At 45.2% G+C, this 72,089-nt stretch overlaps 2 protein-coding genes across 3 annotated transcripts in view; both read right to left on the bottom strand.

Annotated features, from left to right (window-relative positions):
• Positions 1–3,735, bottom strand: part of POLR2D (RNA polymerase II subunit D) — a 15,853-nt gene extending 12,118 nt beyond the window's left edge. The window contains exon 1 of the mRNA XM_068279195.1: positions 3,629–3,735. Within this exon, the coding sequence (XP_068135296.1) occupies positions 3,629–3,701 (73 nt within the window). The 5' untranslated portion in view covers positions 3,702–3,735. The remainder of the gene's footprint in view (positions 1–3,628) is intronic.
• Positions 3,736–13,495: 9,760 nt separating this feature from the next.
• AMMECR1L (AMMECR1 like) lies at positions 13,496–59,240 on the bottom strand. 2 transcript variants are annotated; one of them, XM_068280566.1, is made up of 8 exons: positions 59,153–59,240; positions 39,192–39,349; positions 35,961–36,287; positions 29,912–30,022; positions 25,375–25,489; positions 19,319–19,409; positions 17,592–17,688; positions 13,496–14,513 (listed from the first exon to the last, which is right to left on the bottom strand). In XM_068280566.1, exons 2-8 carry the CDS (start codon positions 39,245–39,247, stop codon positions 14,402–14,404), a joined length of 909 nt encoding a protein of 302 aa, XP_068136667.1. In that variant the 5' UTR covers positions 39,248–39,349; positions 59,153–59,240; the 3' UTR covers positions 13,496–14,401. The 2 variants fall into 2 exon arrangements, with proteins under 2 accessions (XP_068136667.1, XP_068136668.1); XM_068280567.1 differs by lacking the exon at positions 39,192–39,349 and having other exon boundaries at positions 59,153–59,239.
• Between the last annotated feature and the right edge of the window lie 12,849 nt (positions 59,241–72,089).

Raw genomic sequence — 72,089 nt, forward strand, 5'->3', positions numbered from 1 at the left:
TGGAGGTGCATGATCAGGTAGAACACAAAAGGAGGCGGACCCTGCCCAAAGGCTTTCAAAGGCTTTCTACTGGCAACTTGACCACGCAGATCCTCCTCCTTCAAGTGCATCCTTATAGTGCATCTTGAAACTGCCACACCACATATATCCCTTTCCTGCTTTATAGAGTTCAACTACTTTTGTTGTGCAGATCCTTTGACTTTTAAATTTTGCATTCCCCATGACAAATAGAATCCAAAAAAACATCAGTCTAGCACTGGCTGAAAGATGCAAGGGTCTGTCAGGAGGAGTCCAGAAACTCATTGACCTTTTTATACGTTACAGTCATAACCCAAAGTCTGGTCACTTCGGCTTCTGGCCAGTCAAAACAAGTGGCCGTGTCGCTGCGGCCAATGCGCAAAATGAATTGAATCCTGGCGTCTCCGTACCTGCCCCCGGTTCTGGCTCCTCCCCCACCCTCCTATTGGCTTCTGGTAGCCGGGGACACACGCAGTGCAGCCAGAGTTGTTCATCGCAGCAGGGAAGTAGAGTGAGAATGCTGCAGACATTGCTTCTGCCAGCACCCGCTCTGCAGGAACGACCAGCACGAATTTGTTTCCCTGCCGCCAGGGCTGTGGAGTCGGAGTCGTGGAGTCGGGCAATTTTGGGTGCCTGGAGTCGGAGTCGGGAAAAAATGCACCGACTCCTAATGAATTTGTAACTGTAATTAAAATAGAAAATATGATAAAATGTTCTATTTCTCAGATAATAGTCATTAAAAATAATGTATATATACAGTAATAGCTGTGCTTAGTCCACAAAAATGAAATAAACCAATCAAAATTAGTTACTTGTGCTGCTTCAATAAAGCAGTCCCCTTATTTTTAAGGTCAGATATACATATCTGATTGTGACTGTATATATGATGTGTACACAGGAATCTCTTATATATACTAAATAACATCTATGCTGTAAGAATAAAGCCTGATGTGTAGCTATGTGACTAATAGAGATGGTCAACGAGATGGAAATAATTCTGCATTGATGCTGATTTATGCAAATGTATGCACTCCCTTTGCTGATGAAATAAAATAATATGATATGTTATTAAAATTTGGTTTGGTGACTACAAATTAAAGGGTAACTGAGACGGATGAAAAGTAAAGTTTTATACATACCTGGGGCTTCCTCCAGCCCCCTTCAGGCTAATCAGTCCCTCACTGTCCTCCACCACCCGGATCTTCTGCTATGAGTCCTGGTAATTCAGCCAGTCAGCGCTGTCCGGCCGCATGCCGCTCCCACAGCCAGGAACATTCTGCACCTGCGCAATAGTGCTGCACAGGTGTAGTACGCTCACGGCGGAGTGTGTTCATGCGCACTACGCTTGACTGACTCAAGTACCTGGACTCATAGCAGAAGATCCAGGTGGTGGAGGACAACGAGGGACTGATTATCCTGAAGGCGGCTGGAGGAAGCCCCAGGTATGTATAAAACTTTAATTTCATCTGTCTCAGGTTTACTTTGTTACACAGTAGTACTATACTCTACATATGCACTCCCCACAGAGCTGCAGGGAATCCACTGAGAATGCTGTGCACATTGAACACAGAGGTGTTGTCTGTTTACAATCTCCTCATTCCCCTGCAGAGTACCTGCACATCATTCTTACATGCACCCACACTTGATAGATGTTCTTTGTTCCGGTTGTACCTTTTACAAGTACTCTTACCAAGGACTAGTTTTAGTCTAAAGGGAATAAATATAGTAGTCTACATATCCTTCTCACTTCAGTTGTCTTGTAAAATTCCTAAGCGTTGGCAGTTAAGAGACGAATTTCATGTTACATACTTTTAATCAACAAAATTGTAATATGCAAATTAGAGGAGTCGGAGTCGTTGGAATCCTAAACTGAGGAGTCGGAGTCGGTGGATTTTTGGACCGACTCCACAGCCCTGCCTGCCGCGACGAACGACTCTGGCTGCATTGCGCGTGTCTCCGGCTGCCAGAAGCCAATAGGAGGGGGGCAGGGGGAGGAGCTAGAGCTGGAGAGGAACGGAACAGCAGCTGTGATTAAATTAATTTCACACTTTGGCCGCAGCGAGATGGCCACTTCTAGTTTTGACTGGCCAGAACCCGAAGTGGTTCTGGCCATAACATACATACCACCTAAATACAAGCAGACAGATCACAGTTGAAGATGGTTACCTATTAAAAGCGTTAGTGTCAAGTTGCATGCAAATTATCAAGCCAGAAGGAGAAAGTGCGCCATAGCGAGGCTTGCAACGCGACCAGTAGGACGCTTGCAAGCTCGTAGAAACACAGGGTGGACGGCAGCATTTCGGGTAATTAACGCCACCGCATACCTACTCTAATCACAGCTCATTTGAATCACGAGTAACCACCATGGGTACTCGTGATTAGCTCCTGATGAGCAAGCCTGCTGGCAGTCCCCAAAAGGTTAAAGAGACACTGTAACTAGAAAAACGGCCTGTGGGGGTACTCACCTCGGGAGGGGGAAGCCTCTGGATCCCAATGAGGCTTCCCCCCATCCTCCTCTGTCCCACGGGGGTTTCACTGCAGCCCTTCAAAGCCGGCCCGACAAATCCGTCAGCCTGTTCAATATTTACCTTTCCAGGCTCCAGCAGGGGCGCCGTTTCGGCTTTTGGCTCCGAAGTTGACGAAAGTACCCGATCTCAGTCAGGTCCGTTCTACTGTGCAGGCGCCGGAGACTTGCACCTGCGCAGTGGAACGGACCCTACTGAGATAGGGTATTTCCACTTACTTCGGAGCGCAACACCGCTACTGCTCCTGCGCTGGAGCCAGGAAGGTAAGTATTTACATTGCCGACGTTCGATGGGTACAGCGGGACCCCCGTGGAACGCAGGACGGTGAAGCATCATAGGATCCGGAGGCTTCCCCCTCCTGAGGTGAGTACCCCCAAAGGGTCGTTTTTCTAAGTTGTCCAGTAATTATAGTGTTTTTTTCAAACAATCTTACCTTTTCTATGCAATATGAGGGACTCCATTCAAATAGCACCCACTCAGTGTACCCTTCTACATACCTCCCAACTTTTTGAGATGAGAAAGAGGGACACTTAAGCCACGCCCCTGCCACACCCCTAGTCACGCATATGATAAAGATTTCATGAGCAAAATATGTTATCTTATAATTCAAACCACACTGGTCCTTTCTATCCTGGTTCATTTCCCTTCATTTTAACATTTTAAAATTAGTAATATATAATTTTAAAGGATGATAATAAATTTTAGAGTCAATCAAATACATTTGCTTAGTAGAGAAATACATATATTTACATAGAAAGAGGGACAAAGTCCTGAAAGAGGGACAAATGAGGAGTAAACAGGGACAGGGCTCCAAAGAGGGATTGTCCCTCCGAAAAATGGACAGTTGGGAGCTATGCTTCCACTACATAGATTTGGAAGGATTGTATCATTACTGGACACTATTAGTAACACCCTCCTAGTCTAGACCGCAGCCACTTATCAGTCGTGCACTCAGCAGATGTGATAAGATGACTGTGACCGGAGACATCATTAGCAGTCTCCTGTCACACTGTCCCCAGCACCCAGTGCAGGCAGCCCGGACTGCTTCTCTCACAGCGTGACGTCAGCGCTGCGGGCAACCTCACCTTTGGGGAAGAGAAGCTGAGAGGCGTCCTCCTCCACATCAGCAGAACGTGGTTCCGATCCACCCGCAGCCATCCTTAGCTCTCACTGACCACGCAGCCGGAAGCGGAAGTATATAGTAACACCATAGAGACTGCATCCGGGTGGCTCTTCTCTTCTGTTCTTATATTATTGTTGTTTCGTCTGTGGTTATAGTGACTAGAAGTGTGTCTAGATTTAGCTGTTACTTGTTTTCAACGGGAATAAGGCTAACAAAGCGGTGCAGCACCTCTTCTACTAGCAAATGTCACCCTGTCCCTCCTTTGGCCTGATACACAGATCTGTATAAAGAAATGTATTTCCTGGCTATAGAATAGTGGTTATACTGTGCTAATCTGTATTTCCAATCTCTAAATTAGCACAGAGGCATCATTCTATTAGTTTAGTTTGTTTACAAGCTGCATAAAAGTTAACTTACTGTCTGTATCAACTCAGAATTATTATTTAGTATTTATATAGCGCCGAGATCTTCGGTAGCGCTGTACAGAGAATGTAGTCTTACCAGTTAACTGCCCCTCAGAGGGGACACAATCTAAAGCTGGGTACACACTGTACAATTTTTTATAATTTCCGTCCGATCGGATTCTGATTGATTTTGGGTAGTTATCAATGCAAAATCGATAGCATTATCGATCGGGAACAGTTTGGATGCCTACACACAATGCAACTTCTTATCAGATGACCGGTTGATCTGATGGAAAATTGTACTGTGTGTATGAGGCTTTATCCCTACCGTAATCATATGTCTATGATAGTCTAGAGACAATTTTAGGGGAAGCCAATTAACTTAGAAGTTTTGGAATGTGGGAGGAAACCGGTGTGCCCAGAAGAAACCCATGGAGACACAGGGAAACGATCACTAGTGATGATATGTTTTACCATGGAATCATTTATGATCTTTTATTGTTTTCAGTGGAAAGAGGCACGTAATGATTTTTGTGCCACTTAGGTATAATGTAGGTGTAATGTATAGTGTAAGAAAATGAGGGGCTATATTCACAAATGTCCAGTAATATTGCACATAGCAATTTTACTGTTAGTTAGGCTGAACAGGCAGTGCAATTTGTGGAGCAAGCTCAACCTGTGTTGCATAGGTAACACAAGCATTTGTAGAGTAGCGCTGATCACCTTGTCAACATAAATATTGGTTAAAGTGTTATGCACTTTTACTGCGTGGCACCTTTACTGGACTTTAGTCAATAAGGCCCAAAGTGTTTTGTACTGAGGAGCGATGACATATCTAAGGGCCTGTTTCCACTATGGCAGATTTGCGTGCATTAGCCGCATGTGAATTTGTATACGCAATGTATTTCACCGTGCCTGTTTCCATTACAGGCAATAATCGCTTCCCCCACACAGGGAAAAAAAAGTCCGCCTCTGTAACAATTTTCTGCGCGGTTTATGTTTACGTGTGCGTATGTCAGTAGTTGTGAAAGATGCAGCACAAAGAAATTACTTACGCATGCAAATTCATATTAAAAAATGGCCATTCACATGTGCATGCAAATGTTGCCTGGATGTCCTGTTGATCCTCTGCCCAATACTTTTAGCCATAGACCCTGAACAAGCATCCAGCAGATCAAGTGTTTCTAACATCATTGTCAGAACTGACAAGATTAGCCATGTTTGTTTCTGGTCTAATTCAGACACTTCTGCAGCCAAATAGATCAGCAGGGCTGTCAGGTAACTAGTATTGTTTAAAAGGAAGTAAATATGACTGCCCCCATATCCAGCTCTCTCTGCATTGACATGTCCCAGACAGTAACACAAATGAGTAGGCCCTGTTATCTGCAGATGGGTTAAGGTGCTTTTTACCTTTGAAGAGCTAATAAGGGGATTGGAGAGAGTCAATCAAGATAGATAGCTTCACAAATACATTTTGTGTTCCTTTATGTTGCACTCAAAACATGAAACCTTGAAAAGGCTCTAATTAGAATTTATTTTATTACTTTAGAGCGGGGGTGTCAAATTCAAATACAGAATGGTTTGAAATTGAACACTGGGATCAAGTCACGGGCCAACCTCAATGTCTAGAGGTCGCCACCTCCCTCCCTTGTAAAAGTCCCCTTGTGTCTTATGGGCCCCATTCCTCCCTTATACAGTTCCCTGGTGTATTGTGGCCTCCATCTCTCCCCTATACAGTTCCCTGGTGTCTAGTGGCCCCTCCCTCCCCTATACAGTTCCCTGGTGTCTACTGGCCCCCCTCCTCTATACAGTTCTCTGGTGTCTAGTGCCCCCCTCCCCTATACAGTGCCCTGGTGTCTAGTGGCCCCCTCCATCCCCTAAACAGTTACCTAATGTCTAGTGCCCCCCTTCCTCCCCTATTCAGTTCCCTGGTGTCTAGTGACCCCCCCCCCCCCCCCTATACATTTCCCTGGTGTCTAGTGCTTTATAGCATTGTTGATAGTCTACAGTGGTCCAAACATAATGCAAAGTGGGGAAACCACTTGCGGGCCAAATTTGATGGCTCTGCGGGGCAGATTTGGCCCGCGGGCTGGAGTTTGATATGTATGCTCTAGAGCAACTACAGTCACCTGGAATGCCAGGGAAAATCGGGATTGGAACACCGCATTTCCGCAAATGCCAGTAAAAGCCCGACAAAAACGCTCCCACTCACTTGAATGGGAGCGTTTAAAGGAATACTTAAAGGGATACTGTAGGGGGAAAAGGAGTTGAACTTACCCGGGGCTTCTAATGGTCCCCCACAGACATCCTGTGCCCGAGCAGCCACTCACCGATGCTCCGGCCCCGCCTCTGGTTCACTTTTGGAAATTCAGACTTTAAAGTCTGAAAACCACTGCGCCTGCATTGCCATGTCCTCGCTCCCGCTGATGTCACCAGGAGCATACTGTGCAGTCGCAGACCATACTAGGCCTCAGCAGTATGCTCCTGGTGACATCAGCGGGAGCGAGGACATGGCAACGCAGGCGCAGTGGTTTTCAGACTTTAAAGTCTGAAATTCCAGAATGAACAGGAGGCGGGGCCAGAGAATCAGTGAGTGGCTGCGTGGGCACAGGATGTCTGTGGGGGACCATTAGAAGCCCTGCGTAAGTTCAGCTCATTTTCCCCCGACCCCCCTACAGTATCCCTTTAAGTCTGCTAAAAAAATGACTTTTACTCACCCGGGGCTCCCCTCAGCCCCCTGCAGCTGAACAGTGCCCTCGCCGTGTCCCTCCGATGCGCCTGGACTCGCCGGCGGCCACTTCCGGTTTGGCCGTCACCGGCCGATAGGCTGGGAACGTGGCTGATTATCCGCGTTCCCGGCCGCAATAGCGCCCTCTATAATGCTATTGCGGCCGGGAATGCGGCTAATCAGCCGCGTTCCCAGCCTGTCGGCCGGTGACGGCCAAACCGGAAGTGGCCGCCGGCGAGTCCAGGCGCATCAGAGGGACACGGCAAGGGCACCGTTCAGCTGCAGGGGGCTGAGGGGAGCCCCAGGTGAGTAAAAGTCATTTTTTTTAGCAGACTTAAGTATTCCTTTAACGAGGAGTTCCATATGCTGGTGGTAAATGCCCGCCAAGTGTCCATGTGAACCGGCCCTTACATTTGTACTTCTACAGAGCAGATCTGTAAGTAAATACTTGTGTCTAAAGCACAAACCATTTTTAATTGAAATGTCATAATAAATCAAACTGTAACCTGCAAAGTAAAACAGTGTCGGCAAGCTCACACAGCAGAAATTATGACAGTACCACATTCCATTGCCTGATTCAATCAGTTCAATTTATTCTGAGCAGCATGAAAGGAAAAACAATCTTCCTGATTCTCTTCCTGATTCCTCTGAGGAAGGGAGGGGGATATGATCCAGGGAGGGGGGCGTCGATTTAACTTCCAGAGAGGCCAGTAACTTGCTGTCTCATTGCTATCTTCTCCAGTAGTGAAGGCATAGCTTGGCATCCAGGAAGTCTGCCATTTCATGTGCAAAATTCATCCTCTCCAAATCCAAATCCATCCTCTCTCCCTGTCTCTGCTACACAAGTGCACGCTCTTCCCCTGAGCCGCTTCTCCAGTTTGCCATCAGGCATAATAAATGTCATAAAATATGTCATCAGAGACACTGAGTTCATGGAATACAAATGGTACAGTAATAAGTGCACAATTATTTAAGAGCAACAGATGTGCTTTCAAATTCCAATTAAATTATAACTTTGCCCTGTCAAATAATTTACAGTAAGGCACAAAAGGTGAAGTCATCAACTTTTTAAAATGTATTTATAACTCATGAGGAAGTTATGAGCTCTTGAAGGATCTGAAGAGCTGTGTAATAAATATTCAGTTTGCCTGTTGCCATGAAACGTAGCTGTGTCTAAGACTTTTTTCTTTTTTTGGTGTTTCACAGCATTCGCAGACATATCACCTAACCCAACGTTTCTGAGACTTGCCTCTTGTCCCACCAGCAGTACATGTTGTGTAGGTAACCTCACGTGCATAGCTGGAGTCACTGGTCTCAGTAGGATCGGTTACCTACCTGTGTGGATGTTCACAAAGCATGCACTGGTGGTGGGACTTGAAGTGAACCTAAGGTGAAAATAAACTGATGAGATAAACAATTATATTTATCCTCCTACTCCTAAAAATCACTTTTAGGCCTCTTTCACAGTGGGACGTTGCGTTTGATGCAACGTTAAAGTCGCACAACGTGCCCCTAACGCAGTGCATGTAGGTTATGAAATTCAACTTCATTTTGCACTGCGTTATGTGTCTCTTGGTGCACCGTTTTCGTTGCATACTGATGGAACGAAAACGGCGCATGCGTTACATTTAAGAAAAATTTTTTAAAAAATTACTGAGCATGTGCAACACACAACGCAGCAAATGTATTGCTAAACGCACAGCATGCAGCACTTTCTAAATATTGCTACACGTTACACACAACGCAACGTGTGCACTGTGATGTGCGTTAGTCTGCGATATAATTTTTATAACATGCGACTTTAACGTCCCACTGTGAAAGAGGCCTTAACCTTCCTGGCGGGCAGGAGTATTTCTCAGGCCCTGCTGGGCCGATTTGCGTAATTTTTTTTTGGTACACGCAGCTAGCACTTTGCTAGCTGCGTGTATACCGCAATCGCCACCGATTCGCCGCTACCTGCCGCCTTAGAGGCCCCCCTCAGACCCCGTGCGCAGTCTGGCCAATCAGTGTCAGGCAGCGCTGAGGGGTGAATCGGGACTCCCTCTGACGTCGGTGACGTCATCGCGATCGTTGCCTTGGCGACGGGGAATCCCTAAAGGTAATCCCGTTCAGAACGGGATTTCCTTATGGGCAAGCGCGCGGGCGGCGATTGGAGGGGTGGGAGGGACGCTGCAGGGAGGGGGGCATCATGTAGCTAGCGCTACATGATAGAAAAAATTTTTTTTGCAAAAAAAAAACCTGAACACCAGGGAGGTTAAAATAGATTTTCTTTTATATGTAAACATTCACAAAGTATTGAATGTTTTGCTGTCTCTAATCAGTGGCAGCCTATAATGATTGGCCTCAATTCACTAAGATTTGTCGAACACTTTATCAAACGTTTGATAATTTACCTCATGAGTAAAATCTAATTTTGAATTCAGTTCATTAAGGTTTTATAGATTTATTAAATGTTTTATCAATAAAACGTTCAATAAAACTATAACACCTTAGTGAATTCAAAATTAGACTTTACTCATGAGGTAAATTATCAAACGTTCGATAAAGTGTTTGATAAAGATTAGTGAATTGAGGCCTTAAGTGTCCCGGAGTGAAAAGACATGAACTTATGGACCTTGTCCTATCTCTCCCCTGTCCTCAGAAGTTGTATTCTGCCAGGAAAACTTTTATGCCTGTAATTTGCTTATCAGTGATGTTTACTATATTCCCAACAAGGTACTGACAAGACAGAAGCTGTCACTTCCATGCCTAAAAATTACCTTTCAGGCAGCAAAAAAGTAAAACAGCCTGGATATTAACGGTTTGCACTGTACATACACGTTTATCTCATCGTGTCACATATCGCCTCGGCTACACTTTGAGGACAGATTTGGAGACACTATTTTGAACTGTGTATGGACTTCTAATATTCAGGCTAGATCTGGCTATTTACCCCAGTGATTCATGAACAGACACACATTAGGCTCTGCCAAGCACCATGTACTGTATTATGGAGACTATTCATTTTAAGTATCTAATACAATAGGGACATCTGGACATACATGGAATGGTCACTAGAAATGATCAGGAAGATTGATCATTTAGAAAACAAAAGCTTCATGGCTGTATGAGATTTTAGGGTTCTGTTTACAAAACTCTGGCATAGATATGCTGGCATGCATTAACCACTATCATATGGCACTGTTTGTCAGTATTTACAAAGGCACCCTGTGAGTACTGCCTACTTTGGAAGTCAATGGATACAGATGAAACTAACCAGTGCAGTGAAGCTGACATTCAAAACCTTAAGAATAACCCGCGGGCAATCTCTATAGGGAATCTGTCAACAGAAGCATGATCCTAAAGGTGCCCAGTAAAGGTCAACTGACCTGAGAGGGATATGGAGGCTGCTATATTTATTTCCTTTTAAACAATGCACATTGCCTGGCTGTCCTACTGATCCTAAGCATCTAATACTTTTAGCCGTAGACCCTGAACTAGCATGTAGATCAGATGTTTCACTTATGTTTGACTCCATTTCTTCATACTTGTTTCAGGTGTAGGATTCATACACTACTGATGCATGAAAGATCAACTGCCAGGCAACTGGTATTGTTTAAAGTAAATAAATATAGCAGCCTCCATACCCCTCAGTTGCCCTTTAACTCAAAATGTTAATGAACAATAGTGATCATTCAGCTTGAACTAAAAGGATCGTGTTTGCAATTGTATCTATGAAAAAATATGCTGCACTGATCGACCAGCTCTTTAAGGTAACGATTGATAATGTAATAGTTCAGGATCGATTGGGCAAACCAGCTTCTGTGTTTTCATACAAAATTATCTCAATAATCTTATCGAATATGTAATCATTGACTAAAAATTGTACTATTAATGGGCACCTTTATGACCAGAGTAGCAGTGATTTTTCTGTGTCATTACTTGCATATATATAAGATTTGTCACGTATTTTTCTTGTACCATTAACTCTATGCATTGCAGTATGTTGAAGTGGCTCTTTAAAAAAAAGCACCGCATGTCGCATGTATGTATGTTTTGGGCATTTCTTATTCATTTTCAATGGGAAAATGTATACAAATTGCACACACCAGCATTTTGGGCAGATTACATTTTATAGCAAGAAAGGACCCTTGTAATATCTCACCTCCTATGACTCACAAGTCTAGCTCATGCAGCTGCATATTTCTACAGTAATGCTGAGATTCCTGGAATGTAGTCTGGCATATATTGTTCTTCTTACTTTGGGCATTACATGGACACACCTGACTTGTCCAGCAGCTAAATCCAGATAGGAGAGAAGGCAACTTGTATTGCAGTAACCAGTACATTTTGCCCAGAAAACAGGTATTCTGTCCAGTATTTTACGTCTCTACATTTATATTGTATTCATTTATCAACCTGATAGGTAAGTTAACATATGATTTGGACATGCCCACTGAGAAATACAGTGAAAGGAAACATTACTGACGAAGACCAAAGCAGCCTAAAACAGCTGTCTGCAAATTGATTCAAATGACTCTTATAAAATCAGTAGGCCATAGGTATGCTGTACACCAGTGGTTTTCGATGTATGCCTGGGTTTTCAGGGCTATAACACTGATGCCAAGAAACACATTAGGGAGTAACATCTAACAGTTTTTTACCTTTTGAATCACTATCTCAGAACTGGGATGCAGAACAGGTGTTATGACTCTACTAAAAGGAAAAAAGATGCTGTTGATTGCATTTCTCTCAAGTCAGGGTTCCTTAAAGCCCAACTAATAGCAGTCAGGTTGATAAGTGAATATAAAAGTGCATAGAAACAAATTTGTGGAGAGAATACCCGTTCCATGAGTAAATTATGGCTGCTCATCATCTGCAGATTCATCTGGTTGAGTGGGTCAATCAGGAGTGGCCATGTGACTCCCAAAGTAGGAAGAATCTTGTAGACCAGACTATGCTTCCTAGCATTGCAGTAGAAAACATGTGGAAGAAGTTGATGGCAATGAGAAGTGACAAGGGTGGAGCACAGAAATGATTATTTCATTTGTTCTTTAGCTGCACAGTTCAACACTTACTTCATCCATTTTCAGTCTTATACACAAGCAATAGGGAGGAGTTTGTGTTGCCCACTACACAGGCAAGGAGCTTGTATCGACCACTACACAGGCCAGCTTCCTGCAGAACTGTAGTTCACAGGAAGATGAATTTTCAAGACCCCATCTAATGAACTGTAAGTCAGCCAGCGCAGAGGTTTTGTGTGTATATGGATAGTGGTGTCTTATGTATGGTCCAGGTACAGGGGAGCACAAACAGATTATTAAATTAGAAAATGTAAAGCCCAAAGTAGCACTTATAATTTTAACTTGATGTGTACTTTCAAAATTCAAAGTTTGGGTTTAGTTGTCTGTAAAGTTAACCAAAGGTGACCCTAAGGTAAAAAAAAAACAACAACAAAAAAAAGACAGACACCTAAGAGAAGGAAAGCCTCTGGATCCTTTAGAGACTTCTCATATCCTCCTGGAGACTTCATGGCTGCCCGGGACACTCCTGAAATTTGCAACTGCACTCCACTTCATGCACGAGTGCGGCCATACTTACGCATGCACAGTACAGCCAGGGTTGGCCTTCCATTAAGGCAAAGGGGGCAATTGCTTCCGGTCCCCCAAGTTCATAGGGGCCACCCAAGTGTTTGTCCCACCTTTAAAAATTACATTCGTGGTGCCGTGGGCCGCTAGGTGCCGTGGCTTGTAGCAGCAAGGAGACATATGCTTGATACCTGATTCCACACCGGCCCGGTTGTCATGATTTCATACGCCTTGCCTTTCACCTTCATCCTTTCTTCACCTTCTGGTGGTGAAACACACGCACTGCGGATGGCCAGTGTTGCTCTCCTTAGTGTAGCAGGCATGGGACATCACGTCAATATGTCCAATCCTGCGAGGAGGGAAGAGGCGCTCTGCTGTTGCCACGGTGTACACATCTCAACACCAGGAAGAAAGGAGCAAGGTGGAAGGCCAGGTGGAAGAAACCATGGCAACCAGGCCAGCGTGGAATCAGATAAAATATATGCCTCCCTGTCTGCCAATCACCTCGCAAAGCAATGGGGGGGGGGGGGGGGAGGGGGGCAGGGTCTAACGTTAAGTTAGGGGCTCCTTAAACCGGCCCTGAGTACAGCCACACTTGTGCATAGGAGGAGCAAGGTTCTGATCAGAAATCCAATTGGATTTCTTTCTGGGGTCTGTGTGGCAATTTTGGGGCCAGGAGGATATGGGAAGCCTCTGCAGGATCCAGAGGCTCCCTTATTCTCAGGCAAGCATCTGTGTTTTCCCCTTAGGTTTGCCTCAGGTACACTTTGAATGTAATGAGCAGCTTGTGCATTAGAGCATGGGAGGGATATGGTTTAAAAAAGTTGATGAATTCACTTGACTTGCCTTACTATATCACATTTGTCAGAAAGGCAGAGCTGAGTGCATAGTGGACAGGAGTTTCCATGGGCTATTAGAATTCATGTAATAGTGGAGAGCGCACAAAGCTCTTCTGCCAAAGTCAGCAAATCACCTTCTAGCTGTCACATCACACAAGTTAGCAGAAAATAAAATCTATGCTCCCATTAGTTGTAAAGGCTTCCGTACACTTGGACACTGCAAGGTATTGCAGCACTTCAATGTTGTACTTAATCATGTAAGACACTAAAAAGTGGAAAGCAAAACCAGTATAAGGGCAAAATGTATATTTTTTTAAGCTTTGGTAAAACCATTTGGAAACTCAGCCCCACGTGAGAGGGATTTTATACATTGGCTAGTAATTACGAAGAGATTCACCATGCCAATCACCACTGACCTAGAGGGGGAATGTTATTTAGCCAACCAAAGCTATGAGCAGATGGTGTAGGTAAACAACTCATACTACATGGAGGTGGTAAAAATGGTCAGTGATTGACCAATCAAAGTTAAGTGTGTACCAGGCTTACCTGCTGGTTAATTAATCACATGCCAGCTGTTCACCAGCTACCGGCTTTGATTGGCTCAGTTTTTTTCCCTTCCTGGCTCGGGTAATTTGCATTTTAGTGGAATTTTTTGCTCATGGCTAGCAGCTAGTTGCTTTGTGCTACTCCTCTCTGACTAGCAGACACCGCAGTACAAGATCTGGTGTGGCTTATCTGTTTCTGATGCAGAACGCCGTACTAAGCACATATTGCATCAATCAAGGCAAGCTCAAGAAGTAGGGGGATCAGATTTCATCCATATAGGATTTTTCAAGGTTAACAAAAAAAAAGACATATAGGTCTTTAGATAATAAAAAATTAAAGAGCTCAGAATGTAAAAACCTAAAAGTGCTTTTTCCCTTGGCCAGATGACCCCTTACACTGGAGGGTAGGTAGAGACTGGAACATCACACTTTGCTCTCCCTCCTGAGTCTCTGGAGAGCGCCAGGGTGAGGTAAGGCTGCATGTGTCTGCGAGTCTCTGGGCACTGCTCCCTCCTCTGGTGAAGCTCATAAGATGGTGCAGTAGTACAGGTAACTGGACCAGGAGGAGGGAGCTGAGGAGGAGTCAGATGTCAGGAGGTCACAGGCATTGCCGGCGAGCGGGGGACAGGGCTGCAGAGGGGGCAGCGCTGTGTCAGGAGTAATGTGTATAATGAGGCGGTGCATGCACAGTGCCATTCTGCTGTGCTGGCTGGCGGGATGCCATATATTCCGTGTAACTGATTGTCACCTTCTCACTGCGGTACCTGTAGAGGAAAAACAATGACAAAAAAAACACTTACACATGAATAAAAGCAGAGCAATAATAATCTAAGTATCATTTAGGTAAATAAACTTGACAGCTTGATACATTGCAGCAAATCTGAAGGCTCAGCTATATGGTAGCCAAATGGATCTTACTCTGGGTACACACTATGAGATTTTATGGTCGATTTACTGTCAGATCGATTATTTCCAACATGTTCAATTTGCTTTCCAATCGATTTCCGAGCATATTCCGATCGATTTCCGTTAACTTTGATAGATCAATCGGAAAATGCTCGGAAATCAATCGGAAAGCAAATCTGACATGTTGGAAATAATCAATCTGACAGTAAATCGACCATAAAATCTCATAGTGTGTACCCAGCATTAGGCTCCCAGTGGAAATAAGCCCTATGCAGTATCATACATAGAGATGACTGAATGTCTCTTTTAAAACAGAAAACAAGGGGCACCGAGAGCCCAATATGGTGTAGTATGTATTGGTAAGGAGGTAATTAGTTAAGTAAGTATCGTTATACTCACAAACGTGGGTTACCACTGTAAAGGCAGGTGGGAAGATTAGACCTGTTCCCACTCAGGATTAAGAAGTCGCTCTCTGTAGATCAGAAGAAGAAGCTGGGGTAAAACACCCTCCCCCAGGGGTGTGACACACAGAGGCGCTTATTACGGACCAGGACTGTTTTAGCTGTATACTCCTGTCTATTGCCTGATGAATCGGGGGTCACGACTACGAAACGCATTGCAAATTTGTGTGGAGTGTATTAATACATTTACTCTGTTTAAACGTCACCATGTTTATTGCATGTCCTTTGGAGTACTGTAGGTAAGTCCACCACTACTACATCTCCTATTTTTTAAAATGTTTTAGCTGATTTTACACTGCAGGCGCCTCTGTTCTCTATATCTTTATCTGTATCTTTTTTAAAAGGACAACTATCAGATTCATTTTTCTCAGGACGCCAATAAATAAGAATGACTTTGTTATAAAACAATGTAGCTATAAAAATAAATGAGAGGTCCCGTTCACCTTGCTTTACGTGCATAATGATTTCCCATAAAAGTACTGATAGCATCTGACCACAGAACAGCCCATGTTCACAAGGGACGCTGCTCTTTGAAGAAATGTGTGGCACAATCTAATTACTGGTCCCTCTCCTGTGCTCTGCAAGCTGCACATTGGTAGCAAGCAACTGCAGACATCCAATCAGAAGGCTCTGCGTGTGCTCAATACACCATATGTGGACACCACAGGAAAAATGTGACCATCTTATTGCTGCGATTGCATGGCTTGCACAGAGCGGTGGGGAAGAGGAGCAGCATATAGATTGTGCCACCTGTTTTTTTTTCACAGAGTGGCGATGGGCTGTTCTCCAGTCAGATGAGGGGGTTCAATGTTGGGAAATGTATGGTCTGAACATCTGAACGCCTGAAAAAGACTTGTCATGGTAAAGGTGCCCATTAATGATGCAATTTTAAGTGAACAATCGAAGTTTCAATCAGATTATTCAGACTGAATAAAAAGATTATTTTAATCAATCAACAGCATTAAAGAGACTCCGTAACAAAAATTGCATCCTGTTTTTTATCATCCTACAAGTTCAAAAAGCTATTCTAATGTGTTCTGGCTTACTGCAGCACTTTATACTATCACGGTCTCTGTAATAAATCAATGTATCTTTCCCCTGTCAGACTTGTCGGCCTGTGTCTGGAAGGCTGCCAAGTTCTTCAGTGTTGTGGTTCTGCTATGAACTCCCCCTTCCAGGCCCCTCTATGCACACTGCCTGTGTGTTATTTAGATTAGAGCAGCTTCTCTCTTATCTTTTACAAGCTGGATAAATCGTTCTCTGAGCTGGCTGGGCTTTCACATACTGAAGAATTATAGACAAGGGCAAAGCTGTTTGCAGGAAGAAACAAGCAGCCTGAAACTTCAGTGCATGAGAACAGGAGGAAAGAAACACACAAATGATCTCTTGAGATTCAAAAGGAAGGCTGTATACAGCCTGCTTGTGTATGGATGTATTTTCTATGTGTGAACACACTGTACATCAACCTACTTCCTGTTTTGGTGGCCATTTTGTTTGTTTATAAACAAACTTTTTAAAACTGTTTTTAACCACTTTTAATGTGGCGAGGAGCGGCGAAATTGTGTCAGAGGGTAATAGGAGATGTCCCCTAATGCACTGGTATGTTTACTTTTGTGCGATTTTAACAATACAGATTCTCTTTAACAGATTCAAATTATTCACAATATCAAAAAAACATGATTGTATGTATGTAAAAAAATCTGCCCCATGGATCGACCAGGTCTTTATGGAAACTATCAATAATGTGATCATTTAGGAATGATTGGAACCATCAATTTCTCAGTTTCTATACAATTCTATCTGAATGATCAGCACTAAAATACTCAAAAGTTCACTAAAAATTGCACCATTAACCTCCTTAGCGGTAATCACGAGTACAGCTCGAGATGGAAAAAACATGCCAGGAGCGGTAACTCCGAGCTGAACTCCTGGAGGTCTATGCAGAGCAATGCGCGCAACGGGGGATTTTACTCACCTCCCGGGGGATCCCTATATCGGCTGCCATTCCTCTTCCTCTCCTCCGAGGCTCTGCTTCCCCCTGGTGAGATTGCTGTCTGTCGTCATGATGACAGCCGGCAATCTCACTATAGGGTTACAGCGCCACCTGGAGGAAAGAAGGAAAACTGCAGCGCAGGATCCCAGGGAGATAAGTGAGTGCAGAACTCCCTAGCAGCATGATTTTTTTTCCTGGTTTAAGGGTCTGAAAGGGTGCAAAAAAATAAATAAAAAAAAATGTAGAGCTTTTAGACCCTAAAATCCGAAAGAATCATACCCCCAAGGGGGTTAATGGGCACATTTAAGGTGCCTTCTAATTATGCAATCTTAATTGTACAATCAAACCAAATCTATGTAGTAGAAGGGTAACCTGAGTATAAACTTGGAATACATATTACATTGAAGTGGTAAGCTTGTATCATCAGTAGGCACCCAATGAGATCAAATGATTGCAGTTGTAGGGATGAAGGCGCTGCTTACCTTGTGAGCTTGATGCTTTTCCTAAATTCATTAGTGATAGGAGCTTTAAAGCCGCCTTTCCTGAGTAGCGAGTCTATTGTTTGAATCTGATCCCAGTCTGGAGAGACACATACACATGTCATCAAATGGAGAAATCTGAAATCGGGACAATACTTCCTAAACTGTTTATCTCTAAAGGTGGCCATACAGCTAGTGATATATCTAGCAATGTATCTGCAGATCGACCAAGAGAAGAATCTCTCTGGAATCGAATCTGATCAGAGTGAGATCTGTTGGCTGTCCATACACCGCAGGCCGATTCCCCATCAATTTCAGCATGGAATCTGCCTTGTGACACCACATCTGCCACTTTACTGGTGTTAGCACTACCACTCCAGAGTATGATCTGGCATTATACTACCAGTTTTGTATTGTGTATCTATTGTCTATTACCTGTATTGTGCTGTCGGTCACCCGTTATCATTGTCTGTGATCTTATGTATTGTACAGCGCTGCGTAATATGTTGGCGCTATATAAATCCAATAAATAATAACAATAATACCCCCAAATGTTAATGTGCCCCCTCGGTGCCCGTGTATTGTAATCTCAGCTAGTCCAGCTGCCACTGGTCTCTTTTGCTGCTTCTCCACCCACGTGGTAGTCTCATGTGGCTCGTGTGTGACGTCACACAACCGCGCAACTTCTGTTCCATGGTAAATTGCCTACAGACTTACTTTAAAATAACAGGAGATTCTAGTAGCTCTAACCCGCCTGAAATGCCTTTTCTCAGGGTCAATATGCTTATTGTTTGCCAGCCTAAACTGTTCAGGGAAGTAGACTGGTAGACCTAGAACATTTCAGCCAGCTCTGACCTACTATTTTTTTACTAGGCAATGACGGAAGGCCTACAGTACCATTGTATGCACAACTGGCTAACTCCCCTTACCTCTTGTACCCACACACTGTAAGCTTTTGTGGGTATTGTAGCTTGGTATTGCTGCAATTGTTGATGTGCTGTACAACTATGTATTATCCATGTTGTCTTTGTCTGCCATGTAACTTTTCTTTTAATAATTGTTTGTACATCCCTATGAAAGAGGTTTGCACTATATAAATCAATAATAATAATACATTTTCATTTCCAGAGCTGAATGAAGCTCAGCACCTCAGTAGCAGTGTGAGTTACACACATTTTACCTGTACACCACTGTAAATAATCCTTAAAGGACACCCGAGGTGAAAATAAATGAATAAAATAAACAATTGTATCCATCCTCCTTCTCCTAAAAATGATTTTTTAAGACATTCCACAGTTTTATTTTATATTTAAATGTACTTTTTAATTTTTTACTGTTTTATTGTCTTTGCTCAATGACACATTCATTAAAGAAGGATGCCAGAGCTAAAATCTATGAACTGTTGACCCTTTTTATCTATTCCCTGCTCTCAGAAGCCATTTTCTGCTAGCAAAGTGTTTTATAGTTGGAATTTCTTATCAGTGAGGGTCACACTGTAGTCTGACCCAGGCCTGACTCAGACTGGAAATGCCACTTACATACCTGATGTTTAACTCTTTCAGGCAGAGAAAGAAAAAAAGTAATACAGCATACCGGTAGTTATTTGTGTGCTAGGCACTGAACACACATCTCATCATGTCACATGTCACCTCGGCTAAACTTAATGCCATTAAAATTGTAAACATTTGTCAAACATCTGCAAAGACACTGAAGCAATCACTGGGACTCACCTTGTTCCTTGGCTACTTCTGGCAGGTAGGTGGCTGTGCGTTTTACTCCTTTTTCATTCAGGAACTCAATCCGAATCCCGTGTACTCCAACCTGAGTAGAAAAATGAATCCATCTGAATTCTTTGCTAAAAGAATAGACTAAAACTAGTTCTCTACAAAATTAAGGTCTTGCTGACAGAGACAGCAGTTTCTAAACTCTGTCATTGTGGCTCGTTATCCAATAACTACAGGAAACTGGTAAGAACTTGTAGTTGCTTAGACTTGTGGTACAGACAGCTAGAAATATCTGCTATGCTACCTATCTCTCTGTGTGCCACAGCCCTTTCAGGGCACCAGTCTGTATACTGGTCTATCACATGGGAACTACCAGGGGCACCTGGTCCACTAGGCCAAACAGGCAGTCACCTGGGGTGCTGTGCGGGGGTGGGGACCAAGCCCCCTCTCAGATTGTGGGATCCCTGGCTTGCGGTGTCTAATAGACGCCACACCAGTTCACTCCCCGCAGCTCACCTCAGCCTGTGGGAGTCTTCCGGCAGGCAGAGCAGGGCTATGGGAAGATGGTGTCCGAAGCCCTGCACTGGACACTATTTGTGTCTCCAGTACAGGGCTTTGGGCACCATCTTCCCGTAGCCCTGCTCTACAGCATGAGCGCAAGATTTGTGAAGATCATCGGGGCAGATGCGCGCCAGGAGAGGAGTCTTCTGCAGGTGAGTAAATGCTTTTTTTTTTTTTTTACAGGTGCACATTATTTTCTGGTGAAACACTACCCACATTACGATTATTCTCTGGTGAAACGCTGCCCACACTATAATTATTTGCTGGTGAAACGCTGCCCCATTAAGATTATTTTATAGTGAAACATTACCGCATTACGATTATTTTCTGGTGAAACGCTGTCCCATTACAATTATTTTCTGGTGAAACCTTGCCGCATTACGATTATTTTCACCACACGGGTTGAAGTGTAATAAGCTGGATGCACAAACATTTATTGTTTATTGACAACACTAATCCTAATTAGAACTTTCTTGGAACCCCATATGATTATTTTGGTTTTGCAGATACATACAGACAGTAGATTATTGCTGCTTTAAACAATTGTTTATGATAGCTTGAGGCCGGTTTCACACTGTAAAGTGGCGATGTGGTGCGGCAGCCGCACCACCAAAAATAGACAATCGGGGAACACCGCGTTACTAGGCGGTATTCCCAATCTGGCATTGGGCCAAGCAGGAAGTGAAACGCATTTGTGGGGTCACTTCCTGCTTCGGGGTATGCAGAAGTGCACAGAAGGGTATTGTAAAGATACACTTCCGCGCCGCGTCGGTAATTGTTTAAAATTATACGCGTCGCCATAGAGTAACATGACTTCCAGGCTGACACAGCTCGCCGCAGAAGACACATGGTAACATTGTTCTGGACCTGCAATGGGGATGCTGCGAAAATGGCACTTCCGTCGCATCATGCCGTAGCGTCAAAGTACGCAAGTCTCCATAGATTTAATTGCACATCGGTGGGATGTGGCAAAAATACCGCACCACCCTGGTGTGAAACGGTCATCAAACATGTCCGCCAAGCTGCCTGTTCTTTTCTAAGGAGAGGAGAGAAAGATGGGCAGTAGGTGACCTGCTGTGGGAACTGTAGTAGAAGTCAGATTAGTATGAACTAAAGGCTGGTTCACACTGCAGGCGCTTTTTAAGTGCCGGTGATTTCAAAAGCTCTTGCTAATGTTATGCTATGGGTGATTTAAAAAAAAATCACAGCGCAAGCGAGAGTACACACATAGGATTACATTTTATTATTCTTCTGCTGCGCTCACTTTAAACAGTCGATAGACCTTTTGGTATGACTTCAGTCCTCCACTATGTCTCCTCGCCTCAGAGAATAAAAACATAGAGAGAGGAAACAGAGTGTATGGTTATATTCCACACACCCTATTGTGTAACTCCAAACACTGAGAGAAATGTGCCATCATCAGAAGCAGGGGAAGAGCCAACTACAACTCCCTCACAGTGCCTGCTTACCTGCAGGTCTCTTTACAGCCGTTGCTTCCATAAAAGCAGATCCTTAAGTACAGACAGACTCTTCATAGCATAAAACAATAAAAGTATAATAATAAACCCCCCACTAAAATCCACATACAATGTTAAAACTTGCAATACAGTATTGAACAATTGCCTCTTATGGTCCAGTGGGCTCCTGCTCCACCACATCAGCTGTGCTTCAGAGAGATCATCACAGAACCAATGTGCATCCTAGCTCCGTCCAACACATTTCGTCATAGGTGTGAATCATCAGGGGCATGGGCGCATGCAAAGGAATACAGCCTATAGGCAAAACCTCCCTCCGTCTCAAATACAAGAGACAGAGGGAAGGTTTTGCCGTGACGGAATCTTCAGGAATATACTACATGCAGCACATTTGCCTTTGCAACGGGCCGCAATGAAGCAGTGTGAGTAATCCCATAGGATTACTTGTGCTGCAGCGCTTTGCTTAAAGCGCCCGAGTGTGACTGAGGCCTTAAAGCATTTCTGAACTGACATGTGACATGAGATAAACATCTAAGCCTGTTTGTGTTCAGTTTTTATTTATTTTTTCATTGCAAACGTAAATATATACCAGAGCTTTATCTATACAATTGAGCAAGCCAAGCTGTAGCTGAATGCAGCTCTCCTGAATTAGGACAGAAGAAGAAACACCAATCTTGCTGAGCAAACACTGCTAATAAAGCCAAAATGCTGCAAAGCTCAAAGCTAATTATCTCTTTCTTTTTTTGAAGAGGGGGAGGGGAGGAGAGCTTAATAAACCAGACATGTCGTGCAGTTCGTTATTTCACTTGCGCACGCAGTATTTACATGACTTGGTCATTTAGTTGATTGGTGCGTGGAAAATACAAGTAGTGTTGGACGTGTGTACGATTGTTCATAATACCCACGGTGCAGTGTGCTGCACCGGAACTGCCCTCCTAAGTGAGCTCCTACCTACGTTGTCCTGCGGCGAACCGAAAATTATGTATGTTCATGGCGACAAGCATGTTTCAAAATGACCCACCGCGCTTTTTCATATCGCGCATGCGTGGAAGCGTATTTTAGCAATACACTTACACGCACGTCATGGATTGGCTAACAGGAAGTGAGCATCACTTCCTGCCTTACCGGCTGCACCACAATGCTATCGCCAATCTGCAGTAGACACCAGGAAAGTTCTTTGAACCATTGCTAACTGACTGTACACAAATTACTGCTTTATATGTTAAGGTGGCCATACATCAGGCAACTTGGTGGACAAATGACCATCTGATTCAATTATATTTGATAAGATTATTATAATCTAATCAGATGAAAATTGGTGCCGCTAAGAGCAAGCCTGATCGACAATGTAATTTCGGGCTGAAATTTGTTGCTTCTGCGATCCAACAAAATTTGGACACCAACAGGTAAAGTATTCATGCACAAGGCACATTTTACATTGGGGGGACAGCGTCAGGGACAGTGAGGCGGCAGATGTGTCATCACAAGTCTGATTCCCGAGAAATGTCATGCTGAGATCGCTTGGGAATGGGCTTGAGGTATATAGGCAGGCAACAGATTTCTCGCCAATCATATTTGATCAGAGAGAGATATGTCTCTTGGTCGATATGCCCAAACATCAGCTGATGTATGGGCACCTTTAGTGTATAGTGAAGTGTACTTTATTATCTTATTGTGCAAACACACATGCAAATGTGATGATAATGATTGGCCAATATTATCACCTCACCAGGGCATATACACAAATCTAATTTTGACCAATCACCACCACTATGTAGTATGTAGGTGAACTTAGATGACGACTGTACTGAACCACTAAGACAAGAGGGACCGAGCTGGATAAAATTGTGCTTCTATGGTTTGGAGACGTGTAAGGTGATGAGAGTCGGTGCTGCTCTGTGCATGGTCAACTACCAGTGGTAGGAAAATCTGTATAGGATTAATACACAAACTTTGATTATATGAAGTAGACTCTCCCTTCTAAAGGGATAGAGTCTCGCTCAACCCATAGGTGCTTGCAGCTCTGGCAATACAGCCAGTGCGGGGACACTAACGGCTGCAGTTAATGACAGCTACTCCAGCTCTCCTGCTTCCAGCCTTTTGGAAAGGGAACCTGCTGCTGACCTGGTCCCTGGTCTGAGAGGGACACAAGCGTCTTAAGAGTACACATGCCGGACTGCAGGCAACAACGGGTCCGTCGTCACCTCCCACTGGGTGGGCGTTCCAGCGACAGTCCAGCGTGTGTACAGTCTGTCGGCGGACTGATACGGCTGTTTCTGAGCGATCCGCTGGGCGGATCACTCAGAAACAGCCGTATCAGTCTGCAGACAGACTGTACACACGCCGGACTGTCGCTGGAATGCCCACCCAGCGGGAGGTGACGACGGACCAGTCGTTGCCAGCAGTCCGGCGTGTGTACGGACCTTTATGCTGATAGTGGGCATATCAACCACCTTATCAGGTGAGATCTGTCTAAGACCGGCTAGTCCCCTTTGATTATCAGAAGTCAAGAGTGCGCTCTCCTTTGTGTTTTTTTCCCACCCCCTATCCTATACCGACTATATGTATTATGAGATCTTACCTACACAATCTGTTCCTAGTATTCAAACTCATACTACATGGAAATGGTAAAATTGGCCAATAAAAACTGGATGTTTGTACCAAGCTTTACAATGAGACCTTAGTTAATTATGAAATACTAGCCCAGAAACCCATTAAATAACGAGCGCCAGAGAACTTTGTCTAAGCACGTGCGAACTCTGTGTGCACGTCCATGGCCTCACGCCCATCCATAGCCCTGCACCTGAAGCTCGCTCATGGACTTGTGGTGCGCATGTGCACCAGGCACTGACACAGACGCATTGACAAAGGAATACAGGAATACACAGCGACAGGGGTATTATTATATGGATACATTATCTATTTTATACCTTTTAAGAAACAGGTGTGTTATTGCCAGTATGTACAGAAGTTGTTTCACTATGCTTATACTGATAGTAATGAAGCTACAGTGTGTACTGATCTCTGCTTAAACACATTGGGCTTGCTTCACAAAAGGGTGCTAACACAGTTAGCACGCCTAAAAGCTTTGGACGTGCAAACTAAGGTGCTAAGTAGTTTGCATGTCCAAAGCTGTTAAGTTGGTGCGCCCGAAACGTCGCACCGTTCGCGTGTAAAATAGCTTTTCAGGGTATTTTGCGCACACTGTGCAGCGCTAACCTATGCGTACGCAAACGCTTGGGCGCATGTTAGCGCGTGAAGTGCCCATTTTCGCGTCCTAATTGCCTTTTCACTACCGTGCTAACACTTAGCACCCTTTAGTGAATCGAGGCCATTGTTTTCAAACCCCCATCAATGTTCTATAGTAAATTGATTCAGTATTATACCTCTGTGTAAGTGCTAGTAATGTCTACAAACATAGGACTATTGGCAGATAATGACTCTTTTTGTAAGGTAAATGGGAGCAGTTATAATCCTGTGTTGTAAAACAGAATTGCTTCACACTAAACACTCTTACAGTGTACCTGAGCTGAAACCTGAAACATAAAAACAGATACTTACCTACACCTAGTAGGGACGCCTCTGGATCCTGCAAAGGCTGTCCACGTCCTCATAGCCCCCACCACTGGCACGTTCGGACCTGTGAGAGGATTTTCTGATCATGACAGTTAGTATAGTGTGCCTGCACAGTAAGCCGAAGCCGATCGTGCACAAGCGGCTCCAGCATGGCTGTACTTGTATGGGTGCAGCACAGCCGCGGTCTTACATGACGAGGAGCACAGTTGTGATCTTCAGGAGGGTCCAGAGCAGTGGCAGTAAGTTCAAGGACATGAGAAGCCTCTACAGGATCCAGAGTCTTTCCTCTAACTGGGTAAGTTATGTGCTGCAACAAAGCATGCCTGTATCCTTTAGACACACTGGAAATGAACTCAATTTCTACTAGCCAAGGACTTTAGGAATTTCCACACGCAGGCTTGCAGATCTGGAGTCACATGAAAACCACAGGGATCTACAGGATCTGCTCACCTCCCAATCTAGGAAGTCTCCAACATCCTCAAAGTTGGTGAGCAGAGACACGGAGCAGGACAGCTTGGGCAGCTCCTCGCGGGTCAGTGGAGGAAAGCGGCTGTCCTTAAGGGCACTGCAGAGTGAAAACATATTTAAGATCCATGTATTTCATTAACTTTATCTTGGCCACTGTCAAAAACCATAAAAAAAACTAGCAGGCCCCATCCAAGTTTCACTTCAAGGCCCACCTGCAAGGGAAACATATGGGTACAGCCACAATGCAGAAAAAAAAGTTTAACATACATACTAACAGTATGCAGAAATAAAATGGAGCTCTAAACTGGAGATTTAATTAATCGCACAGATACCAACACGCCAATATAACGTTTGATTCTGGTTTCATATTTCGTTAAGAGAAATCTGTTTAAAAATGTTGTACACAAAATTGTGATTAACATTCAGGCTCTGTTCACAGTGCTCAGTTGCCTTGCAAAATAATTCTACATGTCAGTTTACTACCCACAATTCTATGGGCCTGTTAACAGTAACGGATTGCATTAAAGTCTAGGTCCAGTCTAAATTGCAGGTCACACACTTTTTAACACGTGCAATATGCAACTGACCACTGTGAACCTAGCCTCAAACATTGCAACTATGTAACAGTATACATTCAATGTATGCCCAATTCTATAAAAAAAAAAAAGTTCTTTAATTTTGGACAGTAGACAAAGAGGCTAAAACCTCTTTATTGTTATTAGTGCTGTCTCCCAAGAGATTCTCCCTTACTTATCTATGGAACCTCCATGGTTTTAATATAAGCTCAGATAATCTCAAGTTATGCTCTGACCACTCTGTGCGCCCACTCCGTTTGCACTTCCATCCGAACGGCTGTGAAAAACAGCCGCAGCCTGGAGCATTCTGGGTATACGCAGTTTGGAATTATTTGTAATGAAGGAAGGGAAGTCCGCACTCACGTAAAAGCTATTTCTTCTTTATTAAATCAAATCCACATAAGGGCTGGGACCCACTACAAAGCTCTATTGCAATCACTAGCGATTAATGGTAGCGCTTAGTAAACTATTTTAGAAGTGATTACCCTGCTCCTATACAGTGTAAACGCTCCCAAAATGCTTCATGACCTTCGTTTGCAATTTCCCTAATCGCAATCACTCCAGGGGGATCCGCTCCATCCACTTATATTGCAAAGCGTTTTGAGAAATAGCTAGTGATTGAAAGCGATCCCAAAACGCTGCCAAAAATGCTCTAGTGGGTCCCAGCTCTAACAGACTAAGTAGCAAAAAGCCCAGGAAAAGCAAGCGCGATTCAGACAGGTTAGTCCTTAGTCACAGCTAGTACACACTGCTAGATGGCTCTCATGGATATTGACACAGCTGCCAATTAGGGGTGGGACTGACCACTGTGAAACATGACAATACATATCCTACAGTGGAGGAAATAATTATTTGACCCCTCACTGATTTTGTAAGTTTGTCCAATGACAAAGAAATGAAAAGTCTCAGAACAGTATCATTTCAATGGTAGGTTTATTTTAACAGTGGCAGATAGCACATCAAAAGGAAAATCGAAAAAATAACCTTAAATGAAAGATAGCAACTGATTTGCATTTCATTGAGTGAAATAAGTTTTTGAACCCCTACCAACCATTAAGAGTTCTGGCTCCCACAGAGTGGTTAGACACTTCTACTCAATTAGTCACCCTCATTAAGGACACCTGTCTTAACTAGTCACCTGTATAAAAGACCCCTGTCCACAGAATCAATCAATCCAACATGGGAAAGACCAAAGAGCTGTCCAAGGATGTCAGAGACAAAATTGTAGACCTGCACAAGGCTGGAATGGGCTACAAAACCATTAGCTAGAAGCTGGGAGAGAAGGTGACAACTGTTGGTGCGATTGTTCGAAGATGGAAGGAGCACAAAATGACCATCAACAGACCTCGCTCTGGGGCTCCACGCAAGATCTCACCTCGTGGGGTGTCAATGGTTCTGAGAAAGGTGAAAAAGCATCCTAGAACTACACGGGAGGAGTTAGTGAATGACCTCAAATTAGCAGGGACCACAGTCACCAAGAAAACCATTGGAAACACATTACACCGCAATGGATTAAAATCCTGCAGGGCTCGCAAGGTCCCCCTGCTCAAGAAGGCACATGTGCAGGCCCGTCTGAAGTTTGCCAATGAACACCTGAATGATTCTGTGAGTGACTGGGAGAAGGTGCTGTGGTCTGATGAGACCAAAATAGAGCTCTTGGCATTAACAACTCGCTGTGTTTGGAGGAAGAAAAATGCTGCCTATGACCCCCAAAACACCGTCCCCACCGTCAAGCATGGGGGTGGAAACATTTTGCTTTGGGGGCGTTTTTCTGCTAAGGGCACAGGACAACTTAATCGCATTAACGGGAAAATGGACGGAGCCATGTATCGTGAAATCCTGAACGACAACCTCCTGCCAGGAAACTGAAAATGGGTCGTGGATGGGTGTTCCAGCACGACAATGACCCAAAACATACAGCAAAGGCAACAAAGGAGTGGCTCAAGAAGAAGCACATTAAGGTCATGGAGTGGCCTAGTCAGTCTCTGGACCTTAATCCAATAGAAAACCTATGGAGGGAGCTCAAGCTCAGAGTTGCACAGAGACAGCCTCGAAACCTTAGGGATTTAGAGATGATCTGCAAAGAGGAGTGGACCAACATTCCTCCTAAAATGTGTGCAAACTTGGTCATCAATTACAAGAAACGTTTGACCTCTGTGCTTGCAAACAAGGGTTTTTTCACTAAGTATTAAGTCTTTTATTGTTAGAGGGTTCAAAAACTTATTTCACTCAATGAAATGCAAATCAGTTGCTATCTTTAATTTAAGGTTATTTTTTCGACTTTCCTTTTGATGTGCTATCTGCCACTGTTAAAATAAACCTACCATTGAAATGATACTGTTCTGAGACTTTTCATTTCTTTGTCATTGGACAAACTTACAAAATCAGTGAGGGGTCAAATAATTATTTCCTCCACTGTATATGAGACATACAGCAGCAAAGTTACAACTACAGATAAGTAAACAATGTACATACAAATAAAAATATATATAACTATAAAAAGTGAAGACACAGAGAGGGGGATAACCAAAGATACAGAACTGAACAAAGGAAACAGCTTGAGCGTGGACACACAAATAACCACAATATGCAATCTGAGCATAGATGAGCAAGAATCCTATGAAAAATAATGATGAACCAAAAAGCTGCTTTAAAAAATATCACAAATAAACATCCCAACGAAAGTGAAAGCCAACTGGATCCCATGTTCCTAAGATAGTAATCCTAAAAAAAACTCATGATCAAGACGTTTTGAAAAAAAAAATGGCTCATCAGCATCACCTTTTGTATAAATGTATAACAATATTTATTAAGTCAAGGAAATCGAACATATATAAAAAAGATGATAATATGTATAATTTAATAGCAAGTAAGAACCTCTATAATTAAATACTTTGGATAGGTTCAATATTGCCCCCCCCCCCCCCCCCCCAGTACTGAACATGGGGTTCAAGAAAGTGCTTATGTTAGTGGTATAGAACAAACATATTATTATACGCAAAAATATTGAATAGAGTGCTTATAAAACATTTAGGCTACTTTCACAGCAAGACGTTGCGTTTTAGGGGACGTTATGGTCGCATAACGTGCCCCTAACGCAACGCATGGTGGTGCGGGAGAGGACGGTAGAGTGAGCCGCGTTAGGCGGCTCTATCCGCATAAGGTCTCCCAGAGTGGCGCTGATTGGCCGGCGGGACCACGTGATGCGGAGCGAGACACTCCGCATCACGTGGTCCCGCCGGCCAATCAACGGCCGCCAGTGCAGTGCATATTAAGTAGCCATGTGCGCGGCTACTGTAGCGGCATGTCCCCACCTCCTCTCCGCCCCCCACTGAGCATGTGCAAACAGTCTAACGCACAGCATGCTGCACTTTCACTACAATGTGCAGCGTTACATGTAACGCAATATGGGCAGTGTGAACAGCCCACTTGTGTTACATTGCTGTGCGTTGGGGGAGCGTTACAGGCTGTAACGCCTGTAACGTCCCTGTGTGGAAGCTGCCTTAAATGACATCAAAAAATTTATAAATCTCAAAAACCTTAGAGTGAAACAACCAGTGCTCAATACATTGGAATGGCATACAGGTACATAAGGCAGAAACTGATGTGCAAGGAGATGCTAGTATGCTACACCAGGCACAGGATACGGAGTTCCAAAGTTCACAAAGCAAGGGGGGGGGGGGGGGGAGGAGGAAGTGGGGGGTGGTATGGCTGTTAAAGAGGTCCATAAGCCACTGCTATTGATAATGTATTTGGGTATCATATATTGCACAGGTTTGTCATGGCATGTGCAAACACAACAGCCAGGTAACCAGCAACTAGTAAAACATAATCCAGCAACTGCAGCACCCATGTTCATCTACATGAATAAAAGAGCATACTAACTCATTCCACTCTATGCATGAGGTCAGCAAGCTTACTGAATTCTGCTGTAGTGTTGCTACCTGGTTAAGGTGTATTCCCTGAGACCTGAGTGTAGATTCATGGCAGAGAAGGTCCCAATGCAGCCACGAAGACGCTTGTCACGTCCAGCCTTCCATGTAACAAACAGAGGGCTGGGAAGTAGCAGAGAGACAACAAGAAAACACAAAAGATTAGAGGAACCTACAAAAGAGAACATATATACAGCAGAGAGCCCATACAAATGAAACATTATGTACAAGATGTGATATATACATTAAGTAAGCAGTTTATTATGAACACATGTACTGCTGCATAGTCATGCACCTCGAAGCAGGTTATCTGGGCACACGGCGCTGGCCGCGTAGCACCAGATATGGTGCGGCTATGGCAGTAATGCTATATGTCTGCTCACGGGTAATTCGGGAATCCAGCGATCGCCGGACCCCGAATTACTTCTCCCTCCGAGTTCCTACGACTTGGAGGGGGAACAGTATTTATTGTCGCCCGGTATTTCAGCGGCTGCAGGGCGAGCCGTCATTTGGCTCGCCCAGCTGACTGGGCGGTGAGCTCATTTGTACGCCGTGCAGCTATCTAATTAGCAGTGGCAGCAATGCAATGCATAGGAGATACTTCATTTAATGTTCACATTACCAGAATGGAAATTACAGGTAAGTGTGTGATCTAAACGTGGTTTGGTTTGTGCTATGGGTGTTGATTCCAGATAGGCTGTTTTGAGTACCGCTGATCTCTAGGGATGATCATAGATATGCAAATAATTCCAAGTTGATGCAAATGTATGCACATTTTATGCAAATGTATGCAGCTTGAAAATGGACCAATCAATTTAAACCTGGGTTTAAACTGATTGGCTCATTTTCAGACTGCATACATTTGCATAAAAATGTGCATAATTTCAGAAGAATTTGCATCTCATTGATCATCCCTACTGATCTCCTGGGATTCTCAAACACAACAGCCTATACAGTTTACTTGGTGTGACCCCTACTCAACCTTGTGTTAGCAGTCCATGCTGATTGTGGCTTGGGAAGTGGTAAAATGGGAGATTTGTTGCATGAATGTGCAGCTAATAAGAGTTCCGAAATTGAGTTATCTATGTCAAAACTGACCAGAATCTTAAAGAAATACTTCCAACATCTTGTGGAATCCATGTTATGAAGCACTGAGGCTGTTCTGAGTAGGGATTGTCAATGAGATGCAAATAATTTCGAGTTGATGCAGCATTATGCAAATGTTAAATGCAAATGTATGCAGCTTGAAAATTGACCAATCTGAGGCCTGGTGCACACCAATACCCGCTAGCAGATCCGCAAAATGCTAGAAGATTTTGAAACACTTTTTCTTATTTTTCTGCAGCGTTTCAGCTAGCATTTTGCGGTTTTGTGTAGCGGTTTTGGTGTAGTAGATTTCATATATTATTACAGTAAAGCTGTTACTGAACAGCTTCTGTAACAAAAACGCTGGCAAAACCGCTCTGAACAGGCATTTTTCAGAGCGGTTTGCGTTTTTACTATACTTAACATTGAGGCAGAAACGCATCTGCAATCCAAAAAATGCCTCACCCCGGGAGTATGCGTTTCTGCAAAACGCCTCCCGCTCTGGTGTGAACCACCCCATTGAGATACATTGACCAAGCGTATCCGCAGCCGCAAGCGGCTGCAGAAACGCTGAAAAAGCCGCTCGGTGTGCACCAGCCCTGAGGCCTCTTTTCCACAGGCTGATGAGCTGTGTGCTCAGCAAGCAGTTACTAGGCAGCAGTGAGCAGTTACCAGGCAGCAGTGAGCTGTTATGAGAGTTTGAGAGGCATTTCACTGCCTATCAACAGTCTGTGGAAAAGAGGCCTAATTTTACCTCAGCGGGATTTGATTGGTTAATCTTCAAGCTGCATGAATTTGCATACAACATTTGCATAACGCAGCATCAACTTGAAATTATTTGCATCTCACTGACCATTCCTAGTTATGAGGGTGAAGAGAAGTGCTGCTCAGTATTCATAAAATGCTCAGTAAATGTACATAGCCCAGTGCCCATAGCCCAGAGGTCTTCTTATCATATCTGTATGTCTTATTTATTAAATCTGTGTATTAAGTAACACACAGCATTGATCTCCACGTGGGAGTGGGACAACTGGTGTTCCCACTCTCTGCTTCACTTGTATAGTTTCCACTTAAAGCGGTATAAAACCCTGATATAATATTCAATAAAAACATGTTTTCCTACTTTTTATATGCCATACGGTTATCATATTTGCATTTTTGCATAAGTATTATTATTCATTTAGAAATTACAAGTTCTTAAAAGTAGTTTTTTTTGCTTTGAGAGCTGCCTTTGCATTTTATCCATAACTGGTTTTATTCATCTTGTATTGAAGGAAGAAATGCTTTGAGTTTCTCTCTTTGTCCAGGAACTTCTGCACAGTCAGAGAATGTGTCACATTCCTCACTTGATATAATTAAGTAAACACAAGATAACATTATCTACAATTCGGATGCATCCAGATTTCTCTGCACTGAACTTTCAAGCTCTGTGTTTAACCAATTAAATGCTGTTCTAGCAAAAATAAAAAAATGGTGGTAGTATATAATATGCTGTAAATATTTTTTTAGAGCAAAGAAGAAATGCTGGGTTTCATTCCACTTTAAAGTAAGGAATGCCACCCTGCTGTTGTCTAAAAGCGAAAATTGTGAGAAAGGATTAAAACCTTTGTCGCATTTTTACAGCTGTAGTTATCTTTATTGTGAAGATTTCATCTCACTTCCTGTCCATGAGACACAACAGGAAATTAAAGGAAATCTCCACCTAGGAAAGGGAAGTCACACCTCTAGGAGCTGCACTAGAGATCCATCCTGAAGTCATGTTTTGGTGACACCCGCAATATTTAGATACCTGACCAATTCAAAGTTAAATATACCTGATGGGGGACACAGATGGCATTAAATATTTTATTGTGGTTTTAACCTTTAACAGACACTATCCAAAAGCAAAAATTAAAAAAATTATATCAAACATGAAAACAAAATGAGAATTGGCTCTTGGGTGCATGAAAAGGATAGAAAACTTTATTAATGTAAATCACATATGTCAAACACATATCATAGATGTAAATATCCCATAAAACCCAAAATAACCCAATAAAAGTACTCCTCACAGAACACTCCAACACCATAGGGGCTGCAGTCCCCTAGATAGAAACCAGACCTGCACCGTAAGAGGCTAAGAAGATGATGGATGTGGTACCACTATTATTGATGAAGTTGAAGGGCCATGCAGTTCAGCCCAAGCATGTAGTGGGCGATGGAAAGCATACGGGTGCAAACAAAGCACATTAATGATTTTCCTGGAGCATGAAATGGACACAAGAAGGCAAAACCACGTGTGATGCTAGCATCAATAAGCAAAGCTTGAAACAGGTGAATGGCATATAAGCAAGCTGATGGCATGCAAGTATGGTGCATGAAACAAGCTGATGGCATGCAAAATGCATATATAGGCATGCAGTCCCTCAATCGCAGGGTGTAGGCTGATGTAGGACAGATGGTCTTCACAGAATGTGGGCACATGTAACAGATGGTAAAAACAGTCCCCCAATCGCAGGGCATGTGCAACTGATCAAAGCAAATAGATGCTTCTCAAAGGCAGACAGCGTTGGTGTGTTTTTGGCCTTCTCAAAGGCAGACAGCGTTGCTGTGTACATGGACGCCATAACGGCGTCCATAAATACTGAAGGCGGCTGCGCGGCCCATCCCACCCCGCCCCCAACACACCAACGCTGTCTGCCTTTGAGAAGGCCGCCAGGTGCGGCGAAACATGTCAGGCTCTTCCTGACAGCGTCTCCTCTCCTCCACACCTTCTGGAACCTGCACCAATCTGGACCAACTTTTACTCATAAATATTTGGACTATTTGGGTCAGCCTTCTGGCAGCATAAGGGATCTGCAAGCTCATACCTACATTGCCTTTTGGATTTCTTCATTTCAAGCCTGGTAAATATAAAGGGACATTGCTCCATGCATCTATTTGCTTTGATCAGTTGCACATGCCCTGCGATTGGGGGACTGTTTTTACCATCTGTTACATGTGCCCACATTCTGTGAAGACCATCTGTCCTACATCAGCCTACACCCTGCGATTGAGGGACTGCATGCCTATATATGCATTTTGCATGCCATCAGCTTGTTTCATGCACCATACTTGCATGCCATCAGCTTGCTTATATGCCATTCACCTGTTTCAAGCTTTGCTTATTGATGCTAGCATCACACATGGTTTTGCCTTCTTGTGTCCATTTCATGCTCCAGGAAAATCATTAATGTGCTTTGTTTGCACCCGTATGCTTTCCATCGCCCACTACATGCTTGGGCTGAACTGCATGGCCCTTCAACTTCATCAATAATAGTGGTACCACATCCATCATCTTCTTAGCCTCTTACGGTGCAGGTCTGGTTTCTATCTAGGGGACTGCAGCCCCTATGGTGTTGGAGTGTTCTGTGAGGAGTACTTTTATTGGGTTATTTTGGGTTTTATGGGATATTTACATCTATGATATGTGTTTGACATATGTGATTTACATTAATAAAGTTTTCTATCCTTTTCATGCACCCAAGAGCCAATTCTCATTTTGTTTTCATGTTTGATATTCAGTTATGTTGGCATGTGCATGATAGGGATATATATTTATGCTCATATACTATGATACTACTACTTCTACTTTAGGGTAGAGATTATTATTTCCCCAATTGACGCTGCCCTACAGCTTTGAGGCATTTTTACATATATAAAAAAATTATATATATATAGCTTGTGTTACATTCTAGTTGCAATTTTCAATCTGAATTAAATGCTTTTCTTAAAAAAACATATCTGCCAGTCTAGGGAGACGGCTGATACAAAGCAGAAATAAACTATGGCCATGAAACCAGCCCAGCATAGGACATTAAAAAGCCACTGTAATAACAATGTTTAAAGCAACAGAACTGTGAAACTTAAAAATTGAAAACATAAAAATAATGGCTCAGTATATTTAAATACCTACAAAGTCACAAAAAATATACATGCATTAATTTTTCATTAAATTATTACAGTGTGGAATTCCAGTTCCAGATAGACTTTTGGACAAATAGATTTTCCAAGAAGAATAAAAGCAACCTTTTTCTGAATCAAAAAAAATGTAAACTGTGAGGCTGTGGAAGTCATTTTGGTTCATAGTTACATAGTTATTTGGGTTCAAAAAAGACATACGTCCATTGAGTTTAACCAGAATATAAAGTACAACACCAGCCTGCTCCCTCTCATATCCTTGTTGATCCATAGGAAAGCGAAAAACCCTTACAAGGCATGGTCCAATTAGCCCCAAAAGGGAAAAAATTCCTTCCCGACTCCAGATGGCAATCAGATAAAATCCCTGGATCAACATCCCTGGATCACTCCAATGGCTTCCACACCTCCCATAGGAGTACTAGAGGAGTTGGCACACTTTACTGTACGCTAAGCAGCATAAAGGGAAGCATAGCACCTGTAGGTTCACCACAGAGATCGTACAGGATCCGCAGGGGCCAGTTTCGTCTCTCACAACAATGTAATGCGTACTGTGTATGCCATGCATATGTGGAACGAGATAGGCAGCACTTATGTGAGGGACAGAGCTGGCCACAGCGCATCCTGTTATTTCTCCATGGTGAACATGGAGGTGCTGCATAGCTGTACAGATTAAAAGGTGCCACCCCCTCTAGTGCTTTTCTGTTCTATACAGCAAGGAAGATGAAGTGCAATACAAATCATCATTAATAATAATAAAGCTGCTACAAATGAGAGAAGGCAGCACTATACTGTGCAGTCCAGTAATTTATAATCTGTTTTCCTTTGCTTTGAAATAAGTTCATAGATGAGGGTTCCAGGTATGGCAAGGGATTTTCCAGTCTTCTGGTAAAAGGGAACAATTCCTTTAAGATCTACAAACGTCACTGTTAATTGATGTCTTTCCTCACTCCAACATATCAAATCAGTGCAGTGGACTTATATTGTCAGGACTATACAGACAGGTAAAAAACAATATAGTTATAAACTTTAGACTTACTAGGGGTCATTGGTGAAACGTGGCAGACGTGGCTGTGGGAAACCATGCAGGTGACAATAAAGAACGTCAAAGCAGTAGCAGCCCATTTCAGCAGTCACCACCAACTGCTCCCTTCCACTTGTGGTCCCGTTGGGGCGGGAGAGTGGGGTGAGGGCCCCTGGGCCCACCGTCTTGTCCTCAGTGGGCTGGCAGTTATGAGGAGCTGGGGGCTGAGCACTGCCTGCTGGGGAAGGACACAGTTTGGGTTTCTTCACTCCACAGCAGCCGGAAGATGGCTTGTTCTCTGCAGTCGATACACAGCGTCTCTTCCCCATGCTGTGACACACCCTGCCCATAACAGCAAAGACAACACATTAACATTCACAGTGAGTGATGACAGCACTGGGCCTCATACACAAATGTGTCTGAAGTTACAGGTCTTTATAAATATGGAAAACAAATAGATATTCTCAGCAATATGTTATGGAGTGTGATATAGAGGTATGAAAAATAGAATGAATGAGAAGAACTGTTATTTTTACACATTTATGTATAAGGCTCGCTCTGTATGATACATTATACTGACAATTGTGGACACATATGCATATGGCGGCAGTCAGCATGCACATCAGTGTTGATAAGTGGTCAATCCAGGAAGAATCCCTTTCTCAAGGCAACACAATTATTAGCATGAATACAATGAAAGTCATGTTGTGCCCATACCACGTATTTGATTATGTTAGTTTTTATTGACCACAGTGTAACGTAGGGTCTTTAGGAAGAGTTATATTTTTTAAACAAACACAACAAATAAATAACATGGCAACAAAGCAACCATATCTGAATGGAGGAGACATAAAAGGATGGGCAGACAGGTCACCTGACCTGCAGACGTAGTTCTATCGCTGTCCTAAGCTTTATACTTTACATATAATGCCTTCTGAAAGGAATGCTTTCTTATAAACTTTTTTTCCACTTTTAGAGCTTCTGAGGATCCCTTAAAAAGTATTCGACCAGCTGGTCAAATGCGTGCAACGAGGGTGACAGTGCTGGAATGAAGGACCATGAGAGGGATGGGAAGGCTCTATAGCAGGGATGTCAAACTCACATATAAAGTGGGCCGAAACTGTACACTGGGACCTAGTCACGGGCCGAAATTGTACACTGGGACCTAATCGTAGGTCATCCTCAATGTCTACTGGCCACCTTTCTCCCTTAAAAAGTTCTCTGTCTAGTGGTCCACCCTCCCCAATACAGTTCCCTGTAGTCTAGGGACCCCCACCCTCCCCTATACAGTTCCCTAGAGTTTAGTGCTTTCCCCCTACCTCCCCTATATGGCTTCCCTGGTATTCTAGGGCTTCACCTCCAATATAGCTTCCCTGGTGGTCTAGAGTGGGAATAATGCAAAGTGGGTAAACAACTTGAGGGCCAAATATAATGGCTCTGAGGGCCAAAATTGGCCTGCAGGCTGGAGTTTGACATGTATGCTCTATAAGATACACAGTCTTCCTGCTCCATAGGTAAATATCTGACCAGCTGGTCGAAATACGTCTTTGGGGATCCTCTGAAGCACTCTTTTCCTCGAGTGCTTCTGAAGGTGGTCCGCTTTGTACATCTGAAGTCTTCCGAGGGCTCCCCAGAGGCAGCTACAGTAATTTGAACCAGGGACAAAGCTGGAACGCAGGACCGTGAGAGGAACGATAAGTCTCTATAGAATCCAGAGCCTTTTCTCTCCGTAGGTGAGTGTCTGACTTTTTTTTTCAATGTCATTACAAATTTGCTTTATCAGCAGGCCCTGGGACAGGGCTGCTGCTATTTCTTGGCTTGCACCTTTGCAGGGTTTATACTAGATGTGCAGGTCACAGACATACATGAAGCTGGGCAAGACCGCATGAAGCTGGGGAGCACTGCCCTGCTGGAAGTGCCTGGCTAATTGAATTTTGGACAAGTATTTAAATACATGCAACGAGGGTGACAGTGCTGGAATGAAGGGACCATGAGAGTAATGGGAAGGCTCTATAGGATTCACAGCCTTTCCTCTCCATAGGTATGTACTGTATCTGCCTTTTTTAAAAATTTTGCTTCAGATTTACTTTAACCTCCCTAACGGTATTGCGATATATAAATGTCAATACAAAAGATACTGTGAACAGCATTAACGTGCATACACGCCAATGCTCTCCCGCACTGTATACTAGACCCTTGCTTGACACATTTCAGCAAGTTACAGCAAAAAAAAGGTTATGAAAATTAATTGGATCACTTTTTGCACAAAAATGGAAAATTGAAAGCCAGGGAGGTTAACTGCTTGGCTCAGTTGGTTAAATAACCATTTTTACAAAATTTCTAAGTGTAGAAGAGTTTTTCATAAAAAGGGTAGCCTTGGGGCAGGGCCGGGCCGAGGCATAGGCTGGAGAGGCTCCAGCCTCAGGGCGCAGTGTAGGAGGGGGCGCACAATTCATTCAGCTGTCATTCCTAATTGTGTATGAAGCAGAAAGAAATAAGAAAAGGGGATACATAGCAGTGACTGCAAGCCAGATAACTAGATATTAAGGTGTTGGGGAGGTTGTGGGCCCTGTGGTGCCTCTTAGTCTAATAGCAATCAGTGTGTGATGGGTGGTGTGGGAGGGATGGAGGGGCGCACTTTGGTGTCTCAGCCTTGGGTGCTGGAGGACCTTGTCCCTGCTCTGCCTTGGGGCACTTTGATTTCTAAGTTAACAAAGTATATTTAGATCTGTACATTGGCTTTAATGATTTTATAAAGAATACCTAACTGAATTAAAGTGTGTTCTTATATCTGCCTGTGATTCTGCGCTCTTTTCAGCGGGTAATTTTGAAGCATACAATTATTGAATTATTGACACAAAACAAAACAAATCTGTGCAGCGTTGAATAATAACACGGCATGTCCTCTTATTCCCTCTATTCCATTAATTGAGAGTATTTTACTGCATTGAATGCAGCTGGAGCAATGCCCAGATCTGAACATTATTCTCCTTTATTATTTGGAACTACCCAGAAATGTTTGTGTGGAACAATCTAGCTGGAAACATGAATATAAGCTCTGTGTAGTCTGCTTCCTTCTCTCTGAAGACTGCTGGCTGCTCATAATTTCACCTAACACAAAAAGGAAATTAAAAAAACCCCTTCATATTCTTCAGGATAACGAGGCAAAGAGATGTTATAGCGCACTTAGCTAGAAAGATTTGTTCTCTTTATTGTTGCTTGTAAATAGGACCTTTTAACATATACCTGGAGGGAAGGGATGTGGCTGGTCGGTCATGCACTCTCCCTACCAATGTAGCCATGGGGGGGAACACATGGCAGGAGCTGTTACTTTCTTCATCCTGCACTGCCTTTTATGGAAAGGGCATGGCTTGGCTACCCCACTCTCTTCCTACAGTTCTGGACTAGGGATGAAGGAGAGCATAATAAATATACCGTACATCATAGGTATTCAAAGCAAGACGTTTTGAATCAGGAGGATACCATTTATTGGCTAACTTAAAAGAATAAGAGTAAGCAAGCTTTCGGCTGTAAAGCCTTCGTCGGGATTCAATCCAGTTTGCTCACAAACTGATACAACAGACAGTTATATACATGCAACATCAAGAGGGGACACTAATTTTTTCAAACATAAATTAAGTCATTAAAGAGACTCTGTAACAAAAATGTCATCCTTTTTTCTACTATCCTACAAGTTCCTAAACCTATTCTAATGTGCTCTGGCTTACGGCAGCACTTTCTACTATCACCGTCTCTGTAATAAATCAACTTCTCTTTCCCCTTTTGGATCTGTCGCCCTGTGTCTGGAAGGCTGCCAACTCTTCAGTGTTGTTGATCTGTTATGCACGCCCCCTTCTCCACACCCCCTCTATGCACACTCCCGTGTGTGTTATTTACATTAGGCAGCCTCTCTGCTCTCTTGTCAGTGAGAGGAGAGAGCTGCCTTTTACAAGCTGGATAAATGGTCCTCTGAGCTGGCTGGGCTGTCACATACTGAGGAATTACAGACACAAAGCTGTCTGCAGGAAGAAACAATCAGCCTGTCACTCTTCAGTGGTTGAGAGCTGCAGGGAGAAGAAGGTAAACACACAAATGATCTCTTGAGATTCAAAAGGAAGGGTGTATACAGCCTGCTTGTGTATGGATGTATTTTCTATATGTGGACATACTGTACATCAACCTACTTCCGGTTTTGGTGGCCATTTTGTTTGTTTATAAACAAACTTTGTAAAACTGTTTTTGACTACTTTTAATGCGGCGGGGAGCGGCAAATTTGTGACAGAGGGGAATAGGAGATGTCCCCTAATGCACTGGTATGTTTACTTTTGTGCGATTTTAACAATACAGATTCTCTTTAAGGCCCCGTTCACACTTGCGGTTCTCTGCCAAACGGACCGGATGACCTGACCGGATCTGGACCGGATCGGAACCGTACGGTTCTGATCCGGATCCGGTCAGTTTGCATCAGGTGTTCATCAGGATGCGATCCGGATCCGTTTGGCAAAAGATAGTAGAAAAGGAATAAAAATGTTGGGGTCTGGGAGGTCAGCAGAAGGTGGACCTGTGGAATCAGGCCCTCCGCTGTTTAGCACTCACCTCCACCTCCGACATACTGCCAACATCTCCAGCACGTTTAAAATCACTGCTGCTCCACTCCAAAATGCTTGCCCATGTGTCCCCATCCAAAATCGCCGCTTCAATACGCATAGGAAGTGGGGTACAACATCCGGATTTTTAGCCAGTGTGTTGTGCGCTCTCCGGTTCTCATTGGTTTGTATTGGCCGGATGGTGCAGTCCGGCTCCGCTCCGGATACGGCTGCCGGAGGAGCCGAACCAAAAAATAGCGCATGTTGGGTCTTATGCCGGAGTCCGGATCCGGTCCGGACGAAACGGACGCATGTGAACGGACGCATAGGCTTTCATTGCTATGCCGTGCGTCCGTTCCGTCCGTTCTGCATGCGGTCCGGCTCCGGCACGGCGATTCCGGACGGCGACCGCTAATGTGAACCGGGCCTTAGATGCCTTAAGAACATCTAAATGGGGTGAGATAAGACATAGTTATTCAGGAAGAGACCATAAGAAGGAATAGGGGTGAACAACAGCTGCAGCAAAAACAAAATTATTGGGTTCTATAAACACATAAAACAACATATTTCAGTTTTTTTCTACCAAAAAAATTTCAGTGATGTTTAACTGGATTCTATTGAGGCTTCTATCCGTGCCCCGATGTCCCAGCTTACTCAGCACGACCCCGCTCCACACTGGGACTGCGCTCCACAATAGCCATGAGCCACTTGTACATGAGTAGCTCCAGCTTACTGTGCCAACCTTCCGGGGGGGGAGGGGTTCTCAGCGAGGGGAGACATCGGAGCACTGAGGGAAGCCTCAATAGGATACTAAGGCTTCCCTTTCTTTTCGGAAATATCTCATTTTTAACCCGAGCTTCGGCTCAGGAACATTTTCACTGGAGTGATAACACTGCGGTCCTCTCACTTCTCTGTATCCCTCTCTGTTGCAATCTAAGTTAAGACGTTGCTCAGCTATCAGAAGGCAGTAAAACATTATCTGATAAAAACAATAAATAAAGCAAATGTAAAAGTGACCATACACTAATAGATGGCTACCAGATTTGACCATCAGATAGATCCCTCGCTCACCAAATCCCATCTGACAGAGATTGAATCCTTACACACTATGCATAGATTTTCAATAGATTTCAGTATGAAATTATGAAAAATATTGAATATCTGTGGAGCCGTACACGGCATGCTAGGACCCCCTAGGTCTTCCGTATCTATGTCCCCCCGTGCCATGCAAAGTGTAAGCAGCAGAGCTTATACCCTCGATCGAGCCAAGGTCCCTTTAAAAATTGTGTTTTCTACCTGGCCCAGCCTCCGGAGCTCCTCATGTGCTAGTGATTAGCCTGATCTGAGAGACTATAAACTATTTTGTGTGAAGTCTGCTATCAGGTTTTTACCTATCTGGCATGTGTCCTACTATGGGTATGCTTGTTACATGGTTAGAATGCAGTTGCATCCACCGTTAGCATAGGGACACCTCAATGAAATTGGCCTTGCCGCAGCTGAGGGGCATACCCTGCATGCCTGGGGCTTTTGTTTAATTTTTAAGAGCTATGGAATATGTCATAATTTGCAATGCATAAACATCTGTGCGCTGCACACAAACTGTTTCTATATTACTTATTATTTTTTTATTTCCTGGCTGGAATTAAAAAACTGTTTCCCTATGCTAGTAACAGATGGGTCTTGGTTGATAGGACAACACTGCGTCTGCCAGCCATACTCCTCCTGTATCCCCATCAGGGAACACATAATTACCATCATGAAGTAGTCATGCAGGAAGCTGGCAGGGGCACTAGCAAGTGTTTCCTTTTTCCCTGCCTTCCAGCTGAGAATGAATGCTTTGACTGAGCTGTCCCTAACTGAGCAAGCCCATACACTACAAACTTTGCTAATGCAATTTCATGTGAGCCAGCATATGCCTTAAAACCCGTGTGAAAATCTGTACCCTGTGCATTGCTACCAGCATGCACAAAACTAAGTACATTATAGCATTTCTCCATACAACACATGTGAAACAAACAACAATTTGCCTGTAATGAATAGGCGGGGCGGCTGTCTCCGCGCTCAGACCGGCGGTTTCCGCACAGCAACATGTGTCTGGTTTGCCTGGGCCTTCTAGTGCACACAGATGGAGAGCTACGCGCGCGTGCCAGAAGACAGGACCTTTATGCCAGCAGGAGAGGTATCAGCTGAACAGGACGATCAGCTGATCCCAGCGGAACTCCTGATTGGCTGAGTGGCTGGGGGCGACGCTGCGGAGCGCTGTAGTATATATAGATCCTGCTTGTCAGCTGCTGGTTGTCTGCCGTTGCGAATACTTACGTGTGAGCACTCAGACCTCAGTCAGATCCTACAGTGTGTTAAAACCAGTTGGAACTGGGAATTCACACTTAGCCCGATTCCGCTCTTGATGTTTACTTTGTCATCACTGTGTTATACTTTAGATCAGTTCCAGGGTGTTGAGACCAAGGACCTCACACCCAAGCATAGGATTACTGTGTTATTACTGTGTTATACTTTAGACCAGTTCTAGGGTGTTGAGACCAAGGACCTCACACCCAAGCATAGGATTACTGTGTTATTACTGTGTTATACTTTAGACCAGTTCCAGGGTGTTGAGACCAAGGACCTCACACCCAAGCATAGGATTACTGTGTCATTACTGTGTTATACTTTAGACCAGTTCCAGGGTGTTGAGACCAAGGACCTCACACCCAACCATAGGATACTGTGTTATTCTTTAGACTAGTTCCCGGGTGTCGAGACCAAGGACCTCACACCTCAGACTAGGATTGTGCTTGATATCTGTTATGACCTCTGGCTCTGTTGACCTCTCTCTTGCTTCCTGATTCGGTACCTCTGCCTATCTGTCTAACAGTTGCCAACCTTGCCTGTACCCGGTTACCGAATCAGCCTTCTGTCTCTGTACCTTATCTGCTCGTGTGTTGCCGACCTGGCCTGTCTGACCCTTCTGGCTGTCACTCATCCCTCGAGTGATCAGTCTGTCTGTACTACCCGTGACACTAATCCACCAGGTGTCAGTTAGCTGCAAGGCCCTCCTGTTCCTCAGAGAGTCCTTCCTGCAGTTCTGCCAGTGGCCTCTACCCCATAGGAGTCCACTGGCTGCAGAACAGTCTGATTCCCAATCCATCTGGGAATCCTTGGCTGCAGTACAGTCTGATTTCCAGTCCATCAGGGAATCACTGGCTGCAAGATTATCTCTATCTCCTCCTCTTAAAGAGATAGTCCCTGCACAGCCAGGGGCCACCTGCTCCTCAGGTGGTCACTGGCTGTAGTGGTATCTGTGTCTCTCGCACCACGGGAGATAGCCTTACAGTTGCACCAAGCACTTCCACTTCACTAGGTGTCCAGAGGTTACTCATACTTGTATTATTGGTGATTCTGCAGATCATCCATAATCAGGTATACATCTGTATTGTTGGTGATACTGCAGATCATCAATAATCAGATACTCTCTGTGTGCTGACACCATTCGTTACATTGCCCTCCTGAGCAAAGAACTGATCACCTGATTCTGTTCACCTCCTCCCTCTGCTGCTGAAAGAATAAGTTTTGTGGTCAGCACTGCAGCTCAGCAGAGTCTTATATGCTTCACACTCAGTTCCTTCCTGCTCAGTATGTTATAGTGCACTTCAACATTCTCATGACTTTCCCATTGTGTTTATAGAACCCACATCCCCAATCAGCTTGCCCTGGCTACAACAAGAAACCAACTCTCCCTGCTCCTTTAAATAGCATGTTAGACAGGATGTATAAAAGGGGTTAAAGGCTTTATTACACTTAATATGGTGGGAACTGGCAAGGAAGATAAAATCTGCAGCTACTCAGATGGCCACAAATGGCAGAGTGGAAGCAGTGAGGGAGCAAATTGGAGCATCAGCATCGTCATACAGAATTTGACCTGTATGCAGTGTCTGCTTCCACTCCTGTATGCCCACATTGTGAAAGCCTTCCCACTTGCTAGGATAAATGGACAGGCTGGCAAGGGGTAGGCAAGCAGGGAGTGGTAGCAAAATGTGGGCGGAGAAAGGCAGAGGAAGCCACTATATCCAAGTCAAGCTCCAGTGTTCATGCTAATGTCAGATTTGCTCAGAGCCTTGGGTGATACTCAACTGTAATAATGTGGATAATGTGGCAGATGGTACTGACTGAGTACAGTAGGTGCCTTATATGGGGCTGTCTTAAGTTTATTAGGGACCCTTTAATGTTGGCGATAGTCACTGAATCAGGCTCAATGTCTTCTAGCATATGATGCACCCAAGGTATCAGGATAAGGGTTACAGTAGAATCTTTTTATAGTAAACTCCAAGGGACCGGGAAAAGTGGTTTACTTTATCAGAAATACTGAAGCACATAAACTATACTATAGTACTGGATCTTAATTAAGTCAATAATTGGGAGTCATTTTTTCTTTACAATGCGTCAGCAAGCAAGCACAGACTGTGTATACGCTAGATCAAAATGTAGGGATTTGCATGAAATAATCACACAACAGCTTGCAAAGGAAGCATCAGCTAATGCAGATATAGTACTTAGTTTCTCCACGGTCTGTGGAGCCTGGATAATACAGTCGCGTTGCAACCATGCACAATCAAATCACAGCTGACAGGCAATTCCCTCAATAATCAAACAGTAGGTTACACAGGAAGCATAGGTCTCACTGGCTGGTGCTTTTGAGGTAATCCACTGAGGCCCAGATTAGTGTGCAGATAGCAAGCAGGCTACAAGTGGCTGCCAGCCCGACCACGGCTCATGGGTTTCTGACTGATGTATAACACATGCGCCGGCCCACTTTCCACTATAGCTGGAAACAGAATAATGCATTGCCCCAAATAACAGGTTTACTATAACAGAAGTTCTATTATATCAGGGTTTACTATACCAGGTGTTACTCCCATATACTTATAATGGGGATTGCTGGGACCTGGACACATGGTTTACTTTACTCAAATGTTTACTATATCAGAGTTTATTACAATGCTATTATACTGTACTTTACTGGCTTGTCAACAGTGTGTCCTTGAAGAGCAGTGCAGAGTCACTGATGTGAATGAAGCATCAAAGGAGACTTAATTCATACAAAGCACCCAGCTGTGAAAAAATCTGGGTTAGAAGAATAGAATAATCCTACATAACTGGCAGTAATTATAAATACATTGCTAGTCTGATAATTTCTACTACTACTACAACACCCCCCTCATCTGAGGAGACATTGATTGTCTATTGTATTCTGAATGCAGTTTCAACAGCTATACATTAGCTATCAGCATTCTAAAGGGAATGATGTTTTATATGCAGAGCCCTGGAGGTCAGTTTGGCATTATATTAGCTGAGGCATTATCTGGGATTACATCAAAATGCAAACCTGACATTTTGCATGTGATCTGCAAATACACAGAATGCACTGTAAGCTCAGAAGACAAAGTAGACTGCTATATAAAACCATTTCCTGGAGATTACTGGATGTAATTCAATCTATACTGATGCCATTAGAAACAAATAAATCCTGGGCAGGCCACACCTAAAACCAAATGGCAGTGAAATAAGTAGATTCCAGCACTTTTTAGCCTGACTAAAGGCTTTATATAAATGATATTACTGCTAGCTCACGCTGGGCTTCTCTCAGCAGGCTTTCACATAGAAAGCGCACATAAGTTAAAAACAGCTCATCTACATCTAAAAATAAATGTAGACAAAAACTATGAGGCTGTTCCAAATCTGCAAGTCATTTGTAGATCACCCTGAAAAGAATTATACCTGAAATAGGTACGTTGTCAAGAACGTTCTCTTAAAGTGGATCCGAGATCAACGTTTACTCATTGCATAATTGTGTTCCTTTCATATAGTTTATAGGGCATTCCTCAAGCCAAATACTTTTTTGTTTTTGTTTTAATACTTTAATTCCCTATAAATTAAACAAGCCTCACCCACAGCTTTTCAGAGTGCCTTGGCATTTTCAGACAGTAGCAAGGGCTTACAGGAGCTTAGTCTGGGCAGGAGGAGGGGGAGGTGTTACTAGCCATTGATTTCAGAGGCAGAGCGGAGGTGGGAGGAGGAGAGGGGACTGAATTTACATACAGGCAAGCTGATAGCATCTTCAGCCCTTAGCCTCTGACAATGTGACAAACAGAACATGGTTACCCTCATTGTATCACAGGAATAAATAATCATAAACTTTTGCAGCTAGATATGCTGTGTAAACTATCTAAACTTTAGATAAGATATATAGACAAGTTACTTGTTATAGTAAGTTTTTCATCTCGGATCCGCTTTGCCGTGGACCTAATTGAAGGGGCTTCTGTGCAGGAAAATTATAAAAGCACATGACTATTAAAGCGGAATATAACCCTGAATTTTAACTTTGCTCTAAAACATTATTTACAGCATATTATACGCAATCAGCATTTTTTTTTACTAGACCAGCATTGGAAGGGTTAAACACAGAGGTTTAAAGTTCCGTGGAGAGATATGCAGAAGTTCAGATGGATACATTTAACTAAATAGAATGTAACAAGTGATAAATGTTACACACTCTTTCGCTGTCCTCCAGCTCCTGCACAGTCAGGGAGAGTGAGTCACATGCCACACTTAGATACATTTATGTAAACAAAATGTATCTATGTCAGCTTCGGATGCATCTGCAGTTCTGTCCAGGAACTTTAAAGCTTTGTGTAACCCTTCCAAATGCTGGTTGCATATAATATACTGTAAATAATGTTTTAGAGCAAAGTTGAAATGCAGGGTTATATTCCGATTTAAGGGACATCTGAAGTGAGATGTATATGGAGGCTGCCATATGTATTTCCTTTTAAGCGATACCACTTGCCTGGCAGCCCTGTCTATTAGGCTGCAGAAGTGTCTGAATAACACCAGAAACAAGCATGCAGCTAATCCAGTCAGATCTGACAAGAATGTCAAAAACACCTGATCTGCATATCCTTGTTCATGGTCTATGGCTGTAAGGATTAGAGGCAGAGGATCAGTAAAATGGCCAGGCAACTGGCATTGTTTAAAAGGAAATAAATATGGCAGCCTCCATATACCTCTAACTTCAGTTGTCCATTAGGCTGGTTTCACACCAGGACGTTGCGTTTTAGGGGACGTTATGGTCGCATAACGTGCCCCTACCGCAACGCCTGGTGCTCTCTAATGTGGACGTCAGAGTGAGCCGCGTTGTGCAGCTCACTCTGGCTTCCGTGATGCCGTGATGCGCACTCTTGGACGCATGCGGCATCACGTGGTCCCGCCCGGCCAATCGCCGCACAGAGCGGCCGCTCCAGGAAGTAAACACTGCACGTCACTGAGTGCAGTGAATATTAATTAGCCATGTGCTTGGCCGCTCTCCGCTCCTCCCCAACATTACAGCGCATGTGCAAGCAGTCTAACGCGGCTCTGCCGCTTATAAAGTACTGCATGCAGTACATTCTGTTATGGTGCAGCGTTACTGAGTAACGCAACGTGGGCACTGTGAACAGCCCATTGATTTTTCATTGCTATGCGGTGGGCTGCGTTACAGGCTGCTCTAACGTGCGCCTGTAACGTCCCACTGTGAAACCAGCCTTAAGCTCAAATCTGAGCATTTCCAAAGAATTCAGGAGATGGGGAGAAATCCTTGGAACACAGGCTGAGTCTTTGGCCCATATGCATTTCCAGTTTTCTCCTATGTTTTCTCCTACGAGATAATTTTTCATCTTCTATTTTAAATCATTTTCCAGCACTTTTCAACTGAAAAAGTACTGAGAAGTAAGTGCAAAAGTATTATCAAAATTATTCTGAGTATTTTCTTGCTTGCTGGTGGCTTAAAAGGCATTTTATTGAAAATAAAAAATATCACCTAGGTGAAAACTCTGGTGAAAAAGTGAATTGCATATTGGGCCCTTGTCTTGTAGGCTGGTAAAGAGGTTTATTGGTGACTTTCTATTTAAGAGATTTCTCACATTGTCTGTTCTGCTAACAGCCAAGATTCACAGCAAAGCCCTAAGTGTAACTGGCAGAGGAAGTAAGGCAAAGGTCCACAGACAGCAATAAGGCCTGGTGCACACCAAAAACCGCTAGCAGATCCGCAAAATGCTAGCAGATTTTGAAACGCTTTTTCTTCTTTTTCTGTAGCGTTTCAGCTAGAATTTTGCGGTTTTGTGAAGCGTTTTTGGTGTAGTAGTTTCATGTATTGTTACAGTAAAGCTGTTACTGAACAGCTACTGTAACAAAAAAACGCCTGGCAAACCGCTCTGAAGTGCCATTTTTCAGAGCGGTTTGCTTTTTTCCTATACTTAACATTGAGGCAGAAACGCATCCGCAATCCAAAATCTGCAGCAGCCCGGGAGTATGCGTTTCTGCAAAACGCCTCCCGCTCTGGTGTGCACTAGCCCATTAAAATACATTACCCAAGCGTATCCGCAGCTGCAAGCGGATCGCAAAACGCAGCAGAACCACTCTGGTGTGCACTAGGCCTAACAATGTATAAGCAGCCCAATGTTAATTAAAATTATATTCATTCTGGACAGTACAGAAATGGGTTAAAGTGTCTTTTGAGGTTTTACTACAATCTTTGACCCCCTCACCTTCTGACACAGGGAGCTCCATAAAAACCAGGGGTTCCTAGGAATAGGTAAAGAAGAACAGCAGGAAAATGCTGTTATTTCTTGATGTGTCTTTCCCTGCTGGACAGATTTCACTATAGGCCAATAAAGCATATTTACCCAGATGAAAATGTTGATGTCAATAAAGAAACCCAACAGAGGTTTCAAACACCTTCCACATTACAATATTTAATGTCACTGTTAACTGATATTGTTTTCTTGAAGTAAAGGCACAAGTATTTAATTAATTAATTTATTTATTGTATTTATAAAGCGCCAACATATTACACAGCGCTGGATATTAAAGTTACAGATATTTAGGGGTGACATACAGCAATAAGACAATACAGTAATACATGCAAACCAGATCATGCAGCACAGTATGAGTACAAGGTAATGCTTAGTCAGTCACTGGAGGGGAGCATGGCGATTAGGCAAGTAGAGTTCACTCAAATGCTTAGTATGCAGACAAGTAAAAATCATGAAGACCCTCCCATGCCACCACCCCCTGACACACAACGCATGGGAATCCGCATGGTCAGGGGCTCATCTGCCAGTGGTGAACTAGTAACTATAGCGAGTATGGCCTCAACCCCATGAAATTGAGGCCACCATTATTCCCATCGCCACCCATACACACAAGTGTGGCTACATGAAAACAAGCCCTGGGTGCAGGAGGACCTTGTCCCATAGTAATGACCATGTCAGCCCCCCCCCCCCCTTAAAAAAAAAAGTATTGTCAGTCTCTCCATGATGTATAGCCATGGCATCCCTCCTCCTCCAATGTATAACAGTACTGGGAAAAAGGTGTCATTCTAGGTACCCGCATTGGTGCACACTGCAGTCCCTATTCCCCCACCTGCCTTTCACTCTGGCAGATCCCTTGTCCTTGCATCTTCAGAAGGTACCGTCCAGGACAGCAAGATGTGAAGGAGGAGAGGGACCACCCCCCACATGACAAGTTGGTACCAAGAATCCCCCAGAGCAGCCGTTGCTAAGCGATGGGGGGCATGACATGGGCGGAGAATAGAGGCCTGGGGGTGGGAGCCGATAGGCTGGGCAGGTAAAGATGGGCCAGGAAGCGGGGGCAGGGCAGCCAGGTAAATTTAAAAAGCAGGGGCAGCAGGGGAGCTTCCTCTTTTTGAACGCCGGAGCTACACCCACCCACCCAAGGGTCTGTAAGGTTTGTTCGACTGCCGCAAACAGGGTGTCACAGCAAGGACGGCGGGTCCGTGGCAATGCCAACCGGACTGTTTATAGCTGTGGCGGGACTTGCGTCCTGGCTTATGAGCAGTTGGTGTACCCACCGAGCTAGAAAAACTGCGGCTGGTGGCTGGTATGGTGGTTATTGTTATCTCTAAATAATAAAAGAAGCATTGTCATGGACTCTTATGATATCATTTTAGATGGAAAGTATTATGCAAATGTTTTGTTATGAATTATAAAGTACTAATAAAGCTGTGGCCTTTTAAATGCCAATGGTTGTCCCAGTCTCTTTGTTAGTACTTGAGGCCTCGTATGGGGCCTGCCCAGGTCATGCTTCTCTGCTCTCCTCTCTATATGGCAGTCTTTGCAGGCTGTTGGGGAGGCTCTAGATTGGGAGACTTGTATTGGAGGAAAGAAGAGTAAGAAATTGTGACCCCCTGCAGCTAAAGGTGGTGATTACTCAGTAAAACGAGCACTGTTGATGGGACTTGAGGATGGTGGGAAACCTTGCACTAAGAAGCCAGCAACACTTTTACATGCCCTAGGTCTAGGAGATTCTATAGACAAAAATATGGGGAATTCAAGCAAGAGGAAATAGAAAGATAAGCTCACTGCAGATTATAAACTATAGTGCTGACCACATCGGCGCTAGTCTGGTTTAGGGGGCCCAGCATCAAACCACAGGGAACAGTTCTCCAGTCACAGCACTCTCTACAGCATGAAGCGCTGTGATTGGCCTAATAATGTGGGCGTAGTTTACTACAACCTATCTGAAACTTACCATAGCAGTTTGAGGTGGTGCTGTGCACCCAATCATGTTACTGGAATTTCCCTATGAGGTTTCCTGCTGGGTCCCCGAGAGTAGACAAGCACCATCACTTCACCACAGAGGAAATGGGAAGAGTCAGGTGATCAGCTGATGTTCCCTTGACTCCTCCCTGACTACCTCACATGAGTGATGATGGGATGAGGGAGGAGACTGGACAGTTCACAGACTGCTGTTCAGTCTAAGCTAACAACATCTGATATTCACATATGAAAAGTTTCATAAATCCAGCAAGCCATGTAATATCCCAGTCAGGGCACTATCTGCAAAGAGTTTGTATGTTCTCTCCGTGTCTGCGTGGGTTTCCTCCGGGCACTCCGGTTTCTTCCCACATTCCAAAAACATACGGATAAGTTAATTGGCTCCCCCTAAAATTGGCCCTAGACTACAGTACTTAAGGGGCCCATACACTCAGCCGATTTTCTGGCCGACCGATCGATCCCGATCGATCGATCGATAGATCGATTGCAAATCGGTTGGCCAATCGACCGATCGATGGCCGATTTCGATCGATTTCGATGGATTTCCATCGAACTGGCAGGGTGGAAAATTTAGGTCGATCTGATGAGATTGCTTATCAGTTTGCATTGGCCTTAATGGAAATCTGATGGCAAAAAAATGCCATCAGATCGAATTTCAATAGATTTCAAACTGAAATCTATTGGAATTCTATCCTGGTAAAAAATGTTCTAAAAACGCATCAGATAGATCATCAGATGCATTTCTTATCTATCTGCTGCCAATCTGACGAGTGTATGGGCACCACACTGCAACGTTTACTTTATATAATTAAGAAGAGTTACACATGTTTGTATTACAATCCTGATTACTGAACCTTTAAACCACTTGAAGTGAGAGGAATACGGGAGCTGCCATCATCCTTTCTAAACAATGCCAATTGCCTGACTTCTGCACTGATTCTCTGCCTCTGATATGTTAAGTCACTGGCCCAGAATGAGCATGCAGATCAGATGCTTTTGACTCTGGAATGAATCCACTGGATACATGCTTGCTGCAGGTGTGTGACTCAAAACCAACTGTACAGCCCAGTGAACACCAAAAACCTTTTAGCAGATCTGCAAAACGTTAGAGGTTTTTGAAGCAGATTTCAGAGTGATTCTAGGCATGTTTAGGGAGGTTTTCTATAATAATCTAAACATGCCAAGCGTTTTTTTTTGTAGCAGATTTCAAATATTGTTACAGTAAAGCTGTTAGGGCCCTTTCACACTGCACGCGTTTACAGCCGCGTTTTGGAAACGCGTGCAGGTGGCCGACACGCACGACATCAGACATTGCATAGAGTGCAATGTCTGATGTTCACACAGCATGCGTTCCGGACCTGTGCGGTCCGGGAACGCATGCTGCACGCAGATTTTACAAAAACGCGCGGCTGTCCCATTCACTTTTCAGTGATGGGATCAGCCTCGCAACGCATACGAACGCGGATGGCGTGCGTTCGTACGCGTTGCGTTCTGCATGCGTGGCCGTCCGCGTTTTGCAGTCTGAACGGGCCCTTACTGAGTTTGCCACTTTCCTATACTTTAACATTGAGGCAGAAATGCCTCAGAAATCTAAAAAAATGCTGCAGCCCCGAGTTTGCGTTTGTGGAAAAAATGAACCGCTCTGGTGTGCACCATCCCATTCACTTTCATTAGCCAAGCGGTTTTCCCCCTGCAAGTGTTTTTAAAAAAACGCTCCAGAACCGCTCTAGTGTGCACAAGCCCTACGAGAGCCAGGCAACTGGCATTGTTTATAATAAAATGAAGATGACAGCTTTTGTATTTTTTTCTCTTCAAGTTCCCTTTAATGCCAAGGTGTGCCCAGACCCAGAGTCAAAAACTAAGGGTAAATTCCCCCATAGGGGCACAACTAATATTAAAAAAAAAAAAGTTCTAATTCCCTTTTTAAATGGATTTTTATAAGTGCAAATAATCAGTGCCAAGGAATATAATAAAGATGAATAGTATCATAAACGGTATGCGTAACAGAAAGATTAAAAGTATTGCTAAAAAGAGATAGAGAAGAAAATGATATAAAACACTGACCAGGAATTAGTTGTAAAGCCAGCAAGCAGGATACACTAGACAAAGAGGTATTTGTGTACATTTCAAAACATTTATATATGGATGCAGGACTCATCAACAAGTCTCAGTGAGGTTGTTCTACTCTGCTGTCAAAGTAGCTCTGTGAGTCACGGCCACTTACAGAAAATCATTACCGACATTTACGTATGTGACTGAAGATTATTGGTGTCAGAATAAAGCTGGGAATGATGTCAGGAAGAATGATCCTTGTCAAGGAGTCTGTGACAGAGATGATTAGTGTTGCAGGTTCCTTGATACAGGACTCTGTCTGGGAGTATGAAATATTATCAACATTGGGAAATCTGTGACAGAGGATATCAGTGATGGAGAGCCTGTGATAATAAAAAAAAAGTACTAGCACAACCGTGGAATGTGTGACATGCTAAATAAACAGCATGTCTGAGATAGATATTAGTGTTACAAAACACCACTGGCACTGTCTGTTACCAACATCCAAGAGTCTGTGATAAGCCCCATACACACGGCATACAAATGTCTGTACAGACACGTTTTGAGCGACGGTTCGTTCGTGTGGAAGTGACAAGAGACAAAGACTGTCAACAGACTGTCTGCTGAAACAGCCATGTTTGAGCGATTGAACTGGTGAATCGCTTGTGATTTCTGTCGCGCAAACTGTCTGTCATTGTCCTCACATGTGTATAGAAGTCTTCTACAGACAGTAGACTTGCTAGCAACAGACGTCTACGCAACATCCGGTTGTTGGCTCTGGCTAGCAGACAGCTTCCGCCGAGTCTTTACCCCTTCTGCGAACTGTCGCTGCTTTAAAATCCTAAATTGTCGCTTGCCTGTTGTCGCTACTTTGCAGCTACAGACATTTGTATGCTGTGTGTATGGGCCTATGGAGATCAGTGTGGAGTCTGTGACACAAGACACTAGCACAATCAGGAAATAGACCTCCATTATCAGCTTAAGAAAGTCTGTGACAGAAATGATCAGGGAAGGAGTTTAACATAAACAGTTGACAAAGATAATTATGTTTAAAGGCAGGGTAATAGAGGACCGAGGTCAAGTGTGTCATATGAGAGCAATATAAGAGAAGAGGCAATAATGATCAGTCAGGCATAGGGTAACAGTAGATACCTGTTGGAAAAGGAGGTGGGATAGGGGGGTGGCACGTTAGGTGGTCAGGGAGATGACAGTTGATCAGTGTCTAGGTGATGTTTACCCAGATGATCCATGAGATACAGATCTTCTGAGTTTGCAGGCAAATAACCATAAGTTGGAATTTAGCCAAACAAACCCTGCAGCTACAGCATTTGTTTGTCTCAGTTCCATACAACATGCTCTTCCCATGCAAGCTTGGAAGATTAGCTTCTAGTTGATTCATCATCTCTAGTTAGTCAGGGAGGTAACAAAATAATAATCTTGGACCGGGTAATAAAGATTCAGTGTCATGAAGAGGGTGCCAGATAACAATGATATTAGGGATCAAAGTCATATACGGTAACAGATGATTACGGTCAAGGAGAGTGTGATAGGTGATCAGGGATAGAGTGCCAGATGATCAATGTCAGAAAAAAAGGGTAACATATACACTGTCAAGGACAAGTGATAGGTGAACACTGTCAAAAAGAGAGTGCCAGGTGGTTAGTATCAGGCAGGGGTCACAGGTGCACAGGGTGACACTCTCAGGAAGAGTCCATGAGTGATAGGAAAATTACATCAGTGTCAGAAACTGATAAGAACAAGTGACCAGTGTCAGGTAAAGAGTGACAGATAACCTGGTTCAGGAACCGTGTGAGATGATCGGCTCAGGGATGTGGTGACAGGCGATCAGCTCAGGGATGTGGTGACAGGCGATCGGCTCAGGGATGTGGTGACAGGCGATCAGCTCAGGGATGTGGTGACAGGCGATCAGCTCAGGGATGTGGTGACAGGCGATCAGCTCAGGGATGTGGTGACAGGCGATCAGCTCAGGGATGTGGTGACAGGCGATCGGCTCAGGGATGTGGTAACAGGCGATCGGCTCAGGGATGTGGTGACAGGCGATCGGCTCAGGGATGTGGTGACAGGCGATCAGCTCAAGAATGTGCTGACAGGCGATCGACTCAGGGATGTGGTGACAGGTCTTGTGGTGGGGTGGATTCAGGTAAGACACTGACTGTAGGAACTCAGGGATGCGGCGATAGGCGATCGGCTCAGGGATGCAGTGACAGGCGATCGGCTCAGGGATGCGGTGATAGGCGATCGGCTCAGGGATGCGGTGACAGGCGATCGGCTCAGGGATGCGGTGACAGGCGATCGGCTCAGGGATGCGGTGACAGGCGATCGGCTCAGGGATGCGGTGATAGGCGATCGGCTCAGGGATGCGGTGATAGGCGATCGGCTCAGGGATGCGGTGATAGGCGATCGGCTCAGATATGTGGTGACGGCGATCGGCTCAGATATGTGGTGACGGCGATCGGCTCAGATATGTGGTGACGGCGATCGGCTCAGATATGTGGTGACGGCGATCGGCTCAGATATGTGGTGACGGCGATCGGCTCAGATATGTGGTGACGGCGATCGGCTCAGATATGTGGTGACGGCGATCGGCTCAGATATGTAGTGACGGCGATCGGCTCAGATATGTGGTGACGGCGATCGGCTCAGATATGTGGTGACAGGCGATCGGCTCAGATATGTGGTGACGGCGATCGGCTCAGATATGTGGTGACGGTGATCGGCTCAGATATGTGGTGACGGCGATCGGCTCAGATATGTGGTGACAGGCGATCGGCTCAGGGATGCGGTGATGGCGATCGGCTCAGATATGTGGTGACGGCGATCGGCTCAGATATGTGGTGACGGCGATCAGCTCAGGGATGTGGTGACAGGTGATTGGCTCAGGAATGCGGTGACACTCGATCGGCTCAGGGATGCGGTGACAGGCGATCCGCTCAGGGATGCGTTGACAGGTGATTGGCTCAGGGATGCAGTGACACTCGATCGGCTCAGGGATGCGGTGACAGGCGATCCGCTCAGGGATGCGGTGACAGGTGATTGGCTCAGGGATGCGGTGACACTCGATCGGCTCAGGGATGCGGTGACACTCGATCGGCTCAGGGATGCGGTGACACTCGATCGGCTCAGGGATGCGGTGACACTCGATCGGCTCAGGGATGCGGTGACGGCGATCGGCTCAGGGATGCGGTGACGGGCGATCGGCTCAGGGATGCGGTGACGGGCGATCGGCTCAGGGATGCGGTGACGGGCGATCGGCTCAGGGATGCGGTGACGGGCGATCGGCCCAGGGATGCGGTGACGGGCGATCGGCCCAGGGATGCGGTGACGGGCGATTGGCCCAGGGATGCGGTGACGGGCGATCGGCTCAGATATGTGGTGACGGCGATTGGCTCAGATATGTGGTGACGGCGATCGGCTCAGGGATGTGGTGACAGGCGATCGGCTCAGGGATGCGGTGCCGGCGATCGGCAGAGATATGCGGTGACGCCGGCGATCGGCTCAGGGATGTGGTGACAGGTGATCGGTTCAGGGATGTGGTGACACTCGATCGGCTCAGGGATGCGGTGACAGGCGATCCGCTCAGGGATGCGGTGACAGACGATCCGCTCAGGGATGCGGTGACGGCGATCGGCTCAGGGATGCGGTGACGGGCGATCGGCCCAGGGATGCGGTGACGGGCGATCGGCCCAGGGATGCGGTGACGGGCGATCGGCTCAGATATGTGGTGACGGCGATCGGCTCAGATATGTGGTGACGGCGATCGGCTCAGATATGTGGTGACGGCGATCGGCTCAGGGATGTGGTGACAGCTGATCGGCTCAGGGATGCGGTGACGGCGATCGGCTCAGATATGCGGTGACGCCGGCGATCGGCTCAGGGATGTGGTGACAGGTGATCGGTTCAGAGATGTGGTGACACTCGATCGGCCCAGGGATGCGGTGACGGGCGATCGGCCCAGGGATGCGGTGATGGGCGATCGGCTCAGATATGTGGTGACGCCGATCGGCTCAGATATGTGGTGACGCCGATCGGCTCAGGGATGTGGTGACGGCGATCGGCTCAGGGATGCGGTGACGGGCGATCGGCTCAGGGATGCGGTGGCGGGCGATCGGCTCAGGGATGCGGTGACGGGTGATCGGCTCAGGGATGCGGTGATGGGCGATCGGCTCAGTGATGCGGTGATGGGCGATCGGCTCAGGGATGCGGTGGCGGGCGATCGGCTCAGGGATGCGGTGACGGGTGATCGGCTCAGGGATGCGGTGATGGGCGATCGGCTCAGGGATGCGGTGATGGGCGATCGGCTCAGGGATGCGGTGGCGGGCGATCGGCTCAGGGATGCGGTGACGGGTGATCGGCTCAGGGATGCGGTGATGGGCGATCGGCTCAGGGATGCGGTGATGGGCGATCGGCTCAGGGATGCGGTGGCGGGCGATCGGCTCAGGGATGCGGTGACGGGTGATCGGCTCAGGGATGTGGTGACGGCGATCGGCTCAGATATGTGGTGACGGCGATCGGCTCAGATATGTGGTGGCGGCGATCGGCTCAGATATGTGGTGACGGCGATCGGCTCAGGGATGTGGTGACAGGCGATCGGCTCAGGGATGCGGTGACGGCGATCGGCTCAGATATGTGGTGACGGCGATCGGCTCAGGGATGTGGTGACAGGTGATCGGCTCAGGGATGAGGTGACAGGTGATCGGCTCAGGGATGCGGTGACAGGTGATCAGCTCAGGGATGCGGTGACGGCGATCGGTTCAGGGATGTGTTGACAGGTGATCGGTTCAGGGATGCGGTGACACTCGATCGGCTCAGGGATGTGGTGACGGCGATCGGCTCAGGGATGCGGTGACGGCGATCGGCTCAGGGATGTGGTGACGGCGATCGGCTCAGATATGTGGTGACGGCGATCGGCTCAGATATGTAGTGACGGCGATCGGCTCAGGGATGTGGTGACAGGCGATCGGCTCAGGGATGTGGTGACAGGCGATCGGCTCAGATATGTGGTGACGGCGATCGGCTCAGGGATGTGGTGACAGGTGATCGGTTCAGGGATGTGGTGACACTTGATCGGCTCAGGGATGCGGTGACAGGTGATCGGCTCAGGGATGCAGTGACGGCGATCGGCTCAGGGATGCGGTGACGGCGATCGGCTCAGGGATGCGGTGACGGCGATCGGCTCAGGGATTGGGTGACGGCGATCGGCTCAGGGATGCGGTGACGGCGATCGGCTCAGGGATGTGGTGACAGGTGATCGGTTCAGGGATGTGGTGACACTTGATCGGCTCAGGGATGCGGTGACAGGCGATCAGCTCAGGGATGCGGTGACACTCGATCGGCTCAGGGATGCGGTGACGGGCGATCGGCTCAGGGAAGCGGTGACGGGCGATCGGCCCAGGGATGCAGTGACGGGCGATCGGCTCAGGGATGCGGTGACGGGTGATCGGCTCAGATATGTGGTGACAGGTGATTGGCTCAGGGATGCGGTGACAGGTGATCGGCTCAGGGATGTGGTGACGGGCGATCGGCCCAGGGATGCGGTGACGGGCGATCGGCCCAGGGATGCGGTGACGGGCGATCGGCCCAGGGATGCGGTGACGGGCGATCGGCTCAGGGATGTGGTGACAGGTCTTGTGGTGGGGTGGATTCAGGTAAGACACTGACAGTAGAAACTCAGGGAGGGGAGACCGGTGATCAAGGGGATGACAAGTGGTCAGGGGCTGTGGAGTGATTAGCATCAGGGAAGGATAATAAAGATGATCAGGTTCTCTGCTCTAATCGTATCACATACTCTGAGAACATGCCACCCGGAGAGCAGGTATTCCCGTGTCACCGGCTACATATGTGAGGAACACCTTGGCAGTCACCCATCCAGCACACTGCAGCGTCCACATGTGTGCAGCTAGCGAGTCTACCTTGCAGGAGTACACATACAAAATCTCACCCGGTGCTGGTTCCGGTTCCGGTCTTCTCCACCCGTCAGCCCGGACTCTGCCATCCGCAGCCGAACCGAACCGGGCCGTACCCAACCGGAACCGGAAAACAGCTGCCGGAACGTCACCGTAGCATACTGCCAATAGAAAGCTGCCGCTGAAGCAACGGGGCGATTGTCAGACGCGGCCTCTTGTCTCCGCCGACCAATCAAAGGGCTGAGGGCGGGGCTAGCGTCTGCATTCCTCCAGTCATTGTGAAGAATAGCCGTGAGGAGCCCGGGTGTAGGCAATGGCATATGGGTGAGATCTTGTGGCTGCTGGAGCCTAGTACAGCATCTGGCTGAAGGAACAGACATTATTTATATCATATTATTCTCTACAACGCTCTGGGCAGCGGCTACATATCCCAGAGCCTGGAATACCATGCCTTGGCTACTATTTACTCATCACAGCTGTGCAATGATAGAGGTACAAAGCCATTAGGTAGTCACTATTTGGAATGGTCAATGAGATGCTAATACCCTGAATTATTAGCCTATCATTTAGCATCTCTGCTCATTACCTATTACAGCAGTATGATGACCTGGGTATCTATCCCTGAGGTTCAGTTCACTGGATACTGACCACACACTGATGAGCTACAATGCTGTGGGCAGTGGCTACATATCTCAAAGATACAATGCTTTGGGTACTCACAGCTCATCATAAGAACAAGTGATCAGTGTCAGGTAAAGAGTACTTATACCAGAGGTAAAATGCAGTGGGTACTGGCTATGCATCTCAGAAAAAAGCAGAGGCGAGAGAGGCTCCAGCCTCAGGGCGCAGTGTAGGAGGGGGCGCACAACTCACTCAGCTATCACTCCCCTAGAAATAAGAAAAGGGGATACATGGCAGTGACTGCAAGCCAGATAACTAGAGATTAAGGTGTTTGGGGTAGTGATGGGTCGTTCGCGAACGAGCCGGCTCTAAGAGCCGGCTCTTTGCTGTGAACGACAAGAGCCGGCTCTCAGTTTTGAAAGAGCCGATGCCTCAGCCGCCCCACACAGCTCTGATTTGCTGTGTAATAAAGGGCGCTGAGGCATGCTGGGAGATGTAGTCCTCCTCGTGCAGCTTATAGGAGTGTATGGGGCAGAGCAGTAGCAGGAGGGATTGCCCGAGCGAGAGAAGCAGTCTGGAGTTGTCATGGAGACGGGGCGGGGCTTTTACTCCGATTCTAAGTGGCGTCTAGTGATATTTAATGAAGAGCCGATTGAGAGCCGTAAGAGCCGGCTCTTTAATGGGAGCCGATTCAGAAGAGCCGATTCTCCAAGAAGAGCCGGAATTCCCATCACTAGTTTGGGGCCCTGGGGCAAATCTTATTCTAACATCAATCAGTGTGTGACGGCTGGGGTGGGAGAGATGAAGGGACCCACTTTGATGTCTCAGCAGGGCTGGGCCGAAGCATAGGCTGGAGAGGCTCCAGCCTCAGGGCGCAGTGTAGGAGGGGGCGCACAATTCATTCAGCTGTCATTCCTAATTGTGTTTGAAGCAGGGAGAAATAAGAAAAGGGGATACATGGCAGTGACTACAAGCCAGATAACTAGAGATTAAGGTGTTGGGGGCCCTGGGGTCCTCTTAGTCTAATAGCAATCAGTGTGTGACGGCTGGGGTGGAGGGATGGAGGGGCGCACTTTGGTGTCTCAGCCTTGGGTGCTGGAGGACCTTGTCCCGGCTCTGTGTCTCAGCCTTGGGTGCTGGAGGACCTTGTCCCATCTTTGTCTCAGATTTAGTTCCTTGGGTTCTCACTACCAGGAATGGTCAGTGAGATGCTAATACTCCTTAGCAACTGACCACCATTTTACCATCTCATGCACAGCTTCTCTTCACCTTTTGTTCTATCTCTTAAAGAGAATCTGTACTCCTAAAATTCTTACAATAAAAAGCATAACATTCTATTCATTATGTTCTCCTGGGCCCCTCTGTGCTGTTTCTGCCACTCCCTGCTGCAATCCTGGCTTGTAATTGCCAGTTTTAGGCAGTGTTTACAAACAAAAGACATGGCTGCTAACCAGCATGTGATAGGCTGAGAGAAGCTCAGTCTGTGACTCATACAGAGCCTGGAGGGGGCGTGGAGAGGGTGTGCATAGCTTATTCCTATCACAAGCAGAGCAGCACATTCCAGCCTGAGCCGACAAAGCTGACAAAAGAAAGAAGAACAGAGATAATACAGCCACTGTGCAACTAGGAAAGGCTGCAGTAAGACAGGCCACATTAGAACAGGCATAGGAACTTATAGGATAAAAGAAATAAGGCTGAAAATGTTGTTACAGAGTCTCTTTAACCAATTAACCTTTCCGGACGTAAAAGTTACGTCCAGGAGGCCATGTGCGCTCCCATGGTGCCCGATCACTGATTCCTCTCCCCCCAAGAAAAAGCGACAGCTTCTCTCAGAAGCTTCGTTTTTTCTGCTTCCTACGTCCCTCTAAGCGTACATGTTACGCTTAGAGTGAGTCACGTAAACAAACTCATGGCTGCCATCTTGTGGCCAAAAAGTAAAACTACACCTAAATGTAAAAATATAAAAATAATCATATATTTACATTTAAAAATGACAATTTACATCCCACCCTCCAAAAAATACCCACATAAAATGTTAAATAAAAAAAACAAAAAAACATTATAATAGAAAAAAAAAACACGTAAATATTTACCTGAGGGTCTAAACTTTTTAAATATCAATGTAAAGATGAAATATTTCTATTTTTTTTTTAATCATAAGCTTGTAAATAGTGATGGATGCAAAACGGAAAAAATGCACTTTTATTTCCAAATAAATTATTGTCGCCATACATTGTGATAGGGACATAATTTAAATGGTGTAATAACCGGGACAAATAGGCAAATACAATACGTGGGTTTTAATTATGGAGGCATGTATCATTTTAAAACTATAATGGCCGAAAACTGAGAAATAATTATTTTTTTCCGTTTTTTTTCTTATTCTTCCTGTTAATATGCATTTACAGTAAAGTGGCTCTTAGCAAAATGTACCCCCCAAAGAAAGCCTAATTGGAGGCGGAAAAAACAAGATATAGATCAGTTCACTGTGATAAGTAGTGATAAAGTTATAGGCTAATGAATGGGAGGTGAACATTGCTCGGATGCATAAAGTGAAAACGACTGATTGCGAAGTGGTTAAAGGACTTCCGAGGCCAAATCGAAAAAAAAGTGAACTACCTGCATCGCATATGAAGGCACAGAGGACGCCGTCCCCGACGCTCAATAGCCCCACGGCCCGTGTCAGGCTCTCCTGCCTCCACAAACATGGCCGCATGAGCTGGCCGTGGCTGCGCAGCTCTAGGGCCTACCCCCCGATCCACGCTACAGGCTGTCCTGTAGCGTGGATCGGGGGGGGTAGGCCCTAGAGCTGTGCAGCCGCAGCCAGCTCATGCAGCCATGTTTGTGGAGGCAGGAGAGCCCGACCCGGGCCGTGGGGTCGGGACCCGACGGAACGGCACAGAGAGCGCGGACGGCGTCCTCTGTGCCTTCATATGCAATGCAGGTATTGGATCCTATCGAGCCTCCATCCCACGGTGGTCTCGTTCTGGCCCACGGAATGCACAGCCGATAATTTGTCAGGCTGTGCAATATTTACCTTTCCCTGTTCCAGAGGGGGCGTTGTTGCGGCTCTCGACATAGCCGATCTCAGTCGGGTCCGCTCTACTGTGCAATACACAGAATATAATAAGAATAAAGAAGACTTGGTACTTATGAGTGTGCGGGCTTCCTGGAATTTTTTGCTTTACTGCGCAGGCGCAGAAGACTTGTGCCTGTGCAGCAGAGCTGACCCGACTGGAATTGCCTATTTCCGAGCCGACTAACTGCCTATTACAACATTATTATTGATTTATATAGCCCCACCATCTTCTGTAGCACTGTACAATGACCTGGGTACTAACCAACTACCCCAGAGGTGCAATGCCTTGGATACTGACAACTCATCAGCTGTGTAATGACCCGAGTATCAATCACCTATCAGATGCACGATGACTCAGGGACTAACCACCCATCCCTGATGCACGAAGCTCTGGTCTGGGTACTGGTCACCAATCCCAGAGATACATTGCCTTGGGTACTGATCACCTGCCATGCCCTCTGTACCATCCAGCTGCATCTGAAACACCCATCCCAAAGCAGTGTTCTCCCCAGGCTCATTTATCCGGGTGCTCCACGTGGCTAGTTTTGGTAAACACTCGGCTGTCATCTGCTCACCACCTCCTCTGCTGTAAGCAGAGAAGTGCCAGCCATGCATTCTTTCATCTCGCACCACCAGGCTATTTTTTCATGGCACCCATCTGGAAAAAAAATTCTGGTGAGAACACTGCCAAAGGTACATTGACCTTGGTACTGAACACCTTCCCTAAGGTACACTGACCTGGGTACTAACCATCTATCACAAATGTACCCTTGCTGGTCTGACTTCTCCATTCAGGCCCATGTACCTATTACAGCACAGATGAAATAATAGTAATTTTGAGTTGATGCAAATGTTGATTTTATGCAGATGTATGCAGCTTAGAAGTAAAGGACAACTGAATTGAGAATTATATGGAGGCTGCCATGTTTCTGTAATGAGAGGGATATGCAGACTGTCATATTTATTTCCTTTTAAGCAATACCGGTTGCCTGGTTGTCCTGCTGATCCTTTGCCTCTAATACTTTTAGCCAGAGACCCTAAGACCTTTAGCCATAGACATACATGTGAGCAGTATACTCACTTTTGTGAGATACTGAAGATTTAGGAGGTTTATAGTTCTCTGAAATGACTATAGCCCAGAAAAATGATAATATACATAAGAGGGCAGGTAGTGTGTTGGTTTGGTAGGGCTCCTTTTTGTTTGTATCACTCACCATTTTGTTGCTATCAGGAGTTTTGGAAATAATCCCTGATTTTATGTAGGAATTTCACTCAGACAATAGATTATTTAGGTTAACAGCAAGGAGAAGACAGAATCCGGGCACCAGCTCAAAGTCCAAAATGTCACCTTTATTTTATCCTCACAATCAAGATAGCGGTTGCATAGATGTGTGGCCTTTTCGCAGAAAGATCTGCTTCTTCAGAGGCAAAAAAATATACAAGATGTACTATAATATAATGTACTAGACAGGTCAGGGTGGTGCTTACTTTTGGCGTGTGTTCAGCTGGGGGAAGTTGTCTGCAAGAGCGGTAAGACTGCTAATCATTTATTACTACATAAGCGAAGTTTGTTCTGTACTTGATGTGTATTTTTTTGCCTCTGAAGAAGCAGATCTTTCTTCAAAACAGGCTGTCAGGCCACACATCTATGCAACCTGTCTTGATTGTGAGGATGAAATAAAGGTGACATTTTGGACTTTGAGCTGGTGCCCGGATTCTGTCTTTTCTTTGCTGACACATTGAATCTGGTTGTACAGAGGCACAGCATATGCAGCACTTTCCCTCAGCGGTCAGACCAGTGATCTTGTGCCGGTCGATCTCTCTCCTTCCAGTCGGATTATTTAGGTTGATGCTTTTGTTCTGAGGAGTCGGACCTGCAGTGCAGTGCACTGGCACAGGAACACATTTTACAGATGTTAAAAGACATTTAATTTCACAGTGTAAAAAGTACATACATTTCTTCTAACAGGACATGCATATTCCCTTGCACACATAAATCATCATCAGTACCATTATACTCTAAAGCCTGGTACACACTTCCATGCGGTATGAGGGTCAACAGATGTTTAATACCAGCAGATGGTGAAGTAAATATAAGGTGGTGGCAAAATTGGTCAGCATCTGTACAATCGAAGTTGAAGGCAGCTACCATCCTTAGGCTCCCTGCACAAGATTCCGATTTTTTATCTTTACTGCATGCTGCGCTTTTAACCCGTTTTTCTGTTGAATGTAGTCAGGGAAAATCGGAATTGAAAATTGGAAACAGAATCGGAAAACAGATTTGCAGTGTGCAGGGAGCCTAAGTCATTGGGAATCGATTCCTAAAATAAAGCCAGATACTTAAGGAGAGGGAAGGCTCTGGGTCCTATAGAGCTTTCCCTCATCTCCCGGTGCCCTTGGTGCAGCGCTGGCTTCCCTGTGTGAATCTCTCAGCATGGGGGACAGTGGGAGCCGAGTCCTTCTGAAGACAGACGGCTCCATACTGCGCATCCATGAGAAAGGGTACTTGTATGGAGAGGCAAGCCTCGCTTTGGTGCCGGAGACAGCAGTATCTGACCAAATTGATCGAATACTGCTACAGAGGAGCTAGTGCTGCAACGGTACCAGGAGAGGGAAGGCTCTATAGTAACCAGAGCCTTCCCTCTCCTTAGGTAAGTATGTGTTTTTGTTTTTTTAAGAAATCAATTACCATTTACTTTAAGTTTTATTTGAGATACAATGTGGTAGTTCAGAGCTTATGAACCCTTTCAAATTTTCATTATTATAACCTAATTTGGTTTTTTTTAACACCAATTCAATAATGCTAGACATACACATTTTTGACATACTATATGATCAATATTGAGCAATATTTTCCAATATCAATCATTTAGCACTTTGCCCTACTAGATATTAAGTCAGTTCTCATAGATCGAATATTCATCTCCCTGCTGTAGACTTTGTACTGATCACTACACAATGGAGCTATGATCTCATGCTGCTCTTGCTTGTGGTCCCCCTGTACATCAGCCCACTCCATCTCCCATGAACTAGATCAACAAGAAAAAAAAAATACATTGACCGATGATCCTTCTCTCCCCCCCCCCCCCCCATAGATTCAATGTTTATATTGACTCTAAGGTCTAAACTATTAAAAATATCTGCAGTGTATGAATACCATAAAGAGTAGCTCCAGTATAAAAGACAGACCCTGTCATGTCAGACTTTTTCTTAAAGAGGACCTGAACTCAGAATTTCCTCTCTGCTCTAAAAGATAAGCAACAACATACTCCGCTTTCAAAAAATGTTTTGTTACAGCTGATACAAATCCTGCAATAAATCTGCAGCACTTCCTGCTTTCATGGAAACATACATACTGTTAACATCCTGTGTTAACCAATTAGCTGATCTGCCATGGCAGCCAGCTAACTCAGCTGAGAGATCAAATTACAACTTGTGATTAATCACAGATGAGGGGGGAGGGATTAGAGAGGCTAGCATACAATGTACATTTCTCTATGCTTTCCTTCTTGTCCTGTGCAAGAGTTCAGGTCCAGGTAGTCTCTGAGTTAATTATTCAGCCTCACAGCCAAAATTCATTGAACAGGTGATCACTCCACCTCCCAATCTCTCCCCCCCCCCCCCCCCCCAAAGTCTGCTAGTACTCTAGCCACGCCCACCTGCACTGCCACAGCCTGCCTCCAGCTCTGCAGCTACAATACAGGCAGGAGTAGTTAAAGCGAACCTTAAGTCACCTAAAAAAAATGAGATGAACTCACCTGGGGCTTCCCTCAGCCCCCAGCAGACGATCGGTGCCCTCGCAGCTCCGCTCCGATGTCCCAGGACCCGCCGGCGACGACTTCCGGTTTCGCCGTCACCGGCCGACAGGCATGGGAACGCGAGTGATTGTTCGCGTTCCCAGCCTGTATATCGCCCCCTATGCTGCTATTGCGGCCAGGAGGCCCTGAGACCCCTGCATTTCTGCAGCATTAAAGGGGAACTGAAGAGAGAGGTATATGGAGGCTGCCATGTTTATTTCCTTTTAAGCAATACCAGTTGCCTGGCAGCCTTGCTGATCCTCTGCCTCTAATACTATTAGCCATAGCCCCTGAACAAGCATGCAGCAGATTAGGTGTTTCAGACTTTAAAGTCAGATCTGACAAGACTAGCTGCATGCTTGTTTCTGTTGTTATTCAGATACTGCAGAGAAATAGACCAGCATGGCTGCCAGGCAACTGGTATTGATTAAAAGAAAATAAATATGGCAGCCTCCATATACCGTATATACTCGCATACAAGCCGAATTTTTGACCCCCAAAAAGGGGGTCAAAAGTTGAGGGGTCGGCTTGTATGCGAGTCTTCCCTGGTGGTCCGTGGTCCGCGCTACCCCCTCCCGCCGCCGCTGCTATTACCTGCAGCGGCTTCCTCTTCCCCGGCGCTTCCTCTTCCCCGCTCTGCGCTCTCATGCCCGTATGAAGAGATCACAGCAGCGCGCCCGGCGCTGCTGCTGTGACGATGCAGGGGGCAGGAAAGAGCGGTTCCCCTGGTAACGGCGATACAGATCGCCGCTACAGGGAGCCGCGCTCTTTCCTGCCCCCTGCATCGTCACAGCAGCAGCGCCGGGCGCGCTGCTGTGATCTCTTAATACGGGGCATGAGAGCGCAGAGCGGGGAAGAGGAAGCGCCGGGGAAGAGGAAGCCGCTGCAGGTAATAGCAGCAGCAGCGGCGGGAGGGGGGCGAGCAGGGCACTATACTGGCCACTACCTACCTACACTGGGTACTATACTAGCTATACCGGGGCACTACCTACCTAAACTGGGCACTATACTAGCTAAACTGGGCACTTTACTAGCTATACTGGGGCACTATCTACCTATACTGGGCACTATACTGGCTAAACTGGGCACTACCTACCTATACTGGGGCACTACCTACCTATACTGGGGCACTATACTAGCTAAACTGGGCACTTTACTAGCTATACTGGGGCACTATACTAGCTATACTGGGCACTATACTGGCTAAACTGGGGCACTACCTACCCTTACTGGGCACTAGACTAGCTATACTGGGACACACTGGGGGGGATCACGCGGCCAGCATTTCCTACCCCCGGCTTATATGGGGGTCAATCATTTTTCCCTGGTTTTTCATGGAAAAGTTGGGTCAGCTTATATGCGAGTATATACGGTACCTCTTACTTCAGTTCCCCTTTAAGACTAGATAATGAAAATACATTTGCATTTGTTTGTGTACTGAGAAATCACCCAAACCTAAATATTTGTACACAGTAAAATTACTGCATGTAAACCTTTTGTTACTGAGGTCAGGAATTTGATTGAATCATAGAAAATTAACCATGTTAGGGCTGGTTCACCATTGGGCGCTTTACAGAGATCGCGATTTGCGTTTGTGATTCCTGTTCAATAGAACGAGAATCACAGAGCAATCGCCCCCAAAATGCTGCATGCAGCGTGTTTACGATGAATTTAAACCGCTACATTGTAGCAGAGCTTTGTAGATTGCTGAAATAATGTAATTTTTTTTATGTAACGCATGCGCCATTTTCGTTCCATCACTGTGCGACAAAAACGGCGCACCAAACGCAGGGCTAAAGAACATACTATAACGTCCAAGTTACAGTCTTTCAACGCGTTGCATTATGGGCACGTTATGCGACCTTAACGTCGCATCAAACGCAACGTCCCACCGTGAAAGAGGCCTTACATTTTTATCCAAACACAAATACGCGGGGTACTTTTTTTTTTTTAAACAAACAACCACAATGTCTTGGACTCAATTCTTTAACAAGGCACGCATCTAAGGGATGGTGCACACCTAAAAGCACTAGCGTAATTGCAAACGCTCAGCGTTTTTAGAAGTTATTTTTCTAAGCAATTCTAGGCATGTGCCTAGCGATTTTCTAGTTCTGCATGGCGATTTTTGGAGCGTTTTGGTGTAGCAATTTTTTTGTACAGTAGAGCTGGAAGTGTACAGCTTTTGTTAAAAAAATGCTTGAATAATCGCTCTGTTTTAGCATTTTTTTAAAGCGAATTTCCACTTTCCTATACTCAACATTGGGGCTAAATCACCTCAGAAAATGATGCAGGACCCGTGTTTAGGATAATGATGTGATCCATTCCATTCAAATACATCAGCCAAGTGCTTTTCAAAGCGCTAGCATTTTTACAAGCGCTAAGCGCTACTGGTGTGCACCAGCCCTAAGACTGAAAAAATAGGTAATATTTTTAGGTCATAGTGCAAAAAACATCTGAAAGCACCCTTTATACCTACCGGTAAGGGTGTTTCTTTCCCGCAGCTGGGATACGTCCTTAGGAGTATGGTGACGCCCAGTCACCTGATGAAACACAAATAGAAAAGTATAAAATGCTCCCGCCCTCCCTAATCCCCAGTGTATAAAAGTAAAAAGACCGAACACCAGGAAAGAGAGGAGCGAAGCACCTCCTAGTGACCCTTCAACAAAAAAGACAAAGATACCAGGAAAGTGCAATAGGTAAGGTTGGGTAGCGGAGCGTATCCCAGCTGCGGGAAAGAAACACCCTTACCGGTAGGTATAAAGGGTGCTTTCTCTAACCCTCAGCTGGGATACGTCCTTAGGAGTGATACACAAGTAATACCCACCTAGGGAGGGACTACAGCCTGTAGCACTTTCCTGCCAAACGACAAATCTTGTTGAGACAGGACATCCACCCTGTAGTGTTTAACGAAGGTGGACGGACTTGCCCAAGTAGCCGCCTGACAAATTTGCTGAACTGTAGCCCCCGCTCTCTCTGCCCAAGACGTAGCAATGGATCTTGTAGAGTGTGCCCTAATGCTGGGTGGTGGAGTGGAGTCTGAAATCTTGTAGGATAGGGAAATAACCTCACATATCCACCTAGCGATCGTCTGTTTCGAGGCCTGATTACCCTTGTTTTTCCCCGAAAATAAAACAAATAAATGAGACAAGGACCTAAAGTCCCTGGTTCTCGCCAGATAACTCAACACAGCCCTTCTCACATCTAGGCAATGGAACTCTGCTTCCTTAGCACAAGAAGGGCTATCACAAAAAGAAGGGAGAACGATGCTTTGAGATCTATGAAAATCCGATGAAACTTTAGGTAGATAATTAGGATCGAGACGGAGAATAATTTTTTCTGGAAAGACAGTCAAAAAAGGATCCTTAATTGAAAGGGCCTGCAAATCGCCTAACCTCCTAGCCGACGTGATTGCCACCAAAAAGGCAACCTTAATTGTCAAAAACTTTAAATCAATCTCCTTGATAGGTTCGAAAGGAGGTTTTGTCAAAATGTTCAAAACTAAGGATAAGTCCCATTGTGGAACTACCTTTTGTCTGATCGGCGTGGACCTTTGAACGGCACAAAAAAAAAAAATCTTTGATCAACCTCTCCTGTGCTAAGGGTTTATCTAAAAGGATTGATAAAGCAGAGCACTGCACCTTAAGCGTGCTTCAAAGCTAAGTTCATCTCCAGGCCATCCTGAAAAAAAATCTAAAATGGTTCCCATCTCCGCCTGTGATCTATTGCGGATTGTACACCAGGATTGGTAAACCTTCCATACTTTCCTATAAATTTTATGCGTAACAGGTTTCCTACACTTAAGTAAGGTGTCAATAACTTTATCCGAGACTCCCTTATTTCTCAAAATTAACCTTTCAGGATCCAAGCCAAGAGTTTGAACAACTCCGGCTTGGGATGCCAGAGAGGCCCCTGACTCAAGAGGTCGGGTCTCACTGGTAGAGGCAAAGGAGGTTGTACCGACAATTTCAACAGTGTGGCATACCATACCCTCTTTGGCCACGCTGGAGCTACGAGAATCAGATTTGCTTTTTCTCTCTGTAACTTTTCCAACACACGAGGAATCAGTTTTAGAGGCGGAAAAGCATATCCTAGATTGAATGTCCACGGGACTGATAGAGCATCCAGTCCCAGAGAATGCGGGCACCGATGGAGGGAGAAAAACTGAGGAATTTTCGCGGCAAACAGGTCGATTTCTGGAAAACCCAATTTGCCTATCAACTCCAAAAACACCTCCTGGTTCAATTCCCATTCCGTGTGGTCTAGTTCGTGGCGGCTCAAATAATCCGCCTCTAGATTTAAAGCACCCTTTACGTGAATTGCCTCTATTGAGAGCAGACTGAACTCTGCCCAAAGAAAAATCTCCGCCGAAAGGAGTGCCAGATTCACCAATCTGGTCCCCCCTTGCTTGTTGATATAAGCGTCTGTCGACACATTGTCGGACAGAATTAGTACATGCTTGCCGAGAATTAGGTGAGAGAAAGCCAAAAGTGCCTCCTTCACTGCCCGCAATCCTCTGAAATTGGACGAACACCTGGCTACTCTCTTGTCCCATTTGCCCTGAGCGTGGTACCCCAGGACTGTGGCCCCCCAGCCCCAGGCGCTGGCATCCGTGTGTATTCTTAACGGATCTTCCTGTCTCCACAACCTGCCCTGGGTAAGATTTAGCTGATTCAGCCACCAATGACGACTGTTTCACCCGAGGAGGAATCTCTACCTCTTGATCTAGAGAGTCCTGATTCTTGTCCCACACTGTTAATAACCATCTCTGCATTTCTCGACTGTGGAACTGAGCCCAGGTGACTGCCGGAAGGGAGGCTGTGAATAAACCCAACACCCTCATGATCATCCTTATTGACCCCTCCTGAAGTAAAAGTAGAGAACGAACCTCTGACTGCAACCTCTCTATTTTGGGAGAAGAAAGAAAAAATCTCCCCCTGATTGAATCGATTGTGTAGCCCAGGAACACAATAGATTGAGTGGGATTTAAACTTGACTTCTGAAAATTTATGATCCAGCCTAATCCTGTTGGGGTCTGGATCACCTGGTCTCTGTGAGCAATCAAAGCTTCCTCTGACTTTGCAAAAATTAAGAGATGGTCCAGATATGGAACTATGGAGATCCCTTGGTGTCTCAAAAGCCTCATTACCTCTGCTAGCACTTTGGTAAAAATACGGGGAGCCGAAGCTATCCCGAAGGGAAGAGCCTGGAATTGATAGTGGACCATCTGGTTCTCTGTTTTGACCGTAAACCTTAGAAACTTTTGGTGGGAGCGGGCAATCGGTATATGCAGGTACGCATCCTGCAAGTCTATTGGCACAAAAAATTCTCTTCCTAGAAGAAGAGATTTTACTGAAAAAATGTTTTCCATTCTGAACTTCTTGTACACTAAATAAGGATTTAGGGACTTCAGATTCACAATGAATCTGAAATCCCTGCTGGTTTTTGTCACCAGAAAAACATGAGAATAGAAGCCCC

Source organism: Hyperolius riggenbachi, chromosome 4 (assembly GCF_040937935.1).
Source record: "Hyperolius riggenbachi isolate aHypRig1 chromosome 4, aHypRig1.pri, whole genome shotgun sequence".
NCBI classification, from domain to species: Eukaryota; Metazoa; Chordata; class Amphibia; order Anura; family Hyperoliidae; genus Hyperolius; species Hyperolius riggenbachi.

Excerpts from the sequence above, each read along its gene's own strand:
- AMMECR1L (XM_068280566.1), bottom strand. The coding sequence starts at position 39,247 with ATGGCTACATTGGTAGGGAGAGTGCATGACCGACCAGCCACATCCCTT. Across the intron at positions 30,023-35,960 it reads CGTTTCACCAATGACCCCTA|CCCTCTGTTTGTTACATGGA; the intron begins GTAAGTCTAAAG and ends GCTACTTCCCAG. Across the intron at positions 17,689-19,318 it reads AGAAGTAGCCAAGGAACAAG|ACTGGGATCAGATTCAAACA; the intron begins GTGAGTCCCAGT and ends GTGTCTCTCCAG.